The sequence below is a fragment of the Daphnia magna genome, linkage group LG6 (genome assembly GCF_020631705.1).
Source record: "Daphnia magna isolate NIES linkage group LG6, ASM2063170v1.1, whole genome shotgun sequence".
NCBI lineage: Eukaryota > Metazoa > Arthropoda > Branchiopoda > Diplostraca > Daphniidae > Daphnia > Daphnia magna.
Window position 1 is genome coordinate 6,531,533 of NC_059187.1, and position 57,778 is coordinate 6,589,310.

At 38.1% G+C, this 57,778-nt stretch overlaps 3 protein-coding genes, 4 long non-coding RNA genes and 2 pseudogenes across 9 annotated transcripts; 4 read left to right on the forward strand and 5 right to left on the reverse strand.

Annotated features, from left to right (window-relative positions):
• Positions 1–678: 678 nt before the first annotated feature.
• Positions 679–2,104, reverse strand: LOC116924512 (annotated as a pseudogene).
• Positions 2,105–2,389: 285 nt separating this feature from the next.
• Positions 2,390–6,443, forward strand: LOC123473685. 3 transcript variants are annotated; one of them, XR_006647862.1, is made up of 12 exons: positions 2,390–2,773; positions 2,958–3,338; positions 3,393–3,599; positions 3,654–4,373; positions 4,443–4,613; positions 4,758–4,957; positions 5,024–5,142; positions 5,211–5,256; positions 5,319–5,428; positions 5,542–5,866; positions 5,941–6,076; positions 6,136–6,443. It is a non-coding gene; the product is annotated as an uncharacterized LOC123473685 (long non-coding RNA). The 3 variants fall into 3 exon arrangements; XR_006647860.1 differs by having other exon boundaries at positions 2,391–2,773; positions 3,396–3,599; XR_006647861.1 differs by having other exon boundaries at positions 2,391–2,773; positions 3,396–3,599; positions 3,657–4,373.
• Positions 6,444–9,043: 2,600 nt separating this feature from the next.
• LOC116924513 lies at positions 9,044–10,041 on the reverse strand. Its single transcript, XM_045174965.1, has one exon. The coding sequence runs from the start codon at positions 9,843–9,845 to the stop codon at positions 9,114–9,116; it is 732 nt and encodes a 243-aa protein (XP_045030900.1). The 5' UTR covers positions 9,846–10,041; the 3' UTR covers positions 9,044–9,113.
• An 8-nt stretch (positions 10,042–10,049) lies between these two features.
• Positions 10,050–11,145, reverse strand: LOC123473711. Its single transcript, XR_006647965.1, has 3 exons — positions 10,914–11,145; positions 10,708–10,850; positions 10,050–10,640 (listed from the first exon to the last, which is right to left on the reverse strand). It is a non-coding gene; the product is annotated as an uncharacterized LOC123473711 (long non-coding RNA).
• Positions 11,146–23,853: 12,708 nt separating this feature from the next.
• On the forward strand, positions 23,854–25,546 carry LOC123473737. Its single transcript, XR_006648042.1, has 3 exons — positions 23,854–25,028; positions 25,095–25,302; positions 25,377–25,546. It is a non-coding gene; the product is annotated as an uncharacterized LOC123473737 (long non-coding RNA).
• Positions 25,547–29,222: 3,676 nt separating this feature from the next.
• On the reverse strand, positions 29,223–30,197 carry LOC116926094. The gene is made up of 5 exons (XR_004395855.2): positions 30,098–30,197; positions 29,904–30,011; positions 29,723–29,814; positions 29,576–29,657; positions 29,223–29,495 (listed from the first exon to the last, which is right to left on the reverse strand). It is a non-coding gene; the product is annotated as an uncharacterized LOC116926094 (long non-coding RNA).
• Positions 30,198–36,066: 5,869 nt separating this feature from the next.
• Positions 36,067–38,101, forward strand: LOC123473690. Its single transcript, XM_045174897.1, has 6 exons — positions 36,067–36,260; positions 36,323–36,390; positions 36,459–36,692; positions 36,756–37,092; positions 37,152–37,319; positions 37,385–38,101. Exons 3-6 carry the CDS (start codon positions 36,473–36,475, stop codon positions 37,824–37,826), a joined length of 1,167 nt encoding a protein of 388 aa, XP_045030832.1. The 5' UTR covers positions 36,067–36,260; positions 36,323–36,390; positions 36,459–36,472; the 3' UTR covers positions 37,827–38,101.
• A 1,700-nt stretch (positions 38,102–39,801) lies between these two features.
• LOC116926939 lies at positions 39,802–43,007 on the reverse strand. The gene is made up of 8 exons (XM_045175571.1): positions 42,883–43,007; positions 42,696–42,835; positions 42,179–42,281; positions 41,627–41,850; positions 40,504–41,553; positions 40,244–40,436; positions 40,079–40,175; positions 39,802–40,034 (listed from the first exon to the last, which is right to left on the reverse strand). Exons 1-8 carry the CDS (start codon positions 43,005–43,007, stop codon positions 39,873–39,875), a joined length of 2,094 nt encoding a protein of 697 aa, XP_045031506.1. The 3' UTR covers positions 39,802–39,872.
• A 6,541-nt stretch (positions 43,008–49,548) lies between these two features.
• Positions 49,549–51,549, forward strand: LOC123473930 (annotated as a pseudogene).
• The last annotated feature ends 6,229 nt before the right edge of the window (positions 51,550–57,778 follow it).

Here is a 57,778-nt window from a genome sequence, read left to right on the forward strand (position 1 = left end):
ATATTCAGAGCCGCGTCTGCTGACGTTACATTTTGGAGGTATAATTGCTACTGACTAATGGTTTATGTTTGCATTATTTGCTACTAAACGTGAAATCTCATTTCTTTTACTTTCTTCACGCGGATTTTGGGGGTCGGTCCGCAACAAGAGGAGATGGAAAGAAAAAATAAAAAAAAAAATCAAACAATTATTTGAAAAACATTGATAAATATTTTGATAATCATTTCGAAATTGTGGGGGAAAAAAGCAATGGATTAAGATTTTCGGTTCCTAGATTGCATTGGTGCCCCCCCCCCCTTTTTTGCTTTTTCTCAATATAAAGATAGAAATATCTCATTTACGGTTAATTATCATTAGGGCAGACCGTTCCCTATTGGACACTGTCCAATGTTAGACAGTGTCCTAAAAAATATATAAAATCGGGATAAAAAATTTTATCGAAAATTTTCGCGAAAATTTGAATTTAGCTATATATCAATTTAAGGAAGGCGCTGTAGAACTAATACATTGTTTTGCTAGAAATTTTCGTATCTTTTTTACGATTCAATTAAGCAAGCGTATAATAAAAAGGTTTTCACTTTCTGGGCTATATATTTGTGCAACAATCACACATCATATCACAACAAAACCTATATAACTTTTTTTGTTTTAATTAAATTAACCAACATTTACAATGTAAGGGGGAAAAGGGAGCAAGTACTGCAAGAAAGGTAAATGTGACATGATTGAAAGACATCACGGTTACAAATCAATTGGCGTTTTTCGCTGAACAAGGTGACCCGCTCTGGTTGTACGCGGGGAACTAGCATTGGTTGTGATGTTCATTTGAAGTTCATGTGCCTCATCCCCATCGTACTGCACGTAGTTTTCCTTTTCACAACATTCAAATTTCTTCCTCTTCCTGATAATACTGTTTGGCTGCTGACTTCATAATATTTCTGGGTAGTAGTTTTTTCCTTTCTCGTTCTTCCTTTAGTTTCTCTTTTTCTTCTTTCCTTCTTTGATCCTCTTCGATTTTTTTCTTTTCAGGTGTATCAGTTAGTATCCTCGTGCTACCTAACCGACTAGTTTTCTTTGGGCGTGGAGCAAGTGGTGTTCTTTAACAAACTTGAGTAAGCGGTCTTATCGTCTCAATGTGAACATGGTAAGAATTAATTGTAAAATCATTCTGTGACGACGATGGTATTGGAGAAAAATTGCCAACTATGAAATTAAAAAGAGTTAATAAAGTATGAAATATTATCTGTATAGCATTTTTCTTACCAGAAGAAAAATATTCAGAAATAGATGAAGTCCCATTCAATCTTGGAACAGCTGGTTCAATATCTGCTTGTTCAATATCTGATGTCAACAAATCATCGTCAACGTTTGTGGACTGGTACGGAGGCAATAAAGAACCAGTTGTTGTTTCAGGAGCGGTTTTCAGAAAGAAAATGTCATCAGTCATATTTGAAAAAAAAGGTAAACGGTAAAACACTTACCTGGTCTGTCAGTTACGAAGGATGGTAAATATTTTGACTCAGCAATCAAAAAACGATTAAATAGAAATATTCGAGTTGCGGCAAATCCGGCTATGATGTTCTTTTGGTTGAAAGTTGACAGGTACGGCCCTTTGGAAAGTTGAGCAATATTTTTAATTGATATTCTTTCTCCAGGATGTGAATGTAGCCAGTCATTTTGGCTTCTTCCAAAGGCCTTCTTGAAAGACCCAAATACACTAACGTCCAACGGCTGTAATGCATGAGAGCAGTGGGGTGGATACGTTAGCAAGACTATTCCATTTTCTTTGGCAAAACACACAGCTTGGTAATCTAGGTTACTAGAATGGTTGTCCAACAAAAGCAACACTGGCTCATTTTTGGATGATTTCACGTAGGTATGAAAGTGCTGCAGTGATTTGAAAAAATTAGGGCCGGTCATCCAGCCAGATTGATGAGGAAGGCCAATACATTCTGATGGTCCATCTTCGAACAAAGGCGGTAACACCTTTTTTCTAGGAAAGACGAACACTGGGGGGGGGTACGGTAGTACCTGCAGCATTAACAAAAGCAAGTAAAGGAACGTTAGTGCTCCTTTCAGCAGAGACAGTTTGCTGAACCTGAAAATTAAATTTTAATAGAGCAAGTGACTGACGCGTACCCCCTACTGTTTTACGAGCGCACCTTACTATTTTAAGAGAGAAATTGCGTCTGGCGGCCATGTTTATCTCGAAACAAACATGGCTTCCAGCCGCAAAAGCTAATCTTAAAACACCAAGGTGCGTTCGTAAAACAATGGGGGTACGCGTCAGTCCCTTGCTCTATATTAAGGTAAAGTCTATTATTAGTCTATTACCCACCGGCAGCCGGTGGGCACTAGCGTCAAAATTGTCTATTGCCCACCGGCAGCTAGAGGCGCTGCAGAAAAAGAGTACTGTTTATGCTTGACCTGATTTTGCGAACCTAACGGCGTCCATTTAACGTATATTAATACATGATTAAAGTTATTTAATCACAGACTAAGAAGAAAAAAGGCATGCTATATCACATTTTATGCTTCTATTTATTTCATGTACACATTTTTGCAATTTTTACAGAACCATGGTATCTCAGTATTTTCTGGGTATTCTTCACACATTCTGTGGAACCAATCCATGCAGTTAACACACTCAATCATTTCCCAGTTTTCCGATGATTGGCTGTATGCAGTCCTGCGACAATGGCAAAACACAGAAATCTTGTGTATTTCATCTACGTGAACCCTGGTGTTACGTTTCATGGCACTTGGAAATAATGTAAGTATTCTAGATTCAAAGCAGCTCTTCAAGTGTTGTCGCAGCTTCTTTGGATCATATGTTATCGTAGTGGGATCTTGCCCATTAGCCAAACTAACCGCAAAGGCAATGGCAAATATTCCACAATCAAAAGAGTTGCTTTGACGCTGAACAGACTTACTAACATATTTCATTTCCTTTCCAGGTGTTTTACAAAGGCTGGACATGCAACTGAGTATGTGTTCATTGTGCGAGTTGTTTTTTCTAAGGCTGTCATAGAGTGAGACATGTCCAGAATCACCAAAGCCTTTTGCGACAAGCACCCAGTGATCTTTAGCATTGTGTACTAGCTGAAGCCATTGTTCTCCAGTTGCAACTGGGAACTCAAGAGCGCCTCCAATGGTACAGCAAAACAACCCACCAATGGTTGGGTGTTGCTGTTTAAGAAGAACTTGAGCGTAGTTAATTTGTCCTGAAGTAAGCTGGCTAGTATTTGTAATTGGTTGAAGGTTCTCCAAAAACAGCATGGGCTCATCCACACCCTTTCGTCTACGTTTAACAGGCTCGTGTTCCTGCTTTGTCAAAGGTAAAAGAATTATAGTTACAATTTAAATTGGATTATTATGTATAATTACCCCAGCAGGTTCCACGCAAATAATTGAAGAATCGTTAGCGGGGATGATCGGTGTTGACGATGGATGGTTTACATCCGCAATAGAAGCGATACGGTCATCCGGAGCATAAAAGTTGCCTTCTTCTTGTCGAATGGCATTTCCTTTCAACAGCACGGGGTCATCACCACACTTTCGCATACGTTTAACAGGCTCGTGTTCCTGCTTTGTTAAAGGTAAAAGAATTATAGTTACAATTTAAATTGGATTATTATGTATAATTACCCCAGCAGGTTTCACGCAGATCATTGAAGAATCGTTAGCGGGGCTGATCGGTGGTGATGATGGATGGTTCACATCTGCAATCGAAGCGATACGGTCATCAGCAGCATAGAAGTTGTCTTCTTCTTGTCGAATGGCATTTTCTTCGTCCAATAACTCTTTGGCCACTGAGCTGATAGGCTCAACACGAGCTTTCTTCACTTGCTTGTGAAAAGAATGAAAATAACCTTTATTTTCCTTCGGCCGCCCTCTTTTCTTCACTTCCACTGGAAGGTGGAGTGATGACCATTGATGAGGCAAAGTCTGATAAAATCAAAAATGATTAATCACCTATAAGTTCCAAATCAAATTAATTTTACCTTTTCCTCGATTGTAGTAGGAGTAAACGGCTTTAGAGGATCAGACGAAGCATGGATTTTCGGTTCAATTTCGCCGGAATCAACAGTACTACTTGAAGCCAGATTATTGCTTTGTGCATCATTCGCCTGATGTACTAGCCTTACTGGCTTATTCATTTTGACCAAGTCGTGGATGTTTATGAAAAGCTGCAGTTTGTCCTGGAAATCAGGTTCAGACAAAATACTTAGTGTATTGGCCAGTTTCTTGAAGAGATCTGAAGCCATGTTGTATTGTTCCCTCTCCGTCTTTGGCATTCTGTGTCTTTTAGACGTCTGTACCCTAGTAGGAGACGTAACGCTAGGCGTAACAATTGCGTCGTCCTAAAAAAGGTTAGTAATCAGATCTTCTTTGTTATTATTTCTTTCGAAGATAACTCAAGTTTTATACTCTACCTCTAGGCACTGGTTTCTCCAATGATGCGAAAAGGCTCCTGCCGGGATTTCAGTTTTCTCTTCGACGTGAAAGTGAATAATATGGCGGCAAGGTAGCCCAAATTGCATGAAAAAAGAACATCTGCAACCGCTTAAGTCTACTTTCAACTTGTATGTCGTGTTCCGCGATGAAATGTGGTAAGTTGATGAATCCTGATAGTATATGAAATTCGTTATTGTTTACATTATTAACTTAATTACAACTAAAAGTAGCTTACCTGAACAAGTACGAAGTCGTATGTTTTTTTCATAATCTTCATTTCCCCATTCAACAAACTCCAGGCAAAAGGCGATATGGACCCAGCAAATTTACTCACCGCTGGATGTTTTTCCTGTACCGCAAATCGTAGATCTTGAATCCTTTGCTTCAGTTGCCTGTCGCTTAGTCGGATGAGGACAATGTCGATCAGGCCTTTAAGAACCTTATCGAATCTCCTTGACTTCTGGAAAACCTCCTTAATAGTGTGACGAAACCTGTTGTGGTAAGACTAAGTTGTAATTATACGTTAAGACGTTGAAGTAATAATTTGTCTTGACTACCGTTCCAGGCGATTGGTGGTATTGTTTCCCAACGTACACAGATCACGACGGCCAAGGTTAGTCCACTTCTCCGCGATATTAAACCAATTGTCCTCAAAATAGGATGCAATGGTTCCGTGACCTACAGGTAATTATTCTTTAAAAAGGCACAAGTTTAATTTAAATGTCTAGTTACCACTTACCTTTATCAATTAGGTACACCATATTATCGTCAAAAACAGCTTCCGTTCCAGCGTACATGGTATGACGAAATTTTTTAATTATTTTTATTCTTGATTTTGTTAAAGCATTGGCTTTTTTTAGTTTTCTTCAAATGGCTATCAACTGCCTTAAGAACGTGGAATTGACAAAGGATGTGCTTTGCATCGGGAAAATGCCGTTCTAAAGCGGATATCTCGGCGCAATCCTTATCGGTAATTGTAACCTGGGTCACCGATATGTCGTTATTCTTCAGTTACAAAAGATATTTGTTAAAACATTAGAAAAAAATATATTAATAATTTTTTACCTCGGCAAAAATTTTCAGACATGCGGAAATGGCTTCCGTTGTCTCTTCTTTCAGGAAGAACAACGCCACTGGTTGTCCAGAGCCATTGTTGTCTTCAATAAGCAAGTGGTAAAGGGCAAAGCCTGCTTGTGTTGTCCTATACGTCCCATCCAGCTGGAGAAGTTTTCCGTACTTTTCGTACAACTTGCGCTGCCTCTCCATCTGAACGAAAATAGCAGCAACCTCTCCATCAGCATCATGGAGAACGTTGACGACATTATTTTCGTCTTTCTGGAGAGCTTCAAGGAACTTCACAGTATCCCTCCATTCGTCTTCGGACTACCCTGTAATAATAGTAAATAAGGTATACTGCATGATCGGTATATGCTATATTTTCAAGTTAAGCTTACCTGTTAATGACTGCTTTATATTTATCAGATCTTTGCTGATAAGATGCGTGTCGAACTTCTCCTGCAGCATCATACGCAATTTTGTTGGTTGGGCACCCGTTTCCAGGGAATCTTTGGCAAAGATTAAAGCCTCAGATGGCATATGTCTTCAATCAAATGTCGAGGTAAGTAATTATTTTAAATAGAAAAAAAGAAAATATCAACTTACTTTTTCCTGGCGTAGGTTTTCACATGCTCCTCAGATACCGGATGATTCTGATGTTCCAAGTTTAAGTTGGTGATCTTAAATTTATGCTGGTCGGAGTCATAGACAAATTGAATTTGCACCGGACAACCGTTGGCCATTACATTTTTATTCAGCCGCAATCCCTTTTTGGCACGAGACTTGTGACATCCGAAATGCGGGCAAATGTATTGGATCCTGTAGTACCCCAAGCTAAGATCTAATTTTAGCTTATTTTTGGGGTTTTTATTGTACACCCTGATAGATTCCGTTCTATCGCGCCGCAAATAAACGTTTTCCTTCTCTAACCCTTCAATCCAATCAACAATTTCAGAATGACTGTCAAAAGTCTTCGACTTAGTAAGAGCACTCAGTATCGACATTGTTGCGCAAGTGAAAAAACTCTATTAAAGAAGAAAACACTTTTGCTCTTACTTATGAAGTTTCGTCTTTCCTTCCTCGGATTCTGATAGGATCATTTTATCAAAGAGGTTCCGTCATTTTCCAGCGTCCACTGAGGAACGCTGGGACGGTAACTGCTAACAACCAACACCGTCATTGCAAACAAGCAACGTCGGCACTTCCCCCTTCCTATCTACCTGCCTTCCGTTGATGGATACCGCCTTACGTATGCCGCTGTCATTTACCAGTAAATTGGTCTCTTTTTTAAAATTGCTGTTCACCATTTAGTTTTCTTATAGTTTAATCATTGTATATTAGCGAGGTTCACGATTGCTGTATCCCTCTGAAAATGGCTTGTGTTTACGAAGTGGCTGCAAGATTTCCCGCTAAGTTCGCTAGTATAGCAGGCCTATGGTGTACATGGGAGATAGGGCAAAACTCATATTTTTATTTTAAAACTTTAATTACAAGTTCGTGCGCTAATTCCGGATTTTTCGACGCCAAAATCAAAAAGATGTTGCAATTTCAAAATGTTTTATTTACGTTTAAAATACATCCTTTTGAAATTTGCGCCTTTTGCGACATTGCCCGCTGCCGGTGGGAAATAGCCATTTTTGCCGTTAGTGCCCACCGGCTGCCGGTGGGTAATAGCCATTTTTGCCGTTAGCGCCCACCGGCTGCCGGTGGGTAATAGGCGTGACCATTTTTTATATACATCAAGACATTTCAATTAAGTGGTTAAAAAGGGTTTCGATAATCGAAGGTTTCGAATCTACAGTCTTAGAACCAAATTTATGTATACGTTTTCTTTTTTTGGACAACATGGACCCGAAGTTGTCGTCGTTATTCTTTTCAGGAAAAGAAATCTGTGTAGTTCAGAAAACAATTCCACCCCCCCGTCAGTGTTGAAAAAATGGAGCTTGACAACATCATATTGAAACATGGGGGAAGCATAACTTTCAATCCAGGTAAGTATTAGTTAAGGTTTGCTGAGCTGAAATATAAGCCAAATATTTGTTTATGTTTACAGAAAAAGATACGTTCTGTGTCGTGACAGACATTGTTAGTCTGTACACTAAATGTTATAGCACAAGAATGCAACTTAACATGCCTTCCTGGATTCACAAGTGTGTCGCTGCTCAAAGTTGCCTGCCGTTGCAAGAAGAAGACTTCTTTTTTATTCTTGATTTTAAGTTTCTACCATCAACCAAGAAAAGTTCTCCCCGATATCCATTTGCCAGAGGTATTGTGTTTGCTGATTCATCATCATCAGATGAGAGCGAATAAATAAGAATCCCATTTCTATTTCACTTTTTCTTTATTTTATTAATAGTAGAGCATATTAGCACATTTTTTACAGAAAGCGATAATAATTTGAATGACATAAAAGATGTTTTTATAAAGAAATGAATGCAGAGTTGCATTATACTTTAAATCACTGCTGCTTGTGACAAAAAATTGTTTCTTGGGGATTACAACAAATCCAAATCGATCAGCACAAAAATATGAAGTCTCCAAACGTTCCATTACAAAAAAAAACACGTTGCGACGAAACAAGAATATCTGATATTCTAGAAAATATGACTCCCTCATCTAGAAGTGGCAATTGAATTAAAAATACCGTTCCTACAGAACAAATTCTACCAGAAATCTTAATGGTTTTCTAAGTTGCGGATTTCTGAGTCTTTTGTCAAATCAAACTTTCCAGATAACAAGTTCTCCCACATACTCAGTTTTAACAGTACAGGACGGTGATCAGAAGAGGAACATATTACTTTTACGTCATCGTTAAGTCCAAAATAATCACCCTCACCATCCGTTCTGATATTCAAGCCAACAAGCTTTTGATGATTGGAGGCGAGTGTCCAGGGAACGTTATGGAAATTTGAATTCCGTCTCATGATTTTTTTGAAAGGAGCATTTTTAGACTCGTATCTAAAACACCAGTAATATCGTGGGGGTCCAAATTGTCTGATTTGATTAGGAATATGAATCATGGAGTGTAATTTTGGCGTTATCGCTGAACCAGTACTTTTGGGGTACAGGGTAACATGATTCCTATTATGTCGCTCAATATTGCACTCGAGAAGTAACAGATCATTTTCATTGAAGGAATAGCATTGTAAAGACGCGATAATTTCTAATAAAAGTAGAAATTGAGCAAAGAATGGATTTTCATCGCTGTTAACGTAGTCGTCTAATACAATTCCTAAACAAACGGATAGTGAGGACAATTCAGAAGAAGAGAATTAAAGTTTGCTTAATTCAAGAACTTCATTTTTTCGTATTGCGGGAGGTACTGTAAACTCTCTGTCACTCTTCATGATGGAGATGTTATAATTCACATCATCGAGGTCAAGATCGATCACAGAATCCAACATTAAGTTTTTAAGAAGAAGCGCGATAGAGAGATTCAAAATACATTCGAACACAATATGCATTAAGTCGAGCATGAAGCACTTAGTCGGGTCGAAATATTCAAGAATGGTAAGACAGCATTTTCGATTTATGCCAAAAAGAATGGACAGAGAATCGTGAACTGCTTGTGTTTCTTCAATATTTTCAACTTGGGCAACCTAAAATTGGTGAGAAATCTTGTCCCTCATAATGCAATTTGCTTCACGATGAATTGTTTCAAGTTGGTCTTTATGAGTCATGCAAGATCGACAAGGTAAATTGGCAAATCCAACACCCTCTTTAAATCCAGCTACGAAGTTTGAAGCTGGAATGTCCCCAACAAAATTTAACAACATGCTGTGCCATTTCTTTGTCTCGTTCCTGACGGTTAACGAGAAACCTTTTCGTAATAAGATTAAGTCATCTAAGAATGGACGCAAAAAAGTAGACACCCACCTTTGTTTCAATAAATCGCTACTCACAATTCCCAACAGTAAAATAGATCTTAAGCAAGAGCGAAATCGGGGAGGAAGATTCATTAAAACCCAGTAAAACACTGACACTTTATGCTTTCCCTTTTTACTTCCAAGGGGATTTGCTAGTTCAACTTCGTCCATATAAATTTGAAATCCGAGAATAGCACCGTTCAAATTTATAAACTCAGGGTCTCGTTTAACAAATTTTCCGTCCCAAACATCAGAGTAAACTTCAGAATTCACACGCGTGTTGTTGTGGAAGTTATTCCCAACTGCGTCATGTACAGATTTGATTTCCAGAAATTGTTTGAGAGATTGAATAAATGGAATTGTGTAACTCATTTCGAACACTTCGTGCAATATTAGACCAAGTTCTTTGTCCATTTTCCAGTCATATGATGGGTCACTTTCATTTAAAACTACTGACTGTGGCATGACTGTAGGAAAGACGTTACTCCATGTAGTCTCTAGACGACTGCATGTTAGTTCTTCTTCCTGTATGATGGGGTTGAACACATTCTGGAATTGATGACTGTCTGTTATTTTAGCATCTCCTATGACGCTTTTCCTACATAATGAAACAATTGGCGTGTTGATGTTTACTTAAATTTGACACCAATTACATTACAGCAGCAAAAACTAATGGGAAAAGGTAACAGACGGAGGGAGAAATCGGGAGAAGACTGACTCACTGATTGCCTCGCTGGTCGACTGGTGACTCGACTTACTGCTGGTGAAGTTTGTCCGTCTTTTATACGGTAACACAGAGAGTCGAATTTAAATTCAAATGAGGTCAGGCGTGTTCAAAAATATAAGGTCGGCGAAAGAAGGCTGACTTTACCGTTAGAGTAATAAAAGTACAAAGTCGGTCATTCGAGGCAACAAATTTGGGGTTAAAACAGGGCAATAAAAGCACCCCGTTAAATTTTACCGTTTGAATTTTGATTTGGTCGGCGGATCCTTACAATAACAATATATAATATATTTCCATTGTGAAAATTAATGATAATCAAAAATACATTTGGACGGAATAAGGGAAAAAAGGTAATACCTGTATGGTTAAGAGACGTCTCTCATAGAAATCATGCATTGAAGCAGAAACACACATCAAGGCATCAAAGGGGAGATAGTGTTTCTGTCGCAGCAATAACAGTACACCAGCCTCCCATTCTCTTTCAGTCAGATCTGCAAAAGGGATTTTAACCTCCGCATTGGTGTTGATTCCTTCACCTGGTATTGAAACAAAGAAATTGTTTTAGTATGATTACACAAATAAAACTTAACAAATAACTGTTACCTGCTTCAGGATGATTTGATATGCTTAGATTTTCTTGTGCTTTTCATAACTGTCTTCGGAAACAAAAATTTTCTCTTCTGTGGCTTCTTCAGATTGAAGTACAGGGATGTCAACTTTTGCATTTTCGTTTGATACTTCAACAGCTACTTAAAACAAATAATTGTATTACTTTCAGTAAACAAATTAAAGTAGAAAAAAAACAGTACCTGATTCAACATGATTTGATTTGCTACTGCCATGTACTTTATTCCCATGGCGTTTGAATGACAGAAACTTGTTGTACTGCTGAGACATCCTGCAAACTTGCATGTTACGAAGAAGTTGGTACTGAACGAATGATTCCAGTTGATATGTGAGTAAAAATTAATCGGGTTCTTCATATTTATGGAACCAGAGCAAATTGGACATATAACAGAAGATGTTGACATTTTTCTTGGCTTTGTCAATACTTCTTGCGTTGACGGTTGGGTATGCACCGACAATAGGCAAGGTTGAGATAAACAGCAGTCGAAAACACAATTTTGTGTCAGTCAATGTATAACAAGTAGGGAAATACATTTTAAGTAGGTTACCCGAAAATACTTTAAATTTGTTCAAACTTAAAAAGAGTTATTGTTACTTATTTTTCCATTAACCTAATTCAGTTCAGAATCATTACTATCATGCCAGGTAGATAAAAATAATGTAGTATTCAATTTTGTATTTCAGTATTCTGAAAAATGTTAAAGTAGGATAACAAATTTTGTAGTCTTTAAAAATGGATACTTAAACGTTTCAGTAATTTAAAACCACTGAAACACCTCAAATTAAGTATTCGATCGCTGCTGTGTGGTTGAGTTATGGATAAAATACGGCGACTAGTCTTGTCTGCTGCAACGTTTCTGGCTTGTTTCTTAGCTTCTACGGACCAGACTGGTTCTTAAGAAGGAGCGTTCAACGTCGTCTTCCCCAGTGATGAGGCGGATCGGACGAGAAGAGGCTCGATCGCTTCCGACAAATCAAGAGAGTAGGGGAGCCCGGGGTAACTCCATCCAGTTTTAGGAAAATCACGATATCTCTTGAAGAAATCGTGATATTTGCGATTGCATTACGTCACTGTGTACCTTTGCTATTATCGTTTCAACTACGTATATTTTAAATTTTTTTGTGTTGAGCCTTTCGATGCCAGGCTCAAAAATCAAAAATGAAAAATCCGGCCGGCTGACATTTTCGTGCAGTAATTTCGGACACCACCGGTTCTAGTTCAGACACCCTTTAAAAGTGAAGGGAAAAGAGGGAAACATCAACGCTAGCGCAATAAGAGCTCTCCCATGAGAGTCGGTCAAGACTGAATGTGGCGCGGCTATTTAAAAATAGAAAAACTAACAAAAACTAAACATTTATTTTTAAATGTTTAATTGGAACACAAAAAAAGTAAAAATCTGAATTGCACACAACTTTAAAAAATATTCTACGAGGAATAAAGTACACGCTCTTTAATAACACGACCAGTTCTACTTTTTCTAGTTGGCTGACTAATATGACTTGGATCCGGAGTGGTTTCATCATCTGATTTCGGCAATGAAACATTTTCTTTTTCCTTGTGAGTTGTTTTTTTCCTTTTCGCTGATTGGCCTTTTTTGAAATTACAAATTTTCTCTTTGGTATTTTGATATGTTGATGGAACTTTTCTCTCCGTTATGGGAGCACTTTTTTCTGGTGTTGCAGTTAAAATTTGCGTCCTCCCTTGCGTTCTTCTCTTTTTAGGATTCGATTCCTGAACGACTTTTGGAAAAGGTCGGATGTCTTGAGGAAGAATTCTCAATGGTTCTGTCGGATCATTCGGTTTTGGAAAGATGACAGATGAGGGAACTTGCGCAGTTGTTACAGGGGACTCAGGAACCGTTGACGTTGATTGGGGAATCGAGCAATCGGCCGCGTTCTCTGTTAATTCTTAACAAAGTTAAATTAAATTCACAGTGAAATTTTGAAAGTTGATAAATAACCTTTTGTGCGATCCGTTTCTGTAGATGACACCAAATCATTTTCGTCAAAAACAAACCGATTGAAAGGATGGACGCCAGATTTAGTAGATCCGCTGATAATGTTGGCTGAATTAAATTTGTGTATGAAAGGCTGTATGCTCAGCTCTGCGATTTCGTGGACTGAAATTCGGAATCCGTTATGTAGCTTGAGCCAGTCGTCAAAGGTGTTTTCAAGGCAGCTTTGAATGGGCCATACATGGAGACGTCTAGTGGCTGCAACTTATGCGAAGAGTGTGGTGGGAATGTTAGCAGTATAATTCCGTTCTCCTTTGCATATTTGATCACTTCCGGATCTAAGTGGCTGCTGTGGTTATCCAGAAAGAGCAAATGGGGGTTTGTTTTAGAACACATGGTAAATTCAACGAAATGTTGAAGTGATCTAAAGAAAGTTTCTTTGTTAACCCACCCAGACGGATGGGCCAACCCAAGGCAACCAGGAGGGCCACGTTCTGTCATTCGTGAAATAAATTTCACATGCGGAAATATAAAAACAGGGGGGATGTGTGTCGCGCTTGCTGATATAAAAGCTATCATCGTAGTGTGGACTCCTCTCTCACGTGACACAGTTTGCTGCACTTGTTGAAGTCCTCGAACAGCAACTAATTTCGGCGGTGCGAGCACAGTAGAAATGCCTGTTTCGTCCGTGTTCCATATTCTGGATGGCGGGAAGTTGTATTTTGCCATCAAGAGTATATCAGAAGGTAAAAAAATGTTTGGACGACTACACGATTGAAACCACTAGCACGACACTGACCTGTTGGTTCCGGTCTACGGATTAAAAAAGCTGGATTGCTTTTCAGGAACGCGGTGACCCAATCTTGTGATGCTCTTTTTTTCGGTCCAATTCTTTGGAAAGTTCTTCAGGTTGTTGGAGACAGCAAACTTATAAGCAAGTTCTTAAAGCTGGGTGGTGCTGAACCCGTGGCTCATGCGACAACAGGTGGTTAAATATTCGCACAGTTCCATCTCCATAGTCTTCGTGAACACTTGACGCCAGTGCTCTTCACGCTTCACGTTGTCTGGAATGTCGTTTGCGTCCTTATACTTTTTCACATAGTCTTGAATTGTTGCTGCAACACGGATAAACATTCGTTTTTTGAGAACTTCAGTCACAGCAGAACTTAAAATTTCCCCGTCTGGAGGAGAATCCATTCGTTTTCTCTTGTAACTTCGTTGCATTGCTAATCGACTAGAATAGAATTTTACAGTGTGGAAATATGACCGACTTGAAAAAAGTGTCTTATGCAACCCATTGATACAAGTCCAGTTGCCGCGACATCAAAATATATTAGATTTAACCGCAAACAACTAGTCCTCTGTGCGCTGTTAGCTTCCGCCGCTTCTCTAACCCTATTGATCTTGTGTCCGAAATCACCCCGCCACAGACTGTCCGGTCTTTCCCGTGTGGAGTGTTTCCACTAAAACTAATCTATTACATTGACGGTCATGTCTAAATTAATTTTTTAAACGTCATTCGATAAAAAAAAATGTAAATGATTTCACAGATTTTTTCTCTTATTTTTGTGATCAGCAGTTAACATACAATCACGAAATGAAATTTGCCATTTTTTTCAAAAAGTTTTATAAAAATTTAAATTGTAATATCTCAGCAGTGGCAACCTATTTTTTTTCCAAATTTGGTGCCCAATTGTACTATGGTACAAGTAAAATAGTGTAATTTTTTGGAATTTTAATCTCAGAGGTATTGTCTTTTTTCCACAACGGACGTAATAACCCCTGTCCGAACAAACCCCGGACTCCCCTACAAATTGTTGATAGACCTATTTGTTTTACCATTTTTCGTTCTGATTTACAATTCTCGTACCTTTCTGTTAGCGAACCTAATAAGATTCTCGACAACAACAAATTTCTAATCAGATCTCTTGCCTTCGTTGCGGACTTTAAAAACAGCTCCAATTTTAAGTTAAGATCCAAATAGTTCCGGCAATAGGCCCATGTTTTTTTTGTTTTTTTTTATAATTGTCTCTAAGTGACGGCCGATAGACATTATTCCATGTCTGGATGAAAGATTTCTTGACGGTTTGAATTCGTAGGCAGGATTTTGATCAGATTGAGGATGGTGTACCGTAGCTACTTCAAATGGAATGTAACTGAACTTTCTATCATGAAGCAAAGCTTTGATCTCACACACGACAGTTTGAAGCTATTTTAGCGTTCACTTTATATGGCCCACTATTTTACCCAATACGTTTTCGGTCAATCCAACTTACCGTTCCTAAAAGTCCTACATACTAAGGTGCTCTTTTTGGGATGAATTTCCATTGAATGTGACGATCAGCCAGAAATCTAGTTAACTGGTGAATGGTTCGAGAAAATCCACATGTCATCAGGAGAATGCATGCCGATGACATTTTCTTCGATGCTTTTACGGGGATGTTGATGACTTGCGTCTATTTCCCATTGAAGGAAATGGATAAAATTCTTGATCTCAGACGGTTGGCAGAGAAGCGGGATCAGGTAACAGGTAGCTGGTCCAGAGATTAGGACATCTGATGCTATTTTGAACCACGGCAGCAACTTGCTGTCGAAAAGACAGAAGACAGTAGCTTTGCTGCCTGCTAGCGGTGGTGTGATCAATTCTGAGATGAAAAATGTTTTCATGGACAAAAGTGATAATTAGCTTGGTCAGTGGAGAGTTTTTGGAATAATGTAGCGCCAATGGACTTCGTCGCTTGGCGCAGGGTGTTTAGCGATGCAGAAGTGTGATGTTAATGAACTTCGGCGCTTGGCGCAAGATATGCTGCCGATGTCAGCTGTCTTAAAAGCCCGTTTGTGACATGCAATCACGGCTAGTAAGGGACTTGACAGTCCCAAGTAAACGTGGTAGGTGCCAGCCAGGCTCAGCCGGTGGCTGGCCAGTTGCCAGTCAGTGGCCAGACTGTCGGCAAGAGGGGCAGTCTAGTCTAGTAGCTCATACTAGTTGTTAGCTCAGTTAGTGCCGTATTCTGTGCTGTTTGTGTGCTGGTTATATTCGAAAACACTTCTTAAACCATTTGGATCTATTACAATAAGAAGTGGGTGTTGAGCTGCTTCTGTCATTTCGGCGTTTGCTTGTCTGACACAGGGAATCACTCTATTAGGATCCATGAAAAGATCAAGTCGTGACACTAGTGCTGGTCACCAACAGTTTATCTTGGATTGCAGATAGAATCCTTCGTCGACTATATGAATTTGTCACTTGCAGTGCTGCATGGGCAGGATTGTAGTTGGGACGGGTCCTTTTCTTTTGGTAACGTATGAAGTAGCCTATGTCCCTTGGGACAAGTTTTCTGTAATTCTTATGCAAGAAACGTAGACAAGCACGCCTTGTCTACCCATCCTGTAAATTGTAATCAAGTCTAGACGCAGTCTCCCTTTGTTTACCCCAAGCTGGTGTTCATTCACGTGTCATCCCGTACGTAGAAAAATACAGTTGTTAAAATCCCACCCGTCATATATCATTCATCTTATCATCATTCTCCATACCTCACATCTGTTCCAACGACTCTTTTGCACGTGAATGTTTAGACTTTGGACTTGGAATTGTTGGAGACTTTTTCTATGGCCATTTTTGACATCCACGCCAGCCTGAAGGCCAGTCACTGTCTACCACGCGTTAAGCATCTGACTTTATCGTCGCTGTATATACGTGAATCATCGACATACCTTTACGTTTGACCACTTCCTTGTCTTTGAACGTTTCTACGTCATGAGTGAAGCCGTATAAAAATCTGAGAGTATTGAATTGGGCGGCAATATCTCAAAAGAAGACGAAATGAAAGCAGAAGCATTGAAGAATGAAGGCCTTCCTACACGAAGTTAACTAATCAGCTCAGAAAAGCGTTGGCAGATCACAAGATGGGAGCCGTCCGACTCAAGAAGTTGCAAGTTGGAGCATGGCAAGATGAATGAATTCGTATCTACGAAGAAGTCAAAGATTTTCACCACAAGTATATGGAAAGCTTGCCCGATATTACAGATCAACAACGTCAAGCATGTGAAAAATGGGAGGTACAATTCAATACCGACCACGTGGAAATTCTCAATTTCGCCATTCGGTATGCCACATCATCACACGATTCAATCAGTTCCATTGGGACGTCAGCTTCAGACGTCACGATTAGCATAACGTTATCGCAGAAGAGGTCTACTCCTTCGGCGCCAACCGATCCTCCTGGACAAACCAGCCAGCAAGACCTGTACATCCAGAAGAAAATGCTGGAGCTGGAAGTAAAGTTGGAACGAACAAAGATCCAGATGGAAGCCAACGAAATGTAAGTTACGGAAACGTTGAGTAAGGCTTCAAAGTGTATTGCAGCTAAGCAAACTCATAGACAGCTCCAATGTCACTTCCACTGAAATCACCGCCAACACACACTTGATTAAAGACTTCGAAAGACTCGTAAGACATTGCATGAAACGGTAAAGCGACGTGTACGCTTCAAAATTATGCCCGTTTGTATTAGCTTCAGTACAAAATGCGTCAACACTTTCGGATTCCTGGATACCGGAAGTGACACCACGCTGATTAAGAACGATGTAAAGTTAAGTAAAGTAAAGTAAAGAAATTGGGATTAGTTGGACAGCCTAAACGCATCAACGTTCTTTCCTATGATGGAGCCATGTCGAACGTCCAAATTTCTGTTGTGAACTTCTCCCTCAAAAATTTTATAAAAAGCCAAGAGTTTGTCTTCAACCCCCCCAAACCCAAGCTAGCCCTTCCGTGTGCCAATCCAAGCACGTTGTGGCGGAAAATTGAAGTCCCCCTTAGTTTGAAACAAAATTTATTTTGTCATTCAAAAACAAAACATTAAACAATCTTCTGGGCTGTTGGAAAGACGTCCGTAGAATCAAATTTTTGAACATCCATTTGCACTTCAATTGTTACTATCCGACGGACATCCCTAGAACTTCTCATAGAGTACATGGATATCAAACGGATGTTAGGCCATGATATGGATATCAAACGGATGTTAGGCCATGATTCGGACATCCGACGGCATCAGTGTGCTATGTGGGTAAAGTTATCAAATCAGTAGTCAATAACTGCTGGCCGTGCAAGCGTAGATCATCAAAACCCATCTCTCCACTCATGGCATCTTTACCAGTCCATCGGCAAACCCCATATCTTTCAGGATTCACGTACACGGGAGTCGACTAATTCGGCCCTCTGACAGTTTGAGTGAGTGGACGAGGACGCAGACATGAAAACCATTGGGTGTGTCTGTTCACATGCCTAACAACAAGAGCTGTTTACTTAGAAATAGCTGATGGACTTAGCCATAAAGAATTTCTTCTTGTTTTTGCTCGATTTGTGAGCCTACGAGGTGGTTCACAGCGACAACGAAACCAGCCTTGTTGTAGGTGAGCAAGATCTTCGCCAGGCTCTAACTTAATTGGTAGAGCAACATCAGGAAATCCAATCAAAAATTGCTTGCCAGAAAATCGAATGGCATTTCTTCCTCACCCTCCTCACGCACTACATTTTGACGGAGTCTGTAAAGGATCGTTCAGTCCTGTAAAAGGGCTATAAAATTCAGTGTGAGAAATCGTCTGGTTACCGATCGAGTCCTTAGAACGGTAATAGACGAAGTAGCAGCTCTGTTAAACGCCCGGCAATTAACGCATCTCGGTATGGATCCAGAAGACCCGGACCAGTTGAGACCGAACCACTTTCTACATGGAGGAGCCCGCCCGTATGTTCCCTTAAAACTTGGGGATATCGAGAACCTAGACGTAACAGCTAAGCAGTGTCTTTATAGTGAAGCCATCCTCCAGCATTTTTGGAACAGATGGCTACGTGAATACGACCTACACCTTACAGAAGAAGAAAATGGACTGAAAATCGGCCAAAGGTCACCGTCGGAGATCTGGTTCATGTCATGGAACCGAATACTCTACGTTGTCAGTGACCATTAGAAAAAGTGGCCGAAGTTCTACCCAGCGAGCCGGATAATGCCGTTCGAGTGGTAAAAGTGAAAATCAGCAACCATAAAAACCCTTGTATTTGTCCAGTGACAAAGCTCTGTGTTATGGCTAAGGCCAAAAAGCAGGAGGTGTACGTGAAAAATAAAAAAATTTTGTCATCAGAGTCAAACTCGGTGTCGTAAAATGTATTGTAAATAGTAAAAAACCCTGGTATAATTGGTAAACTGATGAATAAGTTGTTAAAAATTGTGAAATGTTAAATTGGTATAGTCATATGTAAAATTGTACAAAAAATGTATGCCCAAAAAACCATAATTTAAATATCGAAGAGAGGTCACTGCTAGAATGATTTCTGTTAGCAACGCCATCCATATTTTAAGGGCAACAGCTTAATCAGGTTGCCTACTGTTTAGCACTGACTACTCAGGGAAACTGTTTAGTCCCCCAGACCAGCAGACGACAATAAGCCAATTGAGCTTGCAGTGAGCACACGTGAAAGGAACCTTCTCTGCCCCAACGTGCACCATGGCCGAAAATCCGACTCCATCAGCAGTATCCGTAAAAGAAAAGATCAAGAAATCTCGGGAAACGGAACAGGAGTGTACCACCAACCTGCGTCAACGTCAGCAAGAGCTGTTGGAAGCAAGAAAGGCGGCTGTTGACGCAGTCTACGCCCACCAACTGGTGGTAAAACGCCTTAACGAGAAGCTGGACAACGTGGCCGTGGACCTCACCTACGTACACGTACACTACCACCCTGAAAGGGAGACCGTGATGAGTAACTTCATCGGGTCTCTCCTCCGTCAAACGCGTGAGAAGCCCGTCAACCTATCGGACGAGCCCAGTACATGGTACCTAACCACACTCCTTCCATCCTCTGTTGTCTTAATTCTCACGCGGGAAAGGAAGGAACGTCAACGTGTGGTCGGCGGATCGTGGATTGTAGCGACTTCATGTTGCTGACCAACCAGGATTCTTAGAGCTCCTTTTCTCGCAACATCGCTGTTTTCGAATACTTCCTTCCTTGGCCGTTGCGGGACATTTGAAGCTCTCGGATTGCCCTAATACCGCGTTACTGCTCCATGTGCAATTCATCGGTACATCATCAGATCCTGTGCGAACCTAGACGGGCTTACAAGGGAGTAATCCCTGGTTAACGAGACACACCTTTTCATTCTCGTTTTTGTTGTTGTCCTTTGTTTGTTGTCTTTTCACTTTCAGTTTATTCAAGTTGTATTACCTGTGGACAGGTGGGCCTGGTGTCACTTTCAGTGCTTCCCCCACGGGCAGGTTGTAGGTAGCACATGCCTTCTTTCTTTTGTTAACGTGCAAAGTAGCCCTTTGGGATAAAGTCTATTTTACCCGACCAAATATACTTTATTGTTACTATACTTTTACTGAATTCAGAGAACCAAGTATACTGAACTGATCTGTATCTACTTGTAAACTGAATAAATGTTCTTTTTAAATTCCAATGTTGCCAACTGTTGGAATGCAATGTTGCCGTCATTAATTGGTAATATAGATTAAATACGTATATAGATATTGCAAAATATTTATATAGTGTCATTACTCTGCTAACTCAGTTGTATAGCACTGGATTGTTAAAAAAAGAATCTAGGTTCAAATCTAGTTATTGGATGTATATTTAATACATGTAATATGTAATATATGTTTAATATTCAGTATATTCAATTGGTTATTAAGTTGATAAATTGATTCTAGTATTTACTTTATTAGTATTACGACATTTTAAAAAGTATTTTTTAGTTAAGTATTGAAGGTCTATGATAATTAAGTTAGAAAATTTTTTACTATACTTAATTAATTAATATTTAGGGGTGTGTTGTTACTTAATATTAGTATTGATTCAGGTATGGCTACTAATGTATCTATTTTCATGAGTTCCTCAAGTGATATTATTAAGAGTAATAGTGAAATGCTTGAAAAGTTTTATTTCAAATGCAAAATAGGAAATCCAGTTCTAAATCTCAAATACCATTTGATAAACTGTGTTGGACATCTTTTACCAACAATGATTTGTTCTGTGCTTACTCCAATGGATTTGTACAAATACTTAGTGGAAATTGGATTTATTGGTATCAGTGTAAATTATACATTACTTTATAAAGTTATTATTAACTTAATAGATTTACTTTACCTTACTGATTAGCAGAAATGTTACTTTTTACTTAACCTAAATGTGTTAATTTTACTTAATATTGAGTGTTTAACCTAATTATTTAACTTTACTTTACTATTTTACTTTATTACTTTACTATTCCATTACTTTACCCACCCAAAACCCCTATTTTGCCTCGCATAGCTCGGGCTTGGTCCCGCTTAGTTACTTAAGTATAGTTAAGTTAAGTTATTTTAGTTAAGTAAATATGGTCGGGTAAAATAGACTTTTACCGCCCTTTGTCCCTTGGGACCAGTTTTTCTGTAATTCTTATGCCAGTAACGTAGACATGCACGCCTTGTCTACCCCCCCATTCTTCATACCTTATCTCTGTTCCAACGACTCTTATGCCCGTGACCGTTTGGAACAGAATTTTTTTGAAGAAACGAAACCAGGTCATATATGCTTCAACTAGTTCCGGCCAGGCGAGGTGTTGCTGGTTCCAAGTGCTTCTTGAACGGTGTTTTTATTTGAGATTTGTAAACTCTCGATGAACTAATGTAGTTATCCTTATAAGGATAGACCATCTGTGCTTGGACAGATGAATGATCGAATGAGAGAATACCAGCTGTGCGCTTTAGTGAAACATCAGCTTTCTGTTACATGTGCAAAATCTGGCAAGATTTAAACTTGCTTACTGACCACTTGGCAAATTTTTTTATTCAGAAGCCACGTGGCTCCGTTTCTCTAAAATTTTGAGGATGTGAACTCTTTCGACGTAGCACCACGTGAGAGAATGTCTGCCGGATCCCGCTTTCAAACGGGTTGCCTGGCTGATTTTTTTCAACCCTGTTTGTTATAAATGGACGACGGTGGCAATCAGACTTATATATCCATAAAATCATAATCTGGCCATTACTTCAGAAGAGGCTTTGTAGACGAATGACAAGAGGTTCCACGGCGGCAAAAATTGTCTGTGTGATTAACGTTCCCATAAAAACTGCCATAAATTCAGATTTTGAAATGAATGACTCTCTTTCCCCTTGTTTAGATTCTTCTTTCTTCAAGTTTATTTTTTATTTTGCCTAAATGAAAGATGCCTTTGTGTTGTGTACGAAATAGGCTACGGTTACATAAACACTACTGGCATCTCCAAAGATATTAAATTCTGCTTGGTCGAAGTGTGAGGAGAAAAAGATTTGTGGCATCTATACGACGTTCTGATCAGTAACATGCATAATTGCTGTTGCAATTTCTTTCCATCGCTTATGGTGCTCTTCGGACAACTTTTGATCGAATCTAACAAATTTAATATTTGCTCGATTTAGATCCGGTAAAAGAATTTTTCCTTTTCCGCTTAGAGAGGCGTACAAGCCGGAGGATCGTATAGAGTCTTTGAAACGACTCCACAAGAATCCTAGGGTTTTGGACACGGAGCATTAATCAAGATTTCCATCCTTTTAAAATATTTCTTCCACGCAGGGATCGCTTAAACACCACTCTTGCAATGGAAGGCCAGCTCGTTGGATGATTTCGGTTGAAGATGTGTAGTGGTTGATTGCTTCATCTCGTGACTTACAGCCTGAAATAAGGTTGTCCACGAAGATATTTTAATGATCCTCCGACCAAATCAAATTCAAATGGTATAATTAAACATAATGCTTTTATTGCCCGTACCTCTCAGCCATTGCCCTGTTTTGACCCTATGTTTTTAATAATATAATATGTTTTAATATTATAATATGTTGGTGCCAAATTTAAATAAAATCTAAGCCCGAAACTAAAAACTTTTCGGCAATTGTTTCAATATTGTTTTGCATGTCTTTAGCAACTATAGAAGATTCTTGTTTTCTAAAGCCTTCCTCCTCTCGGGTGAATGACTTTACGGAATTAAGACCAATTGTAAACATATATTTTCCTGGCTCAGGCCATAAAAATGTCAGTTAAATCAATAAGAAATAGAAATAAGAAACAGAGAAAATAAAGAGAATAACTTAAATCTGTCTTACCACGCGTCAACGTAAGATGGAAATATAAGAATCAGATAAGAAATTACACATTGGAAATGGTCAATAAAAAGGATGTAACTGGAAAGCCGCTGCTCACTACAATCAATATTTCCAAGAAGATTTCACTCAATACAATATTGTCACTCGAGTTGTATTTGAGCAAGCACAAATGAATACATCAAGTGATGACTTAAATCTACACAATTGTTTTACTTAAACAAAAAGAGGATAACCATTACCGAAAGTTGGAGAAGCGTCTGCGTCTGAAGACCTCTAGGAAAACCAGGTTGACCCTATTGCCATTTCGGTTCGCAATGGCAATAGCCATAGAGGGCTATTGCCATTTCAGTGTTAAAACCCCATCTATCGGCGTTGGCCGTAGATAGCGATGGAATAACTGCCGTTGCCGTTGGTGGCAGGGCCTTCCTTACTTATTTTATTTGTTTATTATTTACAAACATTTAGTTTGATGGTTAAATTGAAATTCTCATTGTAAATTCATTATCTAAGGTATAGTTTAACATATTCCTTGAATTTTAACAAAGCCATATATACCACATGATTGAAGGCATAGAATAACTTAATATTTTTGACAGACTTTCAGCTTGTTGTGAGAAACTGCGGAGACGTAAAATGTGTACGACGTAAGGAAATGTCATTTAACTCATTTTCAATTCATGCATTGTAGCATCGGAAAAAAACATTTCTTATAATTCTTAATTACGTTGTTATGACAGCAAATCAACGAAGAACGAACAATTACATTTACTTAAGCTTGTAAAAAACCTTAATGATGGATATTTATTTCGCCAGTTTGTAACACAAAGTACATGTATAATATTTACTTCTTATCACTTCTCCAGGCGACAGTTTTTCACATTTTCGGTGACAAAGGAGTAGACAAGAGTTGCACTGTATTCCACCATCATCCTTATTGCTTTCCTTCTTGCAATGACAGTGGAAAGTGTTGATCTGTTTCTTCGTTTCAACTGTAAGTAAAAAGTATTTAAAATTGAATTATTCGTTTTCAGTTTAAATTATTACCCATTTGTAGGACTGACGCCCATGCATCTTCATCAAACAACTTCCGGAATTCTTCCAACTTTAACTCAGGATTTTGGACTGCACTGCTGACTTGCGCAGGCATCTGAAAGACCATCTCTTCAGTTACAATGCGCTTCGAAAGAAGTATGTCTTCGGCTTTTTCCCGTCCGATAAACCAAGTCAGGAATACTGCAATCAAAGAAAAATAATTATTGCGTGTTGGTGAGTAAAAGGAATCAATGATTTTACTTAGTTTTTGATCTGCCTTTTTTTTTTCGAATGGCTTAGGGGCATTTTTATGATGATCCAGCCGTCTGGTTCCTCTCGGTCGCCCAGCTCGAGTTTTGGTGTTGGGGAGCATAAGCATCATCAAATCGTCTTCTACTCTTGGTCTTTTTGGCTCCCGGTTCTCATCAGAACTACTTTGCTGGTCATCTGCAGCTTCTGATGGAGGTTCTATTGGGCCATAAGAGTGGTCCAAGTAGATTGATGTCATTCGGGCGTCTGTATCTGCCGTAGCTCGAACAACTGGATCTGCCGGAGCTTGAACGACTGGATCTGCCGGAGCTCGAACGACTGGATCTGCCGGAGCTTGAACGACTGGATCTCTTTGAGTTTGAACGATTGGATCTGCCAGAGTTTTAAATTAAGTAAAATTTAAATATTTAACTGTCAAAAAGATCTCATACCCCCAATTATTAGATGCATAGGCTCATTCCGTCGGATGCATAACTTGACCTGTTCCAGTACTTGGAGGTATCCCTCGAAGGCAGGCAAGGGTATATTTTGAAGTTCATTAGCCAAGGTTTTGGCTAATTGAAGGGCTCTGCTGTACATGTCTTCTCGAGTGACCCGATCTCGATTTCTTCGTTGTTGAATTACGACCGGTGACCAAGCTTCCGGGTGTTCGTCTTGTGAATCCTCGTCCTAAACATAAACAGAAACGAAGTTATTAAAGGTAATAAGATAATTAACTTTGTTTGATTTCATTTTACCTCGTCATCGCTCATGCGCCATCTCCTATTGAAATCTTCTACTGGCAGTAAAATCTCCGCTCTATCAGATAGGAATAAGAGGTGTCGACACGGAAGTCCAAAATTATTGAAGAAAGTACAGGAGCAACTAGTCAAATCCAAATTAGCAGTGTAACGGCCAGTGTTGGTTGCTGTGATTAATTGGTTCCCATCCTGGCAAGTAAACAGTGTTGATTAAGTTATTTCATTAACAATTTATATTAAAGTTACCTCAATTATGCTGTAGGATGTAGTTGTCGCCTTGAATTGTTCAATTACCCGATCCACCGCATAAGGCGTATAGATTTTACGTAACTGCTCCAGGATAGGATGCAACTTCTGAACCGGAAATCGAATTTTCAACTCATTTCCTTTCTTTTTTCGATCAAACTCTCTCATTTGGCTAATGTCAAGCAATACTTGTATCAGCTCGGGAAATCTTACTTGCCGATTACGTAAGTTTTTCTTTAAAGTTGAATGATACCTATTTATGGACAAATGGTAGTAATATTTATTGATTTATATGTAGGGACGTGAATACCGTTCGATTCTGTTCGTCGTGTGATTGTCCATCATGAATAGAGTTCTTCTATAAAAAACGGCCCAATATTCTGTAATATTAAACCAATTGGTTTCGAAATAATGCCCAAGTCCGTCGTACGTGCCGTCGTCGTCAACTTCATCTAAAAAATTCCTTTTTTAAAATAAAGATTTCCGGTAAGTTGAATAATTTGATTACCTAATCCACACAGGTATTCCTCGACCTCTTTTATTTTCTCTTCAGATCCAGCGTAGACGGCTTCTTTGAACTGTTGGTATATCTCTTCCCGGAGATTCCGGCTTAACTTGGCTTGGACGAGACGTTTGTCAACAGCAGCCAACGCGTGGAAAAGGCACAATTTCAAAGACGCTGAGGTGAAAATGCGTTCTACGGCGTTCATCTCTTTGCAATTCTTGTCGGTAAGAACCACTTTCGTCTTGCTGACGTCGTTGTGCTAAGAAATTCATGGATATTTAGCAATTTAGATTTTTTGTTTTCATTAAAAGGATTACCTTGGCGAAAATCTCTAGACCAGCGAAAATGCTAGCTGTCGTCTCCTCGCGGAGAAACATGTAGCAAATAGGTTGTCCAATGCCAAAATTATCTTCTATAACAATGGTGTAGAGGGGCATCCCGGCTTTGTCCACTTTATATGTCCCGTCGATCTCCACCACTTCACCAAATTTCTTAAATAATTCTCTTTGCTCTTGGGACTGGATGAAAATCTGTACTACTTCATTGTCTTCGTCGTGAACTATTTTAACTACGTTTACTGGTCGTTCACGAAAGGCGTCTAATAGTTCTACAGTATTCTTCCATTCATCTCGTGGCAGTCCTATATTGCAACAAGTTTTAATTGAGTACCAATTATAAGTAAATGACATAATGTCTTTACCGATCACTTTCTGCTTAATGTTCTGTATAGTCTTAGGTTTGAGAACAACGTTAAACTCATCATACACGCGCTTCCGTACTTTTAAGGGGATTGCGCCGTCACGCGTTGCATCAGTGATGTATTCTAAAGCAGAAGGATCTAGTTTTCTGAAATATAAAGCAATCTGTTAATCTTTGTTCAATTGTGATTCATCAGCAAAGTTACATAATTTTTCTCCCCGTAGGTAGCGATGAGTTCTTCGGAAACGGGATGGTTTTCGTGCTCAAGATTGCACGAAATGACCTCGTACTTTTGTTGACGGACATTCAAAGAGACATACCATGTATATGGACAATTGCATGCGTAGACTTTCTGATTAGGGCGCAATCCTTTCGAACGGTTTCGATGATTTCCATGATGCGAACAAAGAATCTTGGCAGAATAATATTTCCAGCGTTCATCGTCAACCTTCTTTGACTCTGACTGTTTTATGAATCAGTTAACGTCCGATATTTTTTAAATAGTAAGTTTAAGTCGAGTTTACTAACCTTTTTGTTGTGAGCTGACACACTGCATTTTTGAACGACCAAAGGATAGAAAAACACTTGTCGCAGTTGCTGTACATATGCGTCCACATCTTCCAACGTTTCAAAAAAACGACCTATGTGAAGCGTTTCTATATCCTGTTACAGTTTCTTTATTGGCACAAGCTCGGGCACAAAGCTTACAACAAACATTCATACCGAATAATACAGAAGTTACTATTTACAACAGAATACGCGAAGGGTAGCCCGTTTACACAAGGCTCCTTCTTAAGGACTTACGCGAGGCTAGCCAGCTTCAAGCAAAGCCACCTCTTAACGTCCTGTCGGACATCGGGCCAAATCCCGACTCCCCTCTCTAAGTTTCAGAGAGACTTATTGTCGACTCCAGATCGACCAGTCATCTAGGGGTGGTAATACAAATTATACAGAAGGGGAAACATTTATAATTATAAAATGCGACAATAGAGGGTAGTACTTGCAACAATCGGCCCTTCCTGACTTGAAGTTTCACGAGTGATGCAAAACACAACATAATGGAAACTTCAAAATCAGACCATGAAGAAAATTAGGAAAGAGAATAAACGTAATGATGGCCAGTTGACCTCGCAGCGTTCCTTTGTGGCCAAAAGCTCCCTCGTTATTATCTTTTCAAGTTACCAGGGCGGCTAGGGCAAGAACCCGAGAGTGGTGAAGGAGGGTATTCGCTTATGGAATTGGCAGGAGCAATCGCGTAACTCGATCCTCTTTGGATTCATCCACTTCATGGAAGGCAGCAAATTCTCGATTCTTACAGCCGGCATCTCGGTGTAAGCGTTGGCTGCCTACGTCCGCCCATACGTACAAAGAACCCACGGCGTGTTGTGATACGCGTCTGACAGCTCGCATGGGAAAGGACATCCAAAATGGCGGCGTCCACAAGCGTTCTACTTCCACACGCGGCAGGCAAATGGGTCCGATGAAGACGACTTTTGAAAAGCCGTTCGATGGTCTTCATCCCTCTTCTGACACCAAATGTTACAGTTTCTTTATTGGCACAAGCTCAGGCACAAAGCTTACAACAAACATTCATACCGAATAATACAGAAGTTACTATTTACAACAGAATACGCGAAGGGTAGCCAGTTTACACAAGGCTCCTTCTTAAGGACTTACGCGAGGCTAGCCAGCTTCAAGCAAAGCCACCTCTTAACGTCCTGTCGGACATCGGGCCAAATCCCGACTACCCTCTCTAAGTTTCAGAGAGACTTATTGTCGACTCCAGATCGACCAGTCATCTAGGGGTGGTAATACAAATTATACAGAAGGGGAAACATTTATAGTTATAAAATGCGACAATAGAGGGTAGTACTTGCAACAATATCCATGTCGAACCGTTGTAGAACGAGAAAAACAAGCAAATTTGGTAAACTGATAAACTTGGAGCAAAATCGAATGATCTACTATGCTTGAAATATGGAATGCGATTGATTTTTAAGATGCCCACCATTTTTCTCTATCTGCCCCCGCCCCTCTTGATCCTAGCTTCAGCAATTGCCTTTTGTCGGCATCGGCATTAAAAATTGTTATCGAATCTTGTTAAAGGGAGGTAGTCCCAGAGGTGCGTGTTGACACCTTGGTCTTGTCGAGCGTAACCGCTGAAGGTCGAATCAAGTAGTTCGTGGAAAAACTATGCGAAGGAAAGGGACAATAGGTTGAATTTCAGCAACATTAACCGCAACGTGATTCACTTTTTGTTTATATAAAACAAATTCCACTATTACACATTGCGTGAATAACTGAATTTTACCGAAGTTTACTTTTCACTTACTGAATAAAATTTCGAAATGTACATTCTATGAATTGAACCTGTAGCAGGTTACAAGAATATGGTCAAGGTCGCAGCTTATTACCTACATAGCTTTTTCCTAGAACTGCTTGAGTGATGGACGGGTTTCGTATAACTCGGACTGTGTCATCGTAACGTAAATCATCTTTACTTGAAAGTTTTAACGCGTTACGTCGCAAACACATGTGTGAATAGAAAACAATTGAATGCACCATAATAATTATAAATCTTACATTTGTAGAATATCCGAAGGTAGTAAAGGTAAATGCCAGTTAATACTACGAATTCGTTTGTGCGTTTCTTTAAAACTATAGAAAAATGCGACAGCAATAAAGAGTTCATTTAAAAAGATTACAATATCGATGAAATCATTTTGTAAAATGCCTCAGTCATATTAGATGCTAACCTCAATCGTTATTGACTAACTGAGCTGCTACTAATTTACATTCGATTTCGTGACAACCGTAATAAGCATTGATTCAATGAGAAATTTGTGAAATATTTGTAATTCTTATTATTGTGAAATATTTTTAGTTTTACATTCAATAGATAAGTTGAATAACTTAAAGACCCCGAGTTACAGAGTTTAAACATATCGGTATAACTTTATACAAGAAATTAAGCATAAGAAGTGCAAACGAGAAGAAATGGTTATATCTTATATGAGCTTAAATAGGAAGATCACACAAAAATCGTCAACAACAAGGTCAACAAAATCCCATGCATGTTAGCCAACAGGTTACAGAATAGGCTGATCCATAATCATTCTTGATGAAGGCACAAACAACAATAATGCATTAAAGTTACGCAACCAATAGAACTGTTACGCCAACCAATAGAATTTCTCACAACAAGCTGAAAGTCTGTCAGAAATATAAAGAATATAAAGCAAGTTAGTCATCATTACATGAAATGTAAAAGTATGATGTGTGACAATAAACACCTGAATTTGAATCCATTGTCAATCCATTGACAACAAGTTAGCTCTGTGTCAGCTCTGAAGAGTTTGTCCAAACGAGCTGAGTCTGTCAAAAATATAAAGCAAGTTAGTCATCATTAAATGAAATGTATGATGTGTGACAATAAACACCTGAAATTGAATCCATTGTCAATCCATTGACAACAAGTTAGCTCTGTGTTAGCTCTGTGTCAGCTCTGAAGAGTTGTCCAAACGAGCAGAGTCTGTCAAAAAAATAAAGCAAGTTAGTCATCATTACTAAAAGCATGAATGGTCAGAAAGCATAGTCTATTAACAATATGTCTATAAACACCTGAATTTGAATCCATATTATCCATTGATAACAAGTTAGTTCTGTCTCACCATTGATAACAAGTTAGTTCTGTCTCAACTCTGATGTTTCTCAAAACAAGCTGAAAGTCTGTCAAAAATATTAAGTTATTCTATGCCTTCAATCATGTGGTATATATGGCTTTGTTAAAATTCAAGGAATATGTTAAACTATACCTTAGATAATGAATTTACAATGAGAATTTCAATTTAACCATCAAACTAAATGTTTGTAAATAATAAACAAACAAATAAAATAAGTAATGAAGGCCCAACGGCCACCAACGGCAACGGCAGTTATTCCATCGCTATCTACGGCCAACGCCGATAGATGGGGTTTTAACACTGAAATGTCAATAGCCCTCTATGGCTATTGCCATTGCGAACCGAAATGGCAATAGATTTGACGGGAAAACCAGGAAACTCCTCTAATGGAGCCCAGCTACGGGAGCTCATCTGATGGAGACTCATCTAACGCAGATTTGGGGCAGCGTTTTATACCGTTGCAAGAATTACTCCCCTTCCGGACTGCGTATCTTCTTATTTCCTTAAAGCGGTCTTCTCTTGATAATTTCTTCACCATGATCACAGTGTTGTGCAAGGAGCGGATGGCTTATCTCTGCGAAGAGTTAACCAATCCCCCTTTTCACCCGCGACAATATTTCTACAAAGTAAACTGACAAACTCAAAGGAATTGAAATAAGACCTAGAAGGGAATACTGTTAAGACTCAAAACACCCGTAAGACTGAGACTGGAAAGAAAAAGGGTACGCATTTATAGGTTATTTATAAGGTTTCTTATCAAAACATAGATGTTACGGTTGATGCGACACTTATGTTACTCATTTGTGGGTCACACACGCGATCAATCCAAATTCATGGAAACGGATGACGCATCCTTGTTATTGCTTATAGCAAATCCTATATACAATAAGATTAAAATTGTTTACAATGACTTCGTTACATTTTAGATGGTGAATAACTGTGGAATCCAGGACGAATGGCGACGACTTTGCACTGAAAGTTATAACTTTGAAGTATTAAGAAACCAGTTCCGAATCCGCAGTATTAGGGTCTTTGAGCCAGAGTGAGCGTAAAAAATCTCTATCAGATACGTCTCCAGGTTAATGTAATGGGAAGCCTTTTCCACATCTGCCACAAGAACGACAACGTGAATGGGAAAGCTCAGCATGATCCTGATCTGGTCGTTCTGTAAAACCGCTTCCGTCTAAACACGGTCATTGAAAGAGATTCCATTCCAACCGCGACAGAAACAGTTGTAGACAATTTATATAGGAGTAGTTACAGAATTATTTTTAACAGAGTGGTAGGGGATATAATGATAAGGCTTGTTCTTTTCTAACTATGGAATTTTTTCTATGAACTTGCTCTCCAACTACTGATAGATAAGCAGAACGAAGAATTTGAAAAGAGATGGGTCCAATGCCAGCCGATGGATGATAGACTTTGTTATTTTATGCACCATTCGAAAATTTGACGGGAGCTCAGAATGCTCTGGTTTCCAAGGTAATTTGCTGCGTATTTTCCGTTTTCGTATTTGATGCTGCGCTTAGCCGACTGAGCAGCTTTTCTGTAGTTTTTAGCGTGTGGGTGTTTCCAATGATTCGGGGTTCCAGAGGTAAAAGACATCAAATTCTTCAGCTGCTTTCATATGAAGAGAAATTACTTGACTCTGATCGCAATAAGCTGTTTCCGATAGGGGCCCCCATTTTTGATAACCGATTCTTGGTTGTACTGCCACAGGCCATTCACCTCAAATAGGCTTCTCCTCTTCAACGATGAAAAAAAAAATCTGAGTCAATCAGTAGTTTGATGTTGAACATTTCACGGTTGATAGTTGGATGAGATCCATGATCCAGTTTCTTCAAATGAGAAAGATAATTAATTCGTTCACTCTGTTTGTCCTGCAAGGGTTTCGCTAGTTGGTTGACGACTATAGCTTTGATGTAAATGGGGTTATATTTTCTGTCGATCAATGTAATTCGACTACTTTTTTTACATTTGGTACACTGGACTTTCAGTCCAGTGGAGCCAGACAGCAACAAATATTCTTGACTAGAGCTCTTTATTTTTACTTTTTGTTATAATTTTCGAATTATCAGTGAACGTTGAGATCCTTCGTCGTTTATAGTGTTTGTTTTACGGATTCCTTTGGGTGTCAAAACTGACGGGATGACTGTATTCAGTGGGTTCCACCAATGAGCTAGGGGAAAGAATTGGTGTTGGTTCTTTAGGATTAATGATTCTTGACGACAATGTAAGAGTTAAGACGGAAGGATTTTTCTGCGTGAAGACTTGGATGATGTTTTTCTTTCCACAAACAGCCAAATTTATTTGACCAGCAGTTTGGTCTGATGATTAGTGTCTAGACAATTGACACACGTCTTTTTCTTCAAGACAACTTGCATTCCGTCATCAGCCATTGGATATTTAGTGCATTGAAAATGGAAGTGTTCACCTTTAAAATAGTTGCAGTTGACCATTGAATGTGTTGCACTGTTTAAAGTGTTGTAGATTGTTGATAACTAGGTCTAGAATGTTGATGCAGCAGTGAAGAGATTTTTCTAGCCTCAAAAACGTGCATCTCTCCACGTAGCGATTTGCATAGTTCAGCCAGCGTCCACTGATCTTGATCGTGTTTACGACGGCAGGTCACTTGTAAGCTTGTCAAGCAAAATGCATAAAAACAAGTCTCCGTATGTATCTGGGGGCTTACAGAGTTATTCCAGGTCTCCTACGAAGGATTTCAAAAGTTCGTAAAAGAAGCGTAAATTTTTCAAGGTGCTCTCCAGTTTTTGAAATGTATATAAAGCTCTCGTGTAAGCCGCAATTACTTTTGGCTCTCTGCCAAAATGTTCATTAAGAAGATTGGCCAACACGTCATAATTTACGTTGGACGATTTTAATCCAACCACGGTAGCTAACACGTTGCTTTCGAGTTGACCCAGTAGATAATTCAATTTGTTGACATTCGCAAGTGATCCGACACTATCCTTTTCGGCGCAAAAGGCTTGCATGGATGGTTTCTATTGCAGAATGTCACCATTAAAGCGTAAAAGCTAAATTTTAGGTCTGGTTGACGATATTGATGAAGCTGTCGGGGCTTGATTAATCTCGGCTTCTCACGGATGATCTGATCTTATATCTCTTCCTAGAGACGCTACAGTCCAAGCTGTAACTACGAATGTTAGACTTTCCGTAATGTCACCGGATATTACTCCTAAATAAGTAGATAATTCTTAAATAGCCTTAAAGATACATAAATTCGTATATCCTTGGGGGAAGGGGCGTAAATTCCAAAGTAGTATAAAACCCTTTTCGCTTTTGCTGTAGAGGTGGTGTGGTCGGCTGAACGTCTAGAAGCTGAGCAACTTTTTTTAAATCGTTTCTTTTATTTCTTGTGCATTGCTTTTCTGTGTCGAAATACAGCTTTTTAGTTAAGTCCGGTGTGACAATATAAAGCGCAGTTTCTTTTTGTTGTTTTTTACCTTACATTAGTGCTTGTTTGATAACAGATAACTATGTGTTGAAGCTTTTAGTAAATTCTTTTAATAGCCATCCCAGGTAAAAAAGTACTACATTGCACTACAATAAAATTATAATGTAGCCAAGTTAACTATCATTTTACTATAGTGAACGCTGTAAAATAAAAGTAACACTAGGTGGGCGTATTTTTTTCTTTGTTTCAAAATCAGTATTACTAACACACACTACTGTTTCACTAGTGACCACTACAAGTTTACTTGGACACACTTTGTTTTCAGTAGTGTTCACTGTATATTTACTGACACAAACTGCTGTTTTACTATAGTAATTGCTGTTTCACTACATTGGGCATTAATGCCACTATATTCTTACTGAGGCTCACATTGTTTTTACTGATTGCCACTGTACTTCTACTTTATATATTTTTATGCATGTATTTTTCGTGATATGCTTCACTCTCAATTTTTGGTTTCTACCTTTTTACTTAAACTTTAACTTAAACTTAAAGGTAAATTTTACTTCCCCCTTTAAATTTGTCATATTTTATTTGCTTTTATACAACTATTTCCACTTTGGCTTTTTTAATTTGTTATTGAACATAAACATTTTCTTTGTTATTTTGAAATATTTGGGTTAAATTAGCGATTAAAAATGAAAAAGATAGAAATTATAGTTTAAAATTAATATATAATTATTAAAAGTATGATTTAATTATTAACACATACTCAAATGTCTTAAATGTAAACATTCTTTAGTTTTCAGTCAGAATTTTTTCTAAGTTCTTAACTGAATCCTCAATATAGTCAGGAAAATGTAGAAATAATATTATATCAAAATAGCTGAGTGGTTAAGGCGCTCTGTTACGATAGTTAGTGATGTTCAGTTCCATGTTCAATCCCCACCGAAGACTTTTCTATTTCTCCGTTTTAGTCAATGGTAGACTAGTCTACTATTATATTATATTCTGAATTCACTGAATTTCATTGTACATTTACGAGGGTTTCACTAGAAAATGACTGCTTCGGTACTGCTTGTTTTATTTTCTACAAGTTTTTTTGCTTCAAGTAATTCTATAGTATTTCTATGTTATTATTGTAAAAATACTTGTTCCAAAATCCTTTACTATTACTCGAGTTTTTTTGTTGTATTTCTTGAGTAATTGCCAAGTAAATTTTCACCTGGGATGTTTACTTTTTTTGTGTGTTAGAATAGTTCAGTGCAAACTTGAGTTATTTATTGTTTGGACATGCTGTGCAGTTACGAACAACGGAACGAACAATCGGAAGGAACAATCGGATCGCCCGATCCGATCAATCTCAAATGATCGGATCGCCGATCAAGATAAAAAGATTGATCGGAACGGCAATTCTTATAGCGATCATTGTTTGGCGACCAAACTTACGATCATTTTTTAACGAAAAGCACCATCTAGCGTAAAATAAAAAACAAAAAAAACTAAAAAAATTTGTCTCAACAACACAAAAACATATTTAATAATTAGAATTACACGAGTAGCCAAGTACACAATATCATTTAACATAAAGCCCCTTGGGAGCCTTCGGGATTTAAGGTTAGTTTTTGTTGTTATAGTTGCTTTTTCCTATTTGTTTTACATAAGAATTAGTGGCATCTAGTTTTTTAATTTTGATTTAGAAAAAAAGTACAAAGGTGTCATCTGTTTTCCAAATGTTGAAGCACCACAAACAGTACAAAATGGTCGATTGTTGACTTAGCTATATACGGAAAAAAAAAATTCTAGTTGTCACATAGTTTAATAATTAAGACAATAAAATGGCGTGCATTATCATTTTTTACCTTTGTCATAATTAAAATCTACTAATTTCAGCTTAAAAATATCGTTAATGCTGTTTTTTCGCTTTCCTTCATTCCCTATTTGGATTCATCCTATTTGGGCAAAACTTCGGCCAAAAATCGAAAATTCGTAAGGTGATCGAAATCGGAAAGGCGTAAGGTGATCTGAAGAAACTACTTATGCAAAACTTATGGCATAAGGTCCCATATTGACTGACAGTATGCTTCTTGAACTTTTCGTTTTCAGCGAAAGGTTACTTTCGAACAGTAACTTTACTTTCGGAATTTAAAATTTTTTCACCGAAACTTTTGTTTCATGTGACATCACTTGGTGTAATTAAATATAGGCAAAAAACTTTTGAACGAATTACAGTGAAATCTAAACTTTTTTAATTAATACGGAATAAATATGATTAAAAATATCAGTCTGACAACGCTATACAAATAATATCAGACGAATTGATCCCTAGTTGATTTTTCTCAGTAACTGAATACGTGAGTCCCGTTTTTTCTTCTTTCAAATGAAATGACTAGTCATAAGATATGGAAACGCAATTCCACTTGTATTGAACGCCGTTTGTAGCAGCGAAACAGACACCCCTTTTTTTCTTTCGCACCCCTCTTTGTCTCGTTGTCTGCTTTAGTCGTCTGCTAACCGTTGCCAGGTAATCCTCCCGCAGCGTTTATTTTTTTGAATTCAAGTTATTAAATCCACTTTATAATTAGATATTTATTACTTCTATTTAATTTTAATATTTTTTCGCATTTATTAGTATCTCCCTTTTACTTAATTTTCATATATTTGGGAACAAAACAACACCAGCCCACACAGCTGACTGCTCATTGTAATTATCAGAAGGAGCATGCAGTTTTAACTGTGGTTTACCTGTAGTCCAGGAGTGATTATTCTTATAGAAATTTCATTAAAATATAAGATAAATTGTGATTTCAACATCGAGGAAGAACCGCGTTCTTTTTGGAAAGCATTAAGGCTTTTTGTGTTCCTGTCAACTATTGGCAAGTAATTTTACAACAAATTGATTTCTTTCATTCTTGTAATCCTAATGTTTTCATTGTTAACAGCTTGTCACTTTTCAAGACACCAGTTATCATCAGTGTTATACTTTTTATTTGTGAAAACTACTGTCCTGGTAATTTCAGTTAATGTGGTTTCGATTCCTTCATGTAGTCTAATTTAAATGTCTTCTTTGGGTATCAGCTTGCTTTTTAGTGATGGAACCAATGAATATTCCAATATCTCATGAAAAACTCTTACAACTTGTTGACTGGGATTTTTCAGTAAAACAAATGGCAAAATGGTTTGGTGTGTCCCGCTGGACAATACTAAGAAAACTAAAGCAATTCAAAATTTCTCGAAAGAAATTTTCTAATATTGATGATTGTTACCTCATGCAAATCATAGCAAATATCTTGGCTGATAAACCAAATATGGGTAATTTTATATTTAAATTTAATTTCCGTGGTTTCATTTAAATTGTTTGATTTTCCTTTGCAGGAGGAGATGTATATCTGAGACACCACCTCAAAACAAATGTAGGTGTCTTTGTCCAACGATGGCGTATAAGAAAATGTGTTCATGAAATCTTTGGATCCCAGCCAAGAGCCAAGAATACAATCAAGAGAAGACGTTATCAAGTGCGAGCTCCGTTGTCTATGGTACATTTGGACACTCATCATAAACTCATTAGATGGAGGTTTGTTGTTGTTGGAGCAGTTGACGGGTTTTCTCGAAAAATATTTTGTATGAAGTTAGACACCAATAATAAAGCTAAAACGGTCTTGAAGCATTTTCTAACCGGTGTCAAAGAACTTGGTCTGCCATCACGAGTAAGGTATCAATTTCCTCCCGTGATTCCAACTCAATTTTGTTCTAAATACTTCTTTCTTCTAGAACTGACAAAGGAAAGGAGAATGTTGGTGTTGCTCATTTGATGTTCCTTACAAGGGGTGGTAATCGGGCCAGTTTCATCAGCGGTCGGTCAGTTCACAACACCAGAATTGAACGAATATGGAGGGAAGTGTTACGTGTTGCCCTATCCCCTTTCAGAGAATTGTTCTAGTAAGTTTTCTAAATATGTTCTGTGAAGGAAAAGAATGTGGTTTTTAATGCTCACTTAATTTCAGTCTTATGGAAGGTGAAGGAATCCTGGACGTTTCGAACAACATGGACATATTTTCACTACATTTTGTTTTCCGATCCCTGATTGAAAAATCTTTAGATGAATTCTGTGCTATGTGGGACTCCCACAAACTCCGCACCGAGGGTTTATCTCCCATTCAACTATTCACTTTAGGAATAGAAGAATTGAAAAGACGATCCTTGGTAGACGGGAAAAGCTATACAGAAATGCAGCAATTTGATGTCGACATGCAACTTGTAAATACCATACAAAATCATTGCATCAGAGGAGTTCGTGGTGTCAAAGTGCCTGATATTGTCTGTCCATCTGAAGATACCTTGGCGGAATTGAGAAACCATTTCCCAATCACTAAAATTACATTTGAAAATTCCGTAGAAACGTACCTTTCCTTCCGCTATGTACTGAACGCAATGAATAACGTTTAGACGTTATGTATGGTACTGTTCTCATAATATTCGGGAAATCGATGAAAAATTCAGTGTTCGTATTTCAACACCTTTGACTTCATTTACACTTTTAAGAAAACCTTTATATTTTCTTTACTTTCTGTTCAAGTAAAGTGTGCTGTAATAGTAAATATGATAATAGAGAATAACCAAATTGGGTAGCTAGTGAACATTAGCATGTAGATAAAACTGGTAGGTTGTGTTCCGGTGTGACCTGCTGTTTAAAGACTCCGTGGAAAACTGCTGCGCTTAAGATTCTGTGACTCTTGACAATACAATAGGATCGTTACGGACTCTACAGAACAGTGCTAGAAAAATTTTTGATGTTACATATTCTTCAAATGGCTAAAAGGGAAATGTGAAGTGATTGGGCTGTTTTTCAAAGCCAAAAAATTAATACAAAGAGCGGCGGTTTAATTAAGATTCCTTGGAAGCCATAGAAATAACTTTACATCTTATTCCATGAGTTACGATATTTCCCGTCATTAGTTGTCGTAAGTTATTTTACACCAAAACAAAACACCGGATGATACGCCGGTGTTAAATATGGGAAGCAAAGAAATTTACGCTACTTATTTATTTCCTCAATCCGCATTCTCAGAAAATGTCAACAAATAGATTATTAGTGATCATCTCTTTTGGTGGTTCAACGTTCTCATCATAATATTTTTGTAATTTTCTGCCGAAGGGCGAGTACACACATGTGATTCTTTATTACTTTTCTTTAGCGATCTTGAATTTATACACTCCTGTTAATGTATCAAGATAGAGCACTTTTCCCACCACCCCCTCCCCCCAACATACATCCGTGCGTTGACTTTTATTCGTTTGTAGCCTACTTCTCTTTTCCATGCGTGTCGTTTCTCATCATCTTTATCCCGCGTCTCCCCACCATCTTCTAAACGCTCACTGGGTCAGAAAACAAACAAATTTTTATACCTATACGATTAAACAAGAGATTCTTCCATGCGGAAGTTCTTTTTTCATTCTCCCGTTACATTTAATCGAAATATGATTGTTTTTTTCAGAAATATTCAATGGTATTTTTCTGACCGCGTCGGAATATCCCAGCATGCGGGATTTTGATACTGTCTGGGATGAATAACATCTTGCTTCTTTCAATCATTCATTCCAAAAACAGTGATGGGGACATTGCTATAATGGAACAGTTTTTCTGTGTGGGGTCCTCCTACGTTTATTATCATAAAGAGTGAACGACTAACTGCTGAACGTATTTTTTTCCCCTAATGGTTTTTAAGAGCAAGAACAGCATGGGGTTTTTCACGTGGCATTGGCGTGAACACCTCTCTCGCTACTTGTTCTTTTTCTTCGTCTGTAGGGATCGCGGAAGAAAATAAAATACGGATGATATAGGGCATAACGGCGAAATAATAACCATAAAAGCAACACTACGTTTCAAATTCACAAAAGAAAAAAACTTAAGTAGGTAAGAAAGCAGATGGCCCTTAGTAGAGTTGTTTGAAAACTACGTGCTATTCAGGACTCTTTTCAATCCATAAGGAGTGGAAAATGATAAGACACACAATCAGCGCTGCCTTCATCAATCTGGTAGCTGTTCCTCGTCATATCTTGGATCACATTTCGAAAGTCCGAATACCAAAATATTAAGCTTTCAGATATATACGTTCAATTTAGAAGAAATGGCATTTATCGAATCTACTTTTTCCAAATGTTTACTTGTAAGAAATCACTATAACTTCTCCGGAATATCTTTAAATATTATTACGGCCACTGTAGACTTCATTGATGCATTTTTGTAATAGTTAAAAAACGCAAAATGTGGTTCAGTTCGTTGTATTGTTAAACAAACACGAGCCGAATCTTCCGCAATAACTGGATTATATAAAAACATTCAAACAAAACGGTTAAAGTTAAAAACACACATCCTGGTAATTGCAGCAACGAAGAACTTGCAATTGAATAGTGGCAATGTGATAATTGAATTACATAAAATTTGGCCTGGTGTAAACTGGCACTGGATTAATAGCATCACATTCATGGAAGTTAAGCATTATTTTTCTCAGAGCACTTCAAGTGGTGTTCAAATCGCTTTGAAACCTTAATGTAATTATTGCATATTGAACATCGAACTCTTTCCTCCCGATCAGCGATATCAATTTCCTCGTAAGAGACGACATACATTGTGCTAGTTTTTGTCGGAGCTTTCTAAAAAAAATGTAAGATAACGAAAATGAATTCGACTTTGAAGCCATTGTCGGTACTTCTTTAAAGACAGGTTCTAGAACTTTATCTCCTCTTTTCAATCTACATGCAATGATGAAGTCTCCCTTTAAAGACGGAAAGTTTCTATGCACAAGGAAAAAATATTTATGGTCACAGAAAAACATGTTTAACAAGAATAAATTATTGCTTACGAGTGAATCAGATTTTTCATTTCTTTGCCTGATTGGTTCAGGGGAACTTCAATAACTTTTGAACCCAAACCAGCGTTCGATAATTTTATTTCTTCCTGGTCTTCCGGGATTCGAATGAGAAACTCCAACTTTCTTAAACAATAGAATTCCACGTGTTGACACTTGACAGTCGATTTCCCAATTGAAAGTTTTCCTATAGAAAAGGAAACAACTCATGTTTAATGCGTATTGAGATAATCGTATCAATTTTAAATGTATACCGTTTTGGGTGTATGAACCGTAACTTGAGTTTACATCTTTCTTTGATTCTTTCACAAGGTCCTTTAGTGATCGATTAACCCTCTGACTGTATTTTGGCCCAGAAAAATCAGGCAAAGAAGAACGAGATCGGTTGTGGTAAGATGAGGACCCGTTGTCAGAATATGAGGAACTGGATACATTGGATAATCTTCTCTTGTCGATAGGAGAGCGGCTTCGATGATCTTTCTTTTTTGAGTTGTGAGAATTGCGACTATTCAAATTTCTGCGACGATCATAACGTTCAATTTCAGATTTGACAAATGGATCCTTTTCCTTCCTTCCATGACGAGAATCGCGTTTAGTTTCATATGTACGACGTTGACTGTTTCCATTTTGACATTTCACAGAAGAGCGAGAACCTTCATTCTCGCGAACATGAAAATATTGGCGATCTGTTGAAGGTTTGCGGTTTTCAACGGAAGAGTGGTAAGAAGAAATCGGCTGAGAATCTAGTTTTGATGAACCTCCGCGGCTTTCATGGTTTGGTGTGGAAGACCTGATTGGAGAATGGCTTTCAGTATGTTGGGTCATTCCAACGTTCTGACGAGCACGGAATGTTCTTGAAGTTGTGGGGTATTTTGCTTCGTCTTGTGATTCCTTTAACCAGTCATCATCGTATGTGTGTGCAGTCTTTTCTGTGGAAACAGCTTTTCGAATGCCTTGTTTGGGATGACACTCTGTTAGCTTGCCCAGATAACTTTCTTTTTTCTTTGTTTCTTCCTTAGCATCTTTCTTCTTTCTTGTTTCATCTGTTTGTGGAGATGCAGATCTAGAATTTGTGTGAAGTTGTTCATCAAGTGATTCATTTAATGAGTAAGGAGACAAAGACGTGGACAGATAGAGTCTTGAATTCACTTTTTCTTCACTTTCTTTTTCATCATCTGATATTTGCACAATAATGTCTTCATCTGAAGAAAGTTTACTGAGCGATGTGATTCTCCTATCAAATTCCTCCATTTCAGAATCTATTTCTGAGTTATTCTTCGAATAACTGTGTTCATCTGGCTTTTCTGTAAGAAACACACAGAATGGTTAGCAGTTGAAAAATGATGAAATGGGCAAGAATGAGTGAGTACGACTTACTTATTTCATAAATGGTGTGAGAAGGAACACCAGCATTGAACTGCCTTTCGCAAAGCAAAACAAATTTCTTATGTTCTTCTTCATTGTCGATAAGGCGTTCAACAAAATCCAGGCGAAGTGGCATGTTTAGCAATGTTCCACACGTGGGTAACTTGATCACCATACGAACTAAAGTATCTTTCTTCCAGCTCATTTTACTTCTAGGATAGGAAGACTTCGTAGTCCTAATTGAAAATTAATGATTCCAATTCACATGACATTTACAAAAATAAAGTTAAATCAAAGTTTTACGCAATTAAAACTGCATGCTCCTTCTGATAATTACAATGAGCACGTGAATGGCTCGGTGAATGGCTTCCGACTGTTGTGAGCCCTGAGCAGTCAGCTATGTGGGCTGGTGTTGTTTTGTTCACAAATATATGAAAATTAAGTAAAAGGGAGATACTAATAAATGCGAAAAAATATTAAAATTAAATAGAAGTAATAAATATCTAATTATAAAGTGGATTTAATAACTTGAATTCAAAAAAATAAACGCTGCGGGAGGATTACCTGGCAACGGTTAGCAGACGACTAAAGCAGACAACGAGACAAAGAGGGGTGCGAAAGAAAAAAAGGGGTGTCTGTTTCGCTGCTACAAACGGCGTTCCATACACTTGCAAGGCTCACGCCTTATTAGAGAAAATGTTTTTGGAGAACAAGATTGAGCCAAGTGCCATTCCCGAATTTGTATACAAGCAGTCGCCCGAGTTTCAAAAATACTCGTTGAATGTGTTCAGAACAGCATTCAACGAGATAAAAGCTAAATCTGGCCTTGCATGTCAGTAATTAACACTTACTCTCTCTACTTCTCGCATTTATTATATACAAATTAAAATTTTTCAGTGAAGCCATATAGTCACAATGCAGCTCTTTGTTTTGATGAGGCCAGTGATGTCAGCCCTGGAGTTTCCCTTCATAAGTGCGTCAGGCTATTTGAGGGCAAGGAAGAAGGGATAAACGATTTCGACTCGCTCATCGTGCACGGCAATCAACCTGTGCAGATGTCGGTCTATCGGGATCCAGTAACCAGACGTGAAAAACTCGTCGTCGTTGTCGCCCTCATTGGGGGTGTGGATGACGCCAAGTTTTCGCTGGTGGGAGATGGCCCAGGAACTAGGACTGCAAGGATCGATTATTCCTGGCCCGTTACTGCAGTCGAAATCGAAGCTATATTTCAACAAGAAATTCAAAATGGAGAAATTCCCTCCTTTCACCCTTTGATTGAAGCCCTTAAAAAAGATCTAGAAAAATCTCGGTCGAGTGTTGAGGAAATCCCCAGAGGTTTCATGGAGTTAACCTTGCCCATTTCGGTGCAAACCTTGGCTAACTCCATATCCATTACGGGGAAAAGAAACAAAGACGGAACAAAGTATCTCGTTGTCATATTAATGGGATACCTGACTGCGTATGCAATAAAGGAAAAAGATGAAATCGTTGTTTTCAAAGATATGTGAGTACTTTGTTTACAATTTACTTAGTCTTTTTGTTCTTTTTTTTCTATTAGAATAAACATGTTTTTCAGTTAATTTTTTGTTTTAAATTGATCTTAACTTCATATAATAATAGTTTTACCGCAGCTCCCAGTAGTTGCGTTAATAAATACAAAACCCACGAGATTCGCCATTTCGGATACTATTGACTTTTTCCCGTTTCTAAGGGTATATTAGGAGATGAAGATTTAGAACATGTAATGTTATTGCCCTACGGAATGATTCTGCTAGGTGGATTCAATCCTTGTCCAGTAAAGGAGCAAAATATAGAGAAAGCAAGAGTTGTTTTTAAAGACTACATTTTGAAACTCATACAACTAAAAGTGCATGTCCGTGAATTTATTCACACACCAGATGACGTTGTAAAATATCAATATGGCGTAGAATGCAACAATGCGTTCCCTTTCGAAAATTTTCTGAGATTCCTAAAAATATGGCTAGCGTCAGAGCATTTACCGTTGGATCAATATAGAAATCGATTATTTGAAAAGCAGAAGTATCTTTTGCCAATGGACAGTTTGGGAAACATTCTTTCGACTTATGAAGCATTAAAACTTGAATCCATAAGCTCCAAAAAGCGCGTTACTAACGAAAACCTTTATATTAAATGCACAATGACAAAAACAGTGACTAAATTGGTTTTCTCTACTTTCACTCTATTGAATGTTTTCCCTAATAATGTCTGTTTGTTCAAAAGTGGTTAAATTGTTGTGATTCAAGATATTAGTTGTTGACGGGTCTCAGGGAATGGTTATCCCCTTTTTGTTTAAGTAAAACCATTGTTTAGATTTAAGTAATCACTTGTTGTATTCATTCGTGCTTGATCAAATACAACTCATGTGACAATATTGTGGAATTTCCTCTCGGAAGTAACTGTTACACTGTAATTGACCATAAATTTCGAAAAAAAAGACCTGCTTTCTTATGCCCATACCACTCTACTGATTTCAGTTGTTTTGTGGTTTCTGGTATGAAAAATTCTACTGAATGGGATTTTAATAACATCGCCGGGAAAATAACAAGTTTCAACCATACATCATTTGAAGGAATCTAAGACAGTTACCTGACATTATATGCAATCAGCAGCAAGAATTGATCGTTTGCCCAGTTATGCATACTATTTTGTGATTTTGTATGTGAAATCATGTACCTGATATAACGGCAATGATAAACACCTAAAACTACTACAACTAAAAAAAAAATTTATTTTCCCTTCATATAACTAAGTTTAGGCAGAACAGATTTTTTTTACTGTTATGAAACCTACCCTATTCCATAGCTAGCATCGTGGGATACTATGATCTTGAAGTATAACTTCAACTCCATTTTCAATACATAAATTATGGGGAAAAATAAAAAAAAAAAGGAAATCAACACAAAACATTTAATTTTATTTAAAGAAATAATTAAATAGTCATGAAATAAGTGAAAACTGGAGTAAACCATATAGCCCATTACTGTTGCCTTAGATATTCTTAAAATTGTCTCCGTTTGATAGAAAAAAAAAATTTCTGATGACTGAAAAAAATAAGTTAAGAAAATATTTCACGCCACGTACCAAAATCAATAAAATAAAAATATTTACAGTGGCTACCTAAAGTATCGGAACGTGCGAGAGAACCTTATGGGAAAAGGCGATTTTCTCGGCGCTCCTAAATAAAGCGCATTCGTCGGAAAGCGACTAATTTTTTTTTGTAGGGAGTTATAGGGGTCAGCTATTAGGTGATTTTTTTTTAGATTTTTTTAATCGTGGGAAGGGGTGTTTTTAATCCGAGCCCTAAGTATCGGAACACGCGAGAGAGCCTTATGGAAATGTGGCTACTTTTGCGACCTATTATTAGTGAACTACTTGTAATAAAACTACGGGAAAAGATGCAAAAAACAGAACTACGCTAGTTCTACAATACACATCATTTTCAAATTTTTTAATTTAAATTTAACCCAATGAATTTCAATTTGAAAATCCAATTTATCAATTTATCCTTTTTTCCCCTTTCTTTCCACCCGAGCACAGTTGTCGCGTTTTCATATTCAAGGTGTTTTCTCCCCATTGGGCTGGGAGATTATGAAACACGGTGATGTTTTTTCTCCCAACACAAAAATTGGCGGTCAATTTTTTTCGTAAATTTGGCTGTGCGGGCCCTGGGCATTTGCCCACAGTTGCCCATTGGCTAATCCGGCACTGCCCCTTCGAACCCCACCAACCTACACAAAAAATTTTGAATCGGTTAACTACTCGAGTAACTATTTTTAAAGCAATAATTTTGCATAAATGGGTAGATCTTGTCAAGAGCTATCCATTCCTGCTATTTGTTTAAATTTAGAATTTATAGTTTACTGATTTTAATTAATTTAATTTCACGACCCTTCAAATCACACCGACAAAATATATCCAATAAGTTTTACTACTTAAGTAAGTACTTTTTATGCAAACAGTTTACAGAAATTGATATCCCATGACGAGGGCTATCCATCTCTGTAATTTTTTTATTTCTGACTAATGTTTTTACTGATAGAAGCTAGGTAAACCGCACTGACCTACCTACCTGAAAAATTACCGGTCGGTTATATCTCGGGTACGTACTTTTCAAGTGGTTCCTTTCAGTTCAAAATACCCAATGTAAACGATAAGGCCTTGCCCAAACGCAAAAAAGTGTGAGCAGGTGAAGGGAAATCAAAAAAAAATTTAAAATACGATGATATGTAACAGGGTATAAAATAGTTTAATCGGGTTGTGGAACCGGTTACACCGGTTAACAACACGGTACACAACACAAAATTAAAAGAGTAGAAGGCATTGTATTGCAAGAATAAAAAACTTAGAAAAAAAATAGAATACTTTGTATAATATATATAGTATTCTATTACTCTGGTATATATATATAGTATTCTATTATATATATAGTATTCCTTTACTCTGGTAAAACTGTAGGGAAAAAAACAAAGGGTTTCTAAGAATTCGGCAACTCTGGTTGATGCCGCAAAAAAGGAATTTCCATAATTTCGTTTTTTAACCTACTCTAAAATCGTTGAATAAAAAGAAAAAAAAATCTGAAAATTAGACTACAGGTTTTTAAGCCCTTTTGCGTCTTCGTAGCCTTAGCTGTTTGCAAAAAAAAAGGCCAAAGTGACCTCATTTGCATAAGGTCCTCTCGGCTTTCTAAAGACTTTTTCATCGAATTTTTACCCACCCTTCCCATTAAAAAAAAATTCTGAAAAAATTAGGGACGTTCTCACTATTTATGAGAACGTACACACAAAAAATTGTACCATTTGGGTGAAAATTGTAGCACTGAGAGAACCGCAAAAACGTTGTTTTTGCATAAGGTTCTCTCAGGCTTCCAAAGACTTTTGGTAGGTACTGTAGGACGTAATATATAGAAATAATACGTATTATATTGCTAATAATACATAGTAACACGTAGTCTGTTTTCGGATTAAATGCTAGATGGCGAAGTATTGAATCGTTAAAAAACCTGAAACGAATCGATTCTTTGGAAGGCCCTATCTTTAGCATTGGCGTATTTATCGTCTGCGCTTTAATATGCCGTCTCAGAGACCTTGTTGGATTACATATCCCGATTCAGTCCCGAAAGCCCCATCCAGATGTCCCGAAAAGTGAACCTCGATTGGCAAAAAAAAGCCCCGTTATGCTCGTGGTTGATTCCCAGTTGTTATTTTTGCTAATTGTTATTGTTGCTAATTTTTTTAATGATAGTGATCACATTAGACGCCAGATTTAGTCCATTCTTCCTCAAAAGACAGAAAACGTCCAAATCTAGATTTTTCATAGCGCCATTTTCAAGTCTTTACGTCGTTTGCTATATTTGTTATCTAGCGACTACAGAGTTGCCATATAGCTGCACAACAAATAAATGCTTCTAAATTATGGTATGGCAACCGTAGAATTCAAAAACAGTAAAACTCCAAAAACAGTAGAACTCCACAGACGTAAAAACCCAACTTTTAAAAATATTTTTGAAAATTATTAATATACCCGACAGTAGAACTCCATACACAGTAGAACTCCATAGTCATTAGAACCCACCTTTTTAAAATATTTCAAAATAAAAATTATATCAGACAATTGAACTCCACTGTCCGACAATAGCACTCCACCGCCCCGAAAATAGAAATCGATGATTGTAATGATAATATCGAATGATTGTAACATAATATTTCATGCCCGACAGTAGAACCCCAACACTAGACAGTAGAACCCCTAGGATTTTAAAATAATATTTTATGTACGATAATGGAACTCCAATCATTTAAATTTAATATTTAATGCTCGACAGTAGAATTCCTATGATTTTTATAACCGAAAATGGAACCGTAGGGATTTTGGTTATTGAAATAGGTGAGTATATTTTTCATATTCATTATACAGTTCCGCTACAGATTTTTTTGTCTCTTGGTTACCTTAAAGTGTTCGAAATTCTGCAAAGGTATGGTGGGGTATTTGGCTAACAGTTCGCAAACTAGGTCTTGGCCCCGCGTCCAATAGATAGGTATTTGGGCGCGTGGGTAGGTCTCCTCGGCAAAAAAATTGGATCAGGTAGGTAATGGTTCTTGAGACTTTGTGCCCACTACCTACCCGGGTTTTACGTGAGTATCATAATTTCAAAACCGATTCATTACCTGGTTCAAAACCTGGTTAGCTCCAATTTCCTACCCGATTACCCTTTTTTTTTGGCCCGATTACCCGGGTTTTCCCGGAATTTAGTCTTGTGCTTTAAATTTCCGCCACGAGATGGCATTTTCCCAGAAACTTTTCTACTACCCTCCCTTTTTTTAACTTGGTGCCATCCCAGCCGCCATTTTTCAAGATGGTGGTGGGTATACCCGTTTACCCATCAAAACCGGCCCAGCCTACCTATTTTAGCAAATAGGCTACCCGGATCGCCCGTGGGCGACTATTTTTGGAGACGATCGGTGGGTAATTCGGGTTTTCGAAAACCGGGGCCGAGCCCTATCACCAGCTAGACCGACAATTGAGGAAACAAATTAAAAATTGGCTCGACTTATGATGAAGACATGTGAAAGCATTAAGCAACTATTTAGGATTCGGAGGAGTTTTCGTCGGCCCGCAACTACCACACCGCTATTTTATTTACGGGCATTGTTCGACGTTCTGATTTATTGCTTTACAAAATTTTGGTTTATTGTCGAAGCAATAAAAAGATAGTTCGGAAATTAATTCGTTCAATTAATTGATTTTGGACCGGCTGAGCAATATTTAACGTAGAGGTAGGGCGTGTGGTTTACCAACATCCGATTTATAGCTCAAAGACAATTGCCGGATTCTGTTTGGTGATTAACAAACAAACCGCTGAAATGCATTTTACTTTTTTGACAATCTGTTTCTTATGTTTATTGGTTCGTTTTACAGGAAGAGGCAGCTTCATTTTATAGTCAGCAACCATTGTTTTCGGCGCCGGGGCGAAGAATACGTCTCTGAAAGCGATAATAGCCCACGTGAAAGACCCATTGTAGCAGCCATAACGTCAGCTTTGAATCTATTAGCGATATATAAAATGAAAGGTGAGTGTTTATTGTGCTGAATCTGGCCGACTTGATGGATGCCGGCTCGCCAAGGTCATTTTTTTTTGCTGTTGCAGCATCCGTCCTTTGCATTCGGAATTGTTCACCAGAACCTACGACACAATAAATCTAAATATATTACCGTGCCCAAAAAAAGTACAATCCAGGGATTGCAAAGAGCAAAACATGGATACGGTGATCGATTATCGATTCCAATTTTGAAAGTTAATCTCTGGCAGCCAGGTACAAGTGCAATTGCCTCCAAATGTGAAATGTTGTGGTCGAAATAAAATGTATTGTGGATCACCAAAAGCGTCAAAAACAAAATAGTGACATTCACTTTAGTACGACTAAGAAAAACGAAATTCACACGGCATTTGAAAAAGCCATGTGTACTATACATCGCCCTCAACGCAAAAATCCCTTTCAAGATAAACCTGATTTGGCTGACACTTCTAAAAGTAACGCCTAAGACATGAAAATAAATACATAACTAGGGAAACTCACGGCAACAGCTGATACGAAATATAGTTGCAAATGTTAACTCCATCGTATATTCAAAAAGCAGCCACAAAAGGGTAGCAATTGTCTCGGTCATCCCATAGGTTAAAACGAGTCCTAATCCTAAAAACGATCGGCGTCAGTTGATCACCGGAATTTGGAACTCCTCCTCCATGGGGACTTGTTTGGTGTTTTGACTGTGGACTCCCTTATAAACAAGACAGCTGCTATTCTTCGAACACTAGAAGGCAGGCAGGAAAGCGTCACATCAAGTCATTTCTGATCGACAGTCTGTCTCACTCAGTCACCTTACATTTTCTCTTGTCATCTTTCATTTCATTATAAATGACGGAAAATCTTTCAGATGGCGAAGTTGAGGATATTGGCGATGCTGTGGAGTATGCAGAACGAGTTGGAGAAATTGTGAATATAACCGAAATTCAAGGAGAAAGAAAAGACGTTAAACTCTTCAAGACCGAGCTAAATTTGTATCATCGTGTTAAAAGATTGTTTAATCAAAGTTTTAATCAGTTCAAATGTCATTAATATTTTTTTACATGAAAACTTTTTAATCAATACACTATTAATATTTTTCATTTCAGAAGGAATTCTGTATTACTTAGATGTCGTTGCTACAAATCAAACCATTGCCAAGCCCGTCTAAAGCTAAAGGATGGTGTGTATCGCACGTCTGGTCTTCAACATTGCCATCCAAATGAATAATTAGAGATAGCACGGAATTAATTCGTAAACGAGTGTTGCAGACGCGTGGTTCAGCAACGGGCACCTGGAGGGCTTAAGAGGATATTCGAACAGCTTCGGCACGAGTATGAATTCGTTAAATAATGATATATTCTTTGGCTATCACTATATTTTTTGTTCTAATCAGACGACCCGAGGTAATTGTTGGATTTGACACCACTATTAAAAAAAGAATGCAGTGCGCTCAACAAGAAAATAAGCCACCTGTTCCAAGGTCATTTTACGAGGCGGAGGCTTTGCTTCTGGAGCAACTGCAATATCGGTAATAGAACATAATAAAACAATTAATACATTATAAAAACTAGTAGAATTCTTGTTTATAGGAGAACGTTAGACAGTTTAACTTAATTTTTCAGGAGCCGTGTTTCCACCGATACCGAAACGGCCTTCATATTCCTTTCGATGGCTCTTTTGGGACCCCTACGCAGATCAAAACAAATACAAGCGGATGGAACATTTAAAACGGTTCCTCATTTGTTTTATCAACTCTTCACTCTTCATCTTGAAGCGTATAAAAAGGTAAGGGTTATTGAATCATTGATTTGATTTGCAAGTTAATAATTTTCTTCCTATTATTTCTGGCTTAGCCATTTCCATTAGCCTATGTTCTTCTGAGCGAGAAGACGCTACACCTTGATAACCTTGTGATGGAAGGCATTATTGGAGCCGCAGTTGAAGTTAACAACGACCAAGGCTTTGCGTGTGAATGCATTATTTCTGACTTTGAAGAAGCTATTATCGTTGCTCTTCAAACATCATTCCCTGCTGCGGAAACTCGTGGTTGCTGGTTTCACTATGGCCAAGTATGTATCTTTTTTTTAATTTAGTGAACTACACCATAACTATATAACATTATGTTATTCTTTGTGTCATTTTGGCTGTTTATAAGAGAGCATGCACAGAGGGAGTAACCGTCGGTTATAGGTCCATGCCGGTAATAAAGAGAATCATCCAGATGACGATCGCCTTTGTGTTACTAATGCTGATCAGATTTACACCGGTTTTGTTGTATGGAAAATATACACGGGTTTTTGTTTTCCCATTTCGCAAAATGTTAATCTATTTCACTTTCTTAGACCATTCAACGTTAAAATGCGGCCAATTTTCAACTGGAGCTGCCGAAAACTCAGGAAGCATTGCAGCGTTTTTACCAATATTTGGCAGGTTATTGGCTGGCAACACAAACCCCAGCTCGATTCAGCGTTCATGGCCAGAGGAACCGAACTAACAACGACGTGGAGTCGTGGAATCGTTGTTTCAATGCGTGCTGTCATGGACACCGACAGAATTTCTGGGATTTTATTTGTAATAGTACACCAGATTAACTAAATGTTTATGATGCAGATTTCAAATTATATTCTATATTTTTCAGTTCATCTTCAAGAGTGCGGAGAAACTGCACGGCTCGACTTCATTGCTTTGAGTCAAGCTGAAGATATTCACCGGGAGGCCTTGTCTACACGGGTTGCGGAAAGGGAACGGCTGATCATCCAACGGGAGAGAGATTTGGAAGACGGTCTCATCGACATCTACGAATTCCTTCATCAATCAATGTCATCTTTCGAACCTGCTGAGGTTAACTAAATTATAATACTTTTATGAAGATGTTAATGTGTTAAATAACTTTGTCCGGTAAATTATCAAGTTTGGATTTGCAAATGGCATTGCTTGGGGCTCCAGCTCGGAGGAATACCCGACGGCATAGCCGCGGGTAGGGACAACGAATGCAGCACATGTCGGGGGGGATCCAATATTTCAAAATGATCCTTTTTCCCATATAACAACTATACTTTTTACAAATTAAAAATCAGAAAGATAAAGACTAATTCTTTATCTTTCTGATTAAAAAAAAATTACCTCGTACGAGCAATCTTAGTATTTTAAAAAAATTCACGCGCGAGACACCGTTAGGCCTATCTCGCGCGGGTTAAAACGCCGTTTTTTGACCGAGGTGATCCAATACCTGGCGTGGGTACTGTATTTCTATACATGTTAAGTAATATGTTTTCCGGAGTAATTCCGGATTTTGGTTAAAAACTAAGAAAAAATTTCCCAATGAAAACCAAAATTTATTTACATTTAGAACGTGGTTACAGTTCTATTATTTTTACTGATTAGATACTAATTTACACAATAATCATTTCATTTTCACGTTTAATCTTTAATTTAGACCAAACATTTCAAAAATACAACAAAAAATGTAATAAAAAATAACAAATTTAAAAAGCACACCCGGGTAGGAAAAAATACTGACCATTCTTATTTCTTAATCCGATGTTGATTTTAGGTCGGTTCACGTCGTAAATGCGTTATAAGTTACATGAAATTGGTCCATGGTTGGAAAAATATTGGAATGTGGTTTCATTCCATCCTGGGCCATGCTTAGAAAGTTGAGTTTTAACGATGCATGTATCCCGCTACTAAACCGATGTCGATACAATTTCGAACCTTTGCTGTTGTTCGATATCGACTAGCCAATAATAATCCAAAGTCCAAAACCCAAATTTCAACGATGTATATATCCCAATATTTATCCAATCTCAATACAATTTCGAATTTTTGCTGCTGTTCGATATCGAAATGCCAATAGTACCCCAAAGTCAGAAACCCAAATTTAAACGATATATATATCCATATACTAATCCAATGTTGATACAATTTCAAATTTTTGCTCTTGTTCGATATCGAAATGCCAATAGTACCCCAAAGTCAGAAACCCAAGTTTAAACGATATATATACTGTATCCATGTACAAATCTAATGTTGGTATAATTTCAAATTTTTGCTCTTGTTCGATATCGAAATGTCAACAGTATCCCAAAATCAGAAACTCAAGTTTAAACGATTCATGTATCCATATACAAATCCAATGTTGGTATGGAGTCCAGTTTTCAACTCGATAACTAACTAATTTTCTTGAACAGGCTAAGACCATACCAAAGCTCGATAGACTGAAGTCATAAGAGGACTAGAAGCTGAAAGCCCACATATCGAGCAAGGCTTAGGCCCAAAATCAAATCTCGACCACTGAGGTAGAATAAGATGACAAATTAATAGAGAATGCCACTAATAAATACCGTCAAACCAATCAGTTTTTGGTCACTAAGAGAAATCCAATTCGTGAGTTAGAGAACGGAAGTGAGCCCGTCTCGACTGGAATCGGAGAGAGGAGCACTATGACAGACCAACAAAGAGACCCCGAAGTCGAAGAATTGCCGGCCTCAGACGAAGAATCAGGCAACAGCATGCTCAACTACCTAAAGTTCAGGAAAATCGCTCGGACCCGCTTTACGAAACTCCAGCCGTTATCAAGAGGCACGTGGATAAAAAGGGGAAGATCGAGGCGCTACAGGTGCATAGAGAAAACCTGCTGGAGTATTATAATGAATGCCTTAGTCACCACACGAACTACGTCAACAAGCTGCAACCTACTGGTGAGGAGGCGACCAAGATGGAAAAATGGGCTACCGAGTTGGACGCGACTTATAGAAAATGGACAAAGTTCATCGACCAATACATCCGAGAAGCTGTTGATTCTGAACCGTACGACGAGCCTTTTGAAAATCAAATTGCAGACACCAGTACCGAGGGAATCGAAGCTCGACTACGATCGAACCAAAGGAGACTTGCCGTGGAGCTAGAAGACTCACAACTAAGAGAAAGCAGACGAGTCGAGGACATCAGAAGAAGGCATTGAGAGAGCAGCGTGAGCTGCAAGACTTACTCACCATCACCAGGACTAAGAATCAGCTTTCTTCCACGTGAATGAGCAATGCAGGAGCGGGCTCATCAAAATCATACACAGACGTATCCAACCCCGGAGCCGCTGTGACGGACAGGTAAGTTGACGGGTGGATTTATCAACCGTTTGAAGAAACCCCACCCGTAAGAGAAGGACAAACGGTGGTCACCATGGCGATGCTGCCGAACTTGAAGCAATTTGCTGGAGATCCGCGAGATTGGCCCATGTTCATACAGACCTTTAAGAGCATGGTCCATGATATGTTCGTTTCGGACGCCCACCGATTGACGCTTCTTCATACGATGCTCGCTAGCAACCTACGGGCTGGCATGAGTCAGATATTAACGTCCCAAATGGCTTATCGAAACGCACTCCAAGAACTTTGACGCAAGTACGGCCACCCCCATTTAGTAGTGCAGACATACATTCAATGGCTGATGGACTTACCACCGGTACGGAGAGATACCATCGAGGCATTTTCATCCCAACTGCATGCGCAGTATCTACGCTAGAGTCATCAGGATATGGACACGAACTGGAGTCGAGTGTAGCACTCGCCGGTATCCTGGGCAAGTTACCTGACCCACTTGTAGCTAAATGGGGTGAAAAGACGAATCAACTGCTGCCAACAATTCCAAACTTAAGACACCTCGATTCCTGGCTGGAATCGAAGAAGAAGTTATGAGAAGTTAGAAGAAGTTATGAGCATAAAGTACGTTCGTACGATGGTGGCAGTAGGAAAGGGACCACACACTCAGCAAGTAAATAAACCTCAAGTAAAGCCGGAGGAGAGGTTTCTCGAACCCCTTTGCGACAAACAACGCTATCGAGGAGGCGCGCGTGTCCAACAAGTGTGGCCATTGTGTTGCTAAACCTTGGCCTCGCCTGGCCTCATGCCCAAAGTTCATCAGTTTGTCACCTACTCAGAGAGCCCAATACATCTACGACATCCGAAATTGCTTCCTATGCCTGGGGCGAAATCACAACAGCAACGATTGTAAGAAGGTAGACCAGAAATGTGGAATAGGATTCTGCAAGGGAAAGCACCATCCACTTCTACATGAAGTTCGTCTGCACTTTGATCACAAATGAAGGACCACCCACCAAATATGGTGGAAGGTCCGTTTTGAAAGGGGAGGGGCTTATCTCAACTTTAAATAATAATTTCAATTACTTAGAAGCTACAAAAAAGAAAATAATACCACGCGACTCAGCATGAAAAACTGAGTATACCCATAATTTTTTTTACAGTATTTATTTTTGGTGCAACGACCCTATTAGATGGCAAATATGGCACGTGAAAATGAATGCAATTTCCTATGGCTCTTGATGAGTAAAAACGAAGTTAAATTTTCGTCAGACCTAATTGTGGAAGGACTATTTGCCAAAGAAATAGAGAACCGCCAAGAATTTCGCGAGGTACAAAAACTATGGAATACCGAAATTGATAAGTTACAAGGAATGCAATTTAATCGTTTTGAATGCATAATATCTCGGTTGTCACAAAAAACCTTTTATTTCATACAGAAGCTCGCATGTTAACCAGAGATTGGCAAGAACAAAAAAGAAGAAGAGAGGAAAAAATAAAAGAATTAAAGAAAACAAATCGACTGAACTCCTCTTCAAAGAAATTAGCAGTTGACGAATTCAGTAATCTCAAGAGCAGAATTCTGCTTCAGTCAGTGTTCCTACAGAGAGCCCATCTACGGTCTCATCTGATGGGTTGCAGAACTCTAATACCTCAAAACTGTAAGCTCATTCCAGCCGTAATGCCTCGACAATCTCACCTGCTCCGCCAGCAACTTCAACTGAAAAACTGCCCGCTCCTACTAGCCGGACTGTCTTGAGCGTTTCGCCTGTACAGTGCAATGCTACTCGAAAACTGCCAGCTCCTGTAAGCCAGACTGCCTTGAATGTCCCATCTGTTCAACCAACGTCTAGAACAGAGAAAATGTCCGCTTCTGTAAGACGTTTTACCTCGAGTGTGTCAACGGTAATGCAGACCTGTGATGAAAATGAGAAACTGCCAGCTCATACTACCCGAACAGCTGCATCCCCTACTCAATCCTGCTCTCTTCCGCCAAATACTAATAATACTTGGATTGTTATTTTTAAGAAACAAGTCGATGGTACAACTGTTAAGGTATGATTGAATAGACAAATCTAACATGGTTTACCTAATGAAAATTTCTATTTTAGATGAATATCCCTAAATTCAATGAAAATCAGGTAGGTAAGATATTTACCATAAGCGGAGAAAAATATTTTTGTACTGCTATTGAACAGAAAGGTTTAAAGCAATCTGAAAATTGAAATTTTCATTGGGACTATAATTTTATTTGTTTTATTGATTTTTAAAAATTCAGACATAGTTATTGGTTTGTCAGCACGGATAAAAAAAACCTTTGATAATGAATAATTGTAGCAAATGCTTCGCATCATCACAGATCAGAACCTGTTTAATAAACATTGTTCGGAAAGGAGCATCTTTTTGTATTGTAATACCTTACTCAATTAAGCTACAAGCAGTTAGTTGTTATTTGGAAAAATCCACATTGACATTCAACACAGACCACATTAAGAAACCACATTATGGATGCTGCTAAAAGGGTTTTTAATGAACTTACCTGTTATTTACAAGATCAAAAAATTTAAATGAATAATCCGAAAATCTCTAACATTAATAAAATAACAGATAATGAACTGAAATCTGAAACTAGCAGAACTTTCACAAATACTCAATGACAGCACTGTGTTTGAAGATCTATAAATTTCTAAACTAACCAACAAGAAAAAAAAAATAAGGGGTTTTTAGAAATCAGTTACTCTTCTCTAGTTAAAGATTAACTTGTAAAAACATTAAAATCACAGCCAACATAGACCATAGCCTTAGAAAAAACAAAACGTAAACACGGCCGTAGACCTCTTGCAGAATGCGAATAGCAGGATTCCTGTAGTCCGGCAATGTCTCTATCCACCATCTTAGGAAAACCACACCCTTTTTTAACAGGGTCTCTTATGGGATTATTTTTTCTAGTTGAATAATTTCTAAAGTGGTAAGTGATAGAAAATAGTTAGACACAAGGTAATAAACTAGATTATTCAGTTTATATTTAGAATACACAGTTTTTACCGTAAGTGTTTTTGAAGTAATTTTAATTTAACATTTTGTAGATGTCGTCTTCTGTTGTTTGCAGTGTTAACAACAAAAACAATATTGGTAATCTTCTTATTTTTCCTATTATTTCACTAAAACCATCACTAATTGATGTTTGGCTTTTGCCAGAATGTGTAATGTCTAAAGGAATTAGTTGAAAATGGTACTATGGATTATGTTTAGATTTCAAGTGTTTGAAATTGGCCAACACAAATGGTATTTGTGTTGCAAAAGTTCGTCATTCCATGGCATTTTTTCTACCCTGACTAAGACCATAGTTGATTTACCCAAGCAGGCAGTTTAAAAATTTTTTGGACGCAATGCTCGAAATTTCTTCTTTCAATGCCAATGTTAAATAATTAATAACTAATCATTGGGAAGGTAGAATCAACTATTCTAAGCACCAAAAAATACGTAAAAAATTTGGCCTATTCATTTCCGAAAAAAATAAAGCGACGTATTAAAAAATAAAAAATTTGCCAAAAAGTTGGCCACAAATTTCCTAAAGTGCAAAAACTCAGTAAGGTCCATATATTAACTGGGTCAAGACTGTTGATAGACATCGTTTAATTTCTTTTTTCTTTCACACATATATGTTTATCTTTATACAGAATGATGAGCAATTTATTGTTTAAAAGGATGTGGAACTTATTTAGAGGTTGTTTTTACTTGTGCATGTATTGCTTTGTTAACGGAATTTACCTAAAAATTTATCCTTTGCAAAAAGCTAAATAAGCTGTGTAATGTTCATTAAATATTACTAAAATGTGCGGCTAATAGACGATGAACGTATTTTAACTTGTATACTTATGGACATATTTTAACGATACTTCCGGCTGCCTTTTTTCATGTACTATTGCGCCCACGCCATTATTATTATCTTCCATCTTTAATTGCAGTTTTTATCGTTTGAA

Coding starts and splice junctions, on each gene's coding strand:
- LOC116924513 (XM_045174965.1), bottom strand. CDS start 9,845: ATGCCACAGTCAGTAGTTTTAAATGAAAGTGACCCATCATATGACTGG.
- LOC123473690 (XM_045174897.1), top strand. CDS start 36,473: ATGGAACCAATGAATATTCCAATATCTCATGAAAAACTCTTACAACTT. Junction 37,093..37,151: donor GGTCTGCCATCACGAGTAAG/GTATCAATTTCC, acceptor TCTTTCTTCTAG/AACTGACAAAGGAAAGGAGA. Junction 37,320..37,384: donor CCTTTCAGAGAATTGTTCTA/GTAAGTTTTCTA, acceptor ACTTAATTTCAG/TCTTATGGAAGGTGAAGGAA.
- LOC116926939 (XM_045175571.1), bottom strand. CDS start 43,007: ATGGATATGGAGTTAGCCAAGGTTTGCACCGAAATGGGCAAGGTTAAC. Junction 42,836..42,882: donor TTAAGGGCTTCAATCAAAGG/GTGAAAGGAGGG, acceptor GTTGAAATATAG/CTTCGATTTCGACTGCAGTA. Junction 41,851..42,178: donor CGTCTGCTAACCGTTGCCAG/GTAATCCTCCCG, acceptor ATTTTCAATTAG/GACTACGAAGTCTTCCTATC.